This window comes from Gobio gobio, assembly GCF_949357685.1.
Source record: "Gobio gobio genome assembly, chromosome: 5".
NCBI lineage: Eukaryota > Metazoa > Chordata > Actinopteri > Cypriniformes > Gobionidae > Gobio > Gobio gobio.
The window spans coordinates 6,437,448-6,498,395 of NC_137101.1; the positions used below are offsets into that span (position 1 = coordinate 6,437,448).

Below are 60,948 nucleotides of genomic sequence, written 5' to 3' on the forward strand. Positions count from 1 at the left end.
TCTACTTCTAATTTATTACTTTAACAATTAGCCTAACTAATCAAGAGCAAAATAAAATAATATGTGTTTGTGTATTATATGATACAAATGTTGTATTTTTTGACCAGTTTTAAAGTTTTACAATATTTTCTTCCTGGAATCCACTTTGAAATCCTACCCCCTGTTGGGATCAGGATAATCCTGTTATTTTGGATCAAAGTTATCCAAATCCTACTGACAGGTTTTGAACAAAACAAACTGAAGGTTTGATCCAGATTAAAACTAGGATTGGATTCCGTGATCTAATCTGATTTCAGATTCCTTCTTTCCCTTTTGAACAACCAATTTTCAAGATTTGATCCAATCCGATAACCAAAATCCGATCATTTTGCCTTTAAACAACTGGCCCGTGGAGTTCCAATCCAACATTAGGCTTGTTTGAGATGAGCAAAATCTGCGCAGAACCGATCACCGGTGATCAGCGCGAGATGCACGCCGGTTAGAAATGTGTCCGAGGGCCAGAGGTGTCAAGTAATGAAGTACAAATACTTCGTTACCTTACTTAAGTAGAAATTTTGGGTATCTATACTTTACTGGAGTAATTATTTTTCAGCCTACTTTTTACTTCTACTCCTTACATTTTCAAGCAATTATCTGTACTTTCTACTCCTTACATTTTAATAATAGCCTCATTACTCCTATTCCATGTCAGTATGTTTTCATTCCGGCTTGTCAAAAAAAAAAAAACTATCCAAATAAATCGTGCCATCCGGATAGAGTGAATTTGATGCTGCGTTCCATTATGGTCAACGATCCGACTCGGCCCTCGGATATGACGTCACTTCCACACTTCAAGCGTTCTGGTATGTTTTGCGCGTCCGAGTCGGAGAAAAACATGGACGGCGCCTCGTCATGCAGTGCGCGCTCCACACTCCGCACACACACTTGGTTATGCGCCTAATAATAGCTAACAATAATCTAGGTTAACGTTATCAAATCAAATCATGCATTTTCTAACGTTACCTACCGCGAGTCAGCGCTGCGCCAGTTTGAAAAAGGCGGGTACAGGACCCTTTTTAATGAACGTTTGTTGTAGGTCTACTAGGCATAGAGATATCTGAACATCTTTGCCAAATGAACATTTAAACAACTAAATCGGTCCAAAAACAATGAAAACAATTCATACTTACAAGTCACACAGGTCGCAGCCATCTTGTATTCCGATTCGGAATTCTTGCTCGGTGTCCTCACGGTTGTCCAAACTTCCGAGCGGCAAAATCCGAGGAAAGGGGGCGTGTTGGTGCGTGTTGCTAGGTAACGTCTGTCTTCCTAGTCGGAGCTCCGACACGGATAAATAATAGAACGCAGCATGACTGTGGTTGGATGAGAAGGATAAACACAAACCATTCTGACACCCTATTGGGCTGTAGGCGATCAATCACGCCTGCACCTGTACAAATCACACACCATGCTGCCAGATAGGGCGGGTTCTCGCCGACAAGCATGCACTTTCAGCCAATCAGCGATCAGCAGGCAGACATGCTCATTCATGACTTTAGCCGGGTTTTTAGCGCGATAACTAGTAGCTGTATATTCCAGTGATTGCTATGCCAGTGGCATAAATATACAGTAAGATGTATCTACAGTAAAGAGAGGGAGAGTGACTCAACTCTCAAACGTGAATTACACCTGTGACTCGAAGACTCTGTATAAATATAACCGTGACTCCTGTCCATCGTCATATACACACTTCGGACATCTGCAACCCCGACAGCTGCTGAAAAAGGTGTAAATCAACGATTAATCAGTTTTGACTGTGCTAAGTGCATGTGCCATGTACTTCACGAAAGACATACTGTAGTTTTGTCAAAGCAAAGTGCAACACAAAGGTAAGCGCATTGTTGTTATTTTTTGTTGGCGGATTATTGTACAGTATCAATGAATTATGCATTTTGGCAGTGGTGTATCCATTAACGTGTGAAATGCCTGTTAATTACATTGCTTTTTCCAATCTCTATATTGGGCACTTTTTACACGTAAATTGGCTTCTTATTGTTGACATTGTGTTTTTCTGAGGAATTGCCGTTTTGACAGTTTCTACCTGGACATATTTGATCCGTTTTACTGGGAAATTGATTTTTCAATGTTATGTTTTAAGGAGATAAAATGGTAACTTACTTATCAACATTGATTGGTATGGCAATAAAATAATATCACATTATTTTGGCAGTTAAAGTTTTGGGATTTTTCTTGGAGTGGCTAGTTGCCTATAAGTATTGTAAAGGTGCAAAAAGTCAAAATTCAGAGTGTTGTATTTTTATACCGCTGTAACTCCCTAATATTCTACACCCGATAAGCCCGTTATCTTATGTATTAATAAGAGCGCGATCTCACCTGTTTCCCGGGCATATCAGATGCAGTATCAAAGGGTCCTCGGCGGTGTCCTGAGCTCACTCAGTCTCGGATTCCGTTGCACTAGACAGGTTACTAATATTCTTTTCAATGTATATTTATTCTATTGATTTATCATGGATAGATATACAAATACTAAGAAATAGAAAAATGAATACTCTGAGTCAGGTCAAAGATTAATACGGTTCACCACATTGGTTTACCCATTTTACTTAATGAAAGTTTCAAAATAATACAAAGTACAATAAACTCAAAAGATTAACAAAGTTCCAACAAAAAGAAATAACAGTGTAAAAATCTTCACCCGGGGTACGGCCCGATCTTCTCTCAGCACCCTGCTTTATCCTCCGTTTGCATGGGGCGGTTACAATTACAAAGCAATTCCTAATATGGTAAGCATGATCTCTGGACAGTTTGCACACACTTGATATATTTGTCCGAGAATAAGATTATATTTTAATACATGCATACAGTATAGGCGTGAGGTCTTTCAGAGTTTAGGGGTAGCTGTTAGAAACCGCAGCCTCGTGTGGTTTACATCTGCCCGTGTTATGGCCTTATCTCTGATTAACACCTTTTAACTCCTCTCACTCATGTCTGCAAATAGTTTAACTGTAAAACAGACTACCCTGCATTTGACCGAAGCCTCTAAGTAAAAATACACTTCTAAAATTCAAAGAAATATAATAATTTCTTTGTTAAAATATACCCACTTCTAAGATCTAAAGAGAAATAATAATAACATGTTTTATTTACGAGGCAAGTTTGGATGGTCCTGGGTGTCCAGAGATCCAAACTTCTCTCGTAGCTTAACCATTTCACAATGTGAACATTCAAAGTCACTATCAAACACAATCTGTTTAATATCATCCATCATACGTTTGTTCATTTTCTCCATTTGCCTAATTAACCTAGTCAATTGTTTCCGTCTGGAAGCTCGTCCTGCTTTGAGTGACTCGAATGCCTTGAATGTCCTTTTGTCTTTCTTTTCTTCTCTCTGACGATGTCTGTCATGTTCTCTTCTGCATCGTTCTGTTAGCAAATCAGCCATACATAGTTCACTTGTATTCAATGTCAATTTTAATACACCTTTATCATTTCTGAGAAAACGTGTGACCGGAGATTCTTGGGAATTTGTAAATTGTAATTGTCAATTTCTGGCCAATTCAACACCCCCTCTAGAATTCACGGTGAATCTCCACCTAGTGCTGTCTGATAAAATTGGTAATCTATCAACATGACAGTCAATTACAATGTTTTTTCTCATTTTTTGGCTTGAATAATCATTTTCCACATATAGATCAAACAGATTATTTTTACTTCTAATTAAAAATATTTCATGTAACCTATCGATTGGCCATTTACAGTAGGGATTTTGTTATTTAATGGTCTCGTGTTTAAAACCTTCTTTACTTCCGTCAAATTCACCCCATGCCTCAAGTGCCACGTTAACAAGCCAGATCCTCACTACCGTCTCCGGACGAGTTTTCGCTCGGTCCAGAATTTGGTGACAGGACTCGTCGGCTATGCAGCCCGTCGGCGTCAAGGTCAGCACTTCAGGTTCCTGAGGAAGATACGAGATCTATCGATAAAGGCCAATCCATACGTTCCATTATTAGTCGAGACAGCAGTTTGCCTAAACGTAACCCCATCCCAGACATTAGTCACATCATGGGCCATAATCTCCACTATTTGGAAGTGACACTTTGTTTTCCCACTATAACTGACAAATCTTTCCCATTGTCTTCCGGGCACACATAATCTCATCCAAATAGGAAATATAAATTGTCCTAATCTATCCATCTTCAGTATGTGTTCTACAAATCCATGTAGTCTTAATTCCCTTCTCAAACTCTGACCTTCTGCAACACGCATACTAGTAATCATGTTCCAAATGTTCACCTCACATCCAAACATATTTTGAACAACCATGTCTGGGTTGTCCACACACCAATCACACCTTTTTTTTTCCGTCAATTAATTTGAAATAGACCGTTGTTAACGGTTTGTCACACTCCTGACACTTCTCGTCTACCATTTTTTCTCTGTCTCCCCTTCTCACAGTCAGCCATCCTTGGTCCTGAAAATGTAGGCAGACAGTTGGTCAGGTCTAACATCCATCGTAGCGCCTTTCCAGCACTCATTACAGGCGCCTAGCGCCTTCCATTTGTTAGTCATAATAATTAGCCCCAATAATACAACATTGTCATTTGGGGCCAAATTTCCTAGTAAGAAGACACCCAAAATCATTGTACCTATAATTAACCAAGGTCTTGATCCCTCGCCATAACGAAAGATCAAGATCCCAGCCAAATACAAGGCCGTGATAGTAACTGCCGTCATTTCACCCCATAGGGTTATTTCGTTATTTTTTGTTAAGAACGTGGCTACATCGATCACCAATTTACACCCTCCCAGGCTGTAGATTGCAATAATCCCCCGCCACTCAAATAATTTAGTCCAATCCCTGGAACAAATCAAAAGGTTGCAGGCCAAAATCAATTAACTCAATCGTCCTATTGCATAAATCCTCCCAATTTGTAACATGGAAATTAATAGGTGCCAACAGAGATTTTCGTCAAATGGTTGTACTAGCATCCATATTATAAATGCTACAAATTCAACACTTGCCTGTTCAAACGAATGTTCGGAGGTTCCTGGGAAACTCCCACTCTCGTCTGCTGCCCCAAATGAGCTCGTATTTTTGGTCCCATTGGGTGCCATGCTAATCAATTGTTGATTTCGATCTCTCGTTGGACTTAAAAATACCAAATTGGTTTTTAGTTATATTATGTTTAAGGTACAGTTATTCAACTGTACGTCTATTCGAACTCCGTTGGTCTGTAACAGGAAGGCTCCCAAAAGCAGATGGGACTTAAGGTCCTCTATCTACCTGACTATATTGCTTTCTCTTACTCCGCCCCTTCCTATTAAACATAATTCTATCAGTCCGCCTTCTCATCCTGTGCAGATGCTCGTGTTTATTTTTTCCCCAACGAGCTTCTCACCTCTCGCCTGACATATTTACGACTTAGCCAGTAACGGCTTTTTGTCCCCGCTGTTATTTTTACTTAGGCGAGAACTCTGCAAATCAACCAATTTTTCTAGAACTGACAGTTGGTCGACCCTGTGCTTATCTCCAGCACACATCCGTCTACCCAGAGCCTGACACGAACATTTGACCACTATCATTATTAACATCAGGCCAAGAATACCCATTATAGTATATAGCGCATACCACCCAGTAGGGCTGTGCAATTAATCGAATTTCGATTTCGATTTCGATTTTGCCTCCCAACGATCACCAAAATAGTACAATCGAGAAAAAATTATTATTTTGCCATGTTCAGTTTTGCAAGAACACTCTTATTTTGTCTTGCATTCTGAATGAAACGCGCACGCGCACATCCGCCCCTCCTGAAGCCACAAACTCTCTCAGGTCGTGACTCGTGTGCATATCATCCGCTGGAATTTAAAAACTCTGCGCGAGTAAAGATGGCAGAAGGAGGGCAGTTACAGCAGCGTTTGGTGAGCAAAAAAGGCAAAACCAACTCCGTTGTCTGGGAACAGTTTGGCTTCGAGGAATCAGACGACGAGCAGAAACATGCTACGTGCAAGATTTGCTACATGGCAGTGGCTGCAACGCAAGGGAACACCATGAATTTGTTTAACCACTTGAAAATTAAACAGTGACCTATGACAATCTAATAAAGAAACAAAAACTGACGAGAGCAGGGGAGCCGTGTAAACGTCCTTTTTTTCCTTCATATTTTTCAAATAATTCTCTCTTTGTAAACTTTGTTCAATGCATGCGAGATTGCGAGTGCTGCCATATTTTCGAATATGACCAGTCGTTTTCACCGTCATCACCCGGGTTTAGTGCTTTAGGGTTTAGGTTTAGAATGAGAAGCCGCGCGCGCTGTGAGAAAATGTATCTCTGTGCGCTCATCCGAGAGCGCGCACACGTCTCTCAGCGCGCAAATATTGAGTTCTCTTTCAAGTCTTGCTCTTGAACGGACAAACTCACACAAAACGTATGTCAACATGTCCATCTTGATGAGTATTCTAACAGACATAGTCTGTATATGCCTTAAGTGAACTTTATACAGTCGATAAAGACGACGCATATCCATGCTTTAGGTCTTAAAGGGGCAGTAGCCTTTACTGCTGTCTGTTTAATGTCAAACAACAAAAGACAAGGACATCACTCACCGCTCTTGATTGAATAGCTTTTGTAAGTTTAATAGGATTAATCTTTAATTTATGCACTCAAATATGCAATGTTATTTTACATTTGATACATTTCTGTACCTGAAAACCAATGTTAGACGTACCTGAAAAGCATATCTAGCCGAACCATATTGTTGATCTTATTTATTTGTGGTTATCATTTTTACGTGAATACTTTTATACTTTGATTTGAATATATGTTATATTATTTATTTTAATAGTTCAAAAAGTACAACAAATGTTACAATTTCAATTGAATTGTTGAAAGGTGTATTTTTAATAAATACAACACATTCCCAAAGTCATGTGAAATAATCGTGTTACATAATCGTGATTTCAATATTGACTAAAATAATCGTGATTATGATTTTTTCCATAATCGAGCAGCCCTACCACCCAGTTGTTATTAGAAGATCTAACATCCATTGCCAGATGTCTGTAGTGACGAATTTCACTACTGTCACAGTGGTGTTAACTATTCCTTGTACACCGTCTCTACAAATAAGGCCGGGTCATCAAACCATCTCGGGAAACTATCTGCCCCAACTATTTCTATATCATTAAAATCACGCGCCTCGCACCATAATTTTTTCCAGTCTTTCTTAGCCATTAATTTCTCCACGTTATCAAATGCAATAGCCTCCAGGTTTGCCAACCTCAATGGGTTTTCTTTCTCGATATCATATCGAATAAAGTTATTCTCATCTATCCTGACTGGAAAGTGGAGTACTTTCCATGATGATTTTCTGCTCACTCCTCTTATTGCATTTCCGGCCCCGTATGATAGTTCGTAATAATCAGACGAGTTGGTCTTCCGAAATACCCAAGGTAAAGGGACTAAACCATAATACCAGTGACATAAAATGGACATCACTTGATTAAAACAATGTGCGCGCTGATCACACCCCTCTCATGCACAGCGCGTACAGGCGTTCAAATTCAAGATTACCGGTGTGCCGCAACTTTGCTTATGGCGGACAAACAATAGAAACTGCCAATTCCTCGAGTGGCACCTGCTCATGATAAAGACGGGTAAATGGAAAAAGACAGATGATGATGATAAAAAAAAAAAAAGAAAGAATTGGATAGAGCCCGAAATAAAACGAGGGTAAATATCGGAGCAGCTTTTCTGAGGTGAAGGGAGCTACGTGTCCTGAAAGGATTAAAAACCGATGCAGAGTTAGCCACATTTCTGCTTGACAAGTAAGTATCCCTGCTTGATTTGTTTCATTTTTTAAGAACTACTCAACTAAGATACTCCGCTCACACCACGGCTTCCTCTTCTCCCTGCCTGTTGACTTTCGCTGTGGCTGTAAATTCCTCATCGGAGCCCGTTGACTCAGTGTCAAAACTCTAGCCACATAACATACAGATAAAAATACAGATAAAATGTTACGCACTGTGCAAAGCAACTATTGAAACCTACTAATTCACTGGCTTGTCATGTTGCTGAAATAATGTACTAGCAAACCTTATTTACATGTCGATAGAATAATTACTTGCATACTGTAACGTTAGTTACCATTATATTATCTTACTAGCTATTTATTACTTATAGAAATAGTGCAACGTCATATAGTTACATTACATGTATTGCAAAATACGTAATGTTTTGAGGACAAAGTTTGTAGTCAAAATATGGGCAGGCCATAGTCAATGTAAATCATATTGTTGATGTTTCGTCCGTACTAGTGAATGAGCCATAACTGTTTATCCGCCGTCATCGGTGGCCCTGCTTGCTTACTAGCCTGCGCGTTCACAACAGGCTCCGTTGTGATAGGGGAGGAGCTGTGGATGAGGGCTGTAGCGCAGCAGAGAGCAAGGGGGAGTGACCTGTGAGTTGTGCTTGTTCAAATTTTCAGGCTAAGTCAACGTTTTCTAAAAACTCCCTACTGCAGCTTTAAGTGCAAATAGTCCGCATCGTTTACTAAACGTCTGGTTGGGCCAGACAAAATAACAAAAGTCACCAAGTCATTTACATTGACAATAGTGTAGGGGTAAGACGCATGGCAGAAGGTTTTGATGCAAATCGACCTGAGGTTCGAACGGCCTTTTCCCTTTTCCCATCACATATCAGATCGGAAAGGCATTTATTTTCAATAAAAATGTATAAAACATTCGAAAAGTGGAAATAAAGTGTCTAACGTGTGTTTAATAATAAAGGGTTTATTGATTAGGTGAACAGAATTATAGATGGTAAAAGTGAGTGGGTCCAATATCGTTGGTCTTAAAAAGTGGGTGGGTCTTAGCCTGGATGCCAGCCGAACTTAGCCCCGCCCACAAAATTTGAGGTCCTGAAGTTTGATTTGGACTTGATCCGTTGTGGAGCAACTATGCTCGATCAAAGCTGTTCGGACCAATCAAATTGTCAGGGCGGGCTTTATACGATGATGGACAGATGATCCACAGTAACGTAATAATCCACGTCACCAAAGAGCGCTTGGGTTGAATTTGTTCTAATCCTAAACGGAGAACTTGTTCGTATATGCATTCACCTTTACTATTTCTCTCAAAAACGATGATCATGTTGGTAAGTATTCTGTGTATCCTTAAATTCTTTTTTACAAAACCGGTAAAGATCGTTTACACTCATCTTCTTCTACTTCTTCCAGCGTGTGTGCAGTTGAGTTCTGTTGACAACAAAGCGTTGCTCCGTTGTTCTGATTGGTTGTAGGTCTATCCAATTGAGGTCTTTCCTGGTTCGGTTGAAACACGCCTCATAATCACAGCCCAATGGAGCAGGAACAGACTCTTATTCTGACTAGAATCTGAGTATGAGGACGTCAGGCTAGGTGGGTCTTGTCCCACCCACATACAATGGTTGTGACATCGGTGGTGAGATCTCTGACCAAAGACCACAAACTTCAGATCTAATTTGATAATGCTTTACACAAGCGGCAACCTCCTGCGGTCTCTCTTGAAGCCAATACGGAAGTGACTTAAACTACAGGCTCCAGAAGGAGCAGAATCTCATTGAGCCTCATGTTAAAATGCCCAACTTTACAGCAGAAAAACACATGTTTACAGTCTGGTGCAAATTGTGGTTTTGGTCTATACGGCTAATTTTGCTCTTCATGACAACTGTGAGGGCGGTGCATTTTTTTTTATAACTCATTCGTTTACATTATATAAAGCCTTAAAGTTCTGCATATTTAAGGGCGTGGCCACTTTGAGTGACAGGTGGATTGTCGTTTGTCTGCTGTCTGTTAGTCATCACGTCACCTCAGCTCCGCCCACGTCCCGCCTCTTTGCCCATTTTATATTATCCGGGAGTGACGCGCTGCCAAGATGGCAACGGCCAGCTCGACCCTACTTTACGCTTCAAAACTGCTCTTCAGAATCCTATTGGTGACGTCACGGACACTACGTCCATATTTTTTTACAGTCTGTGTATGGCTTTACAGGGTTTTCACTTGTTAACATTAGTAAACATGAACGACCGATTAACAATACTTTGTTAATATTAGTTCATGTTAATTTCAACATTTACTAAGAAATTTAGTAACACTGGGACATTTATCAAAATCTCTTCTTTTATGTTCAACAGAAGGAAGAAAGTCCTACAGGTTTAGAATGACAGAATTGCAATTTGTTTTGAAAGATCCTTTAAATCGCTCTAAAAATCCCTCTGTGGTGTTTGACTTGTGCATAAAGATTTGAAGGATTTGGTTCAGTCTTAAAGTCGCCATGAAATCAAAATGTACTGCTTTTTTTTTTGTCTTTTACTATGAATATGTTAGCCGTACTGTTATCTATAAGCTAGTGTGCGCCAAAACAAAGACAAAATTCATATTTCGAAGATATAAGTATTCAAAACAGTCTCACTTCTGCCAATATGGATCAATGATTTTGATGACATCACTCTGCACTTCAGCTTCTCATCAGATTTTCTTTCCAATTAAATGCTCTCTAGAATCTGAAGCCCCGCCCCCTGCATTATAATAGACGCTGAAGCTGCAGCTAAAATCGGTCGCTTGTTCTACATGGTGAATGGCACATAGTGCACTATATAGGGGATAGGGAATGATTCGGACAGTGTAAATATGCTTCCCATTGGGGCGAATTAAGTCTGACTCTCACACACACACACACAGTCTGCTCAGGTCCGATCATATGCGTGAGCCGGCACATACCAGAAAACGTATCGGACCCATTGGAATTCTGCACAGAATGCTGTATTTTAAAGCTATATGGAGGAGATTAGGAGAAAAATGCGGCTTTACTGAGCGTAACGGCTCTGGTCGAGCTGTGATATAAACTAAAAACTATTGGCTATTGTAAAAAAGGGGAGGAATGTTCGATATGTCCTGCCCTGTCTTCCTGTTTCAGTGGAAATTACATCAACAAATTGAATAATGCTGCACGTTTAAGGCACTTCAGTGGGCCTTTAAGGCCTGTTCACACCAAGAAACGATAACAATAGTATCATCCACACCAACGAGTGATTAGACTGGGTAAACCCAGCCTGATCTGCCGGCGATTTGATTTCGCCCTGCAACTCAGTCTGGAAACCTGTACATTCATTTCTACTGCTTCTGTTACACTTTTGTGGGAACCAATCACAGACTGGCTTATCCACCTGGCACGCTATTGGCGGGTTTAACACGATGACGGATAGAGAAGCGATGGGGTGAAGCCCATTGATCACGCCTCTTGTGGTCTGATTGGTTGAAGGACTATTCAATTGCATACAGAGTCATTTGAATTATGCTCGTTTATCACACCTCTTGTGCAGTAGAGAATACAGCGCAGACTCCCCAGAACAATGTTCAATCTTAAATTGAGCTTGGTCTGGTGATAGCCAGACAAACGAGCGATATGATTCTGTTAATTATATGTGCGCTCTGCAGTTTGTCTACTGCTTTAAATGCTCAAGCTCTTTACAGCAGGATGGATTCTGATTGGCTGCCAATGTTTTTATTGTTCATCAGCTGGAAAAAACAACAACTTTATAGTCCTCCGTGGTGTGAACAGGCCTTTACTGTTCAACAACATCTGCAGTGTCTGAGTAGGTACAATCACTTGACCTGCTGTCGCGATCACGTGACCTACAACATCAGTTGCGTCGATTCACTACCATTCACAACTCCTCTCCTGTTGCGGGATAGTAAAGTGTTCATCGGATGTGTCGCATTTGAATACTATGTATTTCAGACATACTGCTCTGGTGGCGTACTGTATAGTAGGGAAGTATTTGATTTCGGACGCAGCGCAACTTTTCCTTTTCTGTCTTTAACCCCTAGGAGTCTGAGCTGTTTTGGGTCCCTTTAGAAGTTTTGGCATGCTCTGACATGTGTTTTTTTCAGTTGCTTATAAACACATTAATGGCAAAAGTGTAATTACATTGTATTCAGTGTAATAATTTCACTTTTGGGCCCAAACAAGGGACGCCAATTATGTAGTGATTTTACCTTCGTCCATCCAAGGACGTTAAGTAAGGTAGTGATTGGTACTCACATCACTGATGACGTTGTGATTTCTGGATCACACGTCACTTAAGGTGTGGTTATGAGTACATCAGATGACCACCTTCCCCCTCTCTTAGTTTGGGACACTAGTCAAGGTCTTTTACCTTGGCCCTATGAGAACACTCCACACAGGAGGCTGTTCAATCATTTTAGATTGAATGTTAAGTGGGGAGAGTTGGTCAGCTGATTTATCTGAAAGATTGGTGAGATTTCTAAATTGTAGAGCCTTTTCTGTATTATCAGCACAAGTAAGAAACAATTGTAATAAAATAGATTTTATTAACAAAAGATAAACAAGAATAACTAACACAACTACTAAGTGAATACAATGAATGATAAAGGAATAAAGTACATAAGATACATAAAATACATGTGATTAAGTTGAGTGTGGTTATGGAAGAGTTGCGTTATCTTATGGAAAGATAAACCGTTGTTTCTCTGAAACTAAGGTGAAGAACCTTATTATGCTTCAAACAAATAAACGAAAGATTATTTGTTATTAACTAGCATCAGTTAAATTAACTCTAATGTAAATTAGAACATCATATACTGATAATATACAACAATGCCAAGGTTTCTGGAAAGAGGTTTGGTTAAGTGGTATTTACGTTCCACTTGGTTGAGTGAGCAGTCCGATGGCAGTGACTTCATCCACTGGTTGTGCTGGGTGACAATGCAGTGGGAAAGGAGCTGGAATCCGTTTCAACAGTCTTGAACACGAAGATCTGTGGGACGCTGATCTCCTGGAGCACCAAAGGGTCCTGAAATCTGGAAAACGCAGATGAGGCCCTGAAGTAGGTGCAGAAGGTCCTTAATCTGGAACACGCAGATGAAGGAACCTTGAAGTGAAGGTTTGCTCTCCTGAGCTTAACCTCGTTGCAAATGTCTCTGTGTGTCTTCTGACTCTGTGGGTCAGACACTCAGGACTTGGTCAAACCGCTTTGGTCTCTCTGGGACGTGCTGTAGTCTCGCTGGACTAAAACTCTGAACGTAGTGGTTGTTAATGTCTCTTTCCTCACAGGCTGGAGGCTCAGAACGTGGTCGTATCTGTTGCTGCCTCACAAGCTGTAGATTCAGATCCTTGGATCTTTTGTTGTCTCTCTGGATTAACCAGAGGCTCAGAACTTGGTTGCTCTGTCACAATCTCTCTCAAGGAGAAATTCAGAACCTGTTGCTCTGTCACAATCTCTCTCAAGGAGAAATTCAGAACCTGTTGCTCTGTCACAATCTCTCTCAAGGAGAAATTCAGAACCTGTTGCTCTGTCACAATCTCTCTCAAGGAGAAATTCAGAACCTGTTGCTCTGTCACAATCTCTCTCAAGGAGAAATTCAGAACTTGTTGCTCTGTCACAATCTCTCTCAAGGAGAAATTCAGAACAAGGTGTGTCTGTTGAAAGGGTACCTTTGTCCTTTTCCGAATAGGAGGAGATTGCAATTTGGCGCTTCTCCATTCCAGTGTTGCGATTGGCTGCTGGCATCAGAGGGGGTCCACAGTGAGACTCACCCTCCTTTCTCCTGTGGAACTCATTTGCATACTGTACACAGTTAGAAGTCTTTAAAGTGTCTTTAAAGTTTACCAATGCATTTCTCACTTTCCAAACCACCATCAGAATACCCTTGGCAATATTCTAAACAAATAGAAACCAAATATGATGGGAAAAGATAGAACTGTTCATTCATTAACAGCTGATTCTGTGTAAGATGTTGCATTACAAATAGCTGTCACTGAGAATACTTATTTCTCTGAATAAGTATGAAATGGATGTGTGTAGTTTACATCGTCTTAAGGTTTCCAAACATAGTTATGAATGGATTTAGATTAATCATTGTGGTCTTTGTTTCACCCACTACTGCTGAGGTCCTGTGGAATTTTTATGGCAGTCATAGACCAGGACATTAGGGATGTGGGTGAAGGGCAGGTACTGCATTTGGGCCAATGAGATGTCTTGTCCTTCCTGGGCTTGGTACAAGAGCTGGTCTTTTTGGCCTCTAAGAGGTGTCTGGATGTTGTCATAGCATCTTATCTGATGGTGTTGGACAGTTTGTTTGTCTCAGTCTACCAAGATCCAATCAAAATGTAGCAAACCTTTGTCCACTGTTATGGACAGAGAGTGGCCCGGCCATAAACTGGGCCCTGGAATGTGCTGTCCACTACATCGGCTACCATAATATGTGAGCAACATGTATGTACATGCTTGTATTTTTGAGAGAAAAATGTTTATGCATGGTTTTTGAGAAAACAAACAACATTTTAAAAAAAATTTAATTAAGGCCTCAAAACACACAATATATATGTGTCCACAAGACTTTTGACTAATGGGTGTATTTGCCTAGAGCAGGCATTCTCAATCCTGGTCCTCGAGGTCCACTGTCCTGCAAAGTTTAGCTCCAACCCTAATCAAATACACCTGAACCAGCTAATTAAGCTCTTCAGGATTACAGGCAGGTGAGTTTGATCAAGGTTGGAGCTAAACTCTGCAGGACAGTGGACCTCGAGGACCAGGATTGAGAACCCCTGGCCTAGAGTGTTTGCTTTAAACTGATGTGAGAATCATTGAGCCTGCTCATTCACATAAAACAATACACTGATTTAAAATTTGTAGCCAGTATGCGAGGAGGCGTGATAGCTAATGAATAATGATGGATATCACCTGAGAGGACAAAAGAACACAATAGCCCGCATAATGACCCATCATAATGATGCATAAGGAATGAGCTTCAGGTACCTATGTGACTGAGAGCAGCAGGACAAAGGACATTTATATTATATATATTATATATTGTACTTATCTAGTAAATGCACCTTGATTTAAGAATGTTTAAATATTTAGACTAGAAACAAGACAAAAATTTCTAAGAGCATTTTTTCTAAAAAAATTTTGTACATTTTTTTTGTTTTTGAAAGTAGTCTCATGCTAAAAAATTAAATAATAAATTATTAAAATTAAGATACAATTTATACAAAACGAAATTCACTTTAAAGAAAGCAATTCACTTTCTACAAAAAAACACTATCAACAAAACAACTCCAGAATCATTTATTTAGATAATAAATAATTAAAATGAAGATACAATTTATACAAAACGAAATTCACCTTAAAGAAAGCAATTCACTTTCTACAAAACAAAAATATTCACTTTCTACAAAACAAAACTTGATATTAACTCGATAAAACAAACTTTGATATTAAATAAAAAAAATAACATTAGGCTATAATATTTAAACATCAATATGAAGAAAAATACGTTTGACTGGTACTATATTTATCGCATCTGAGCAGACATTTGCGAATAAAAGCTTTATTGATGTGACACTAGGCTTTTTTACAATAAACACATTATAATCTGTCCAAAACAGGCCAAATAAATCTTGTCTAGACTGTCTTGCATGTATGACATTTTATGTTGCAGCAGGATTCATATTTAAACAGTCTTTGTTCGTTTAATATTCACAGATGCTAACAGAATAAACTTAATAGAATAAAGCCTACCTTACAATCAGCCCTGAATCCGTTGCTTTAAGAAATGAACAGCTTTTCATGAGGTGAATTATAGCTCAACGCGTTTCAAAATGATGTAGTAACGTTATAGCTCTTCATTAGATGTGTTTGTATGAGTTGATGTGTGGGCGTTGACGCGTGGATCGTCAGTAAAAAAAATGTTGTTTTTATTGTGACTGTACACAAAAAAATAGAAACTTAACAGATTATAATGATGTATAACATTTGCCTGAATGATAAAAAACGACATAGTTATTTGAGTCTCTTTGGCACTGATAAGAAAAAAGAGAGCCGATCGAGCCGGCGCGACCGCTGACTCGAGGGGGTTAAACAACCGAGTGACGGGTCATGTTTTCATAAATCGTGTCTTCTGACGACACATCGGTGATCTTTTCTTTATCTCGTGGGCTTTGGTCTTGATTGGGGTCCGTTGTAGATGCAGAACGATGACGGACATCATCGTATTCATCGGTGCAGTCATCTTCTGGGCTTTGGTCTTGATTGGGGTCCTTCACAGATGCAGAACGATGATGGACCACAGCGTATTCATCGGTGCAGTCATCTTCTGGGCTTTGGTCTTTTTTGGGGTCCGTCGCAGATGCAGAACGATGACAGACCTTAGCGTATTCATCGGCCAGTGAGGAGGCGCCCCTGATCTCTCCTGATGCCGGCTCTGCGTTCGTGAAGTCGATGGAGGAATAATTAAGAGATTCTGGTGATCTCGGTGTAACGGCTGACAGCATGTCTTCATTGCCGTGAACAAACTCGCCGTCACAATCGGAGGCAATGGCCTGATGGAGCAGAAACACAACAGAATCAGTGCTAAATGCCATTTTGAATGAATAGTGTGAGCGTGTTTAACTCACTGTTTGAGCCAGAAGGAGTCCAGATGTGTCATCTTGTCTGGTTCCTGAAGGTTTGGGATTCCTTCTGAAAAATATTTTAGGCCATCAAAAAATGGATTCTTATATAATATGTCAAACCTCATCACAAATCCTCATCACAAATCCTCATCACAAAGTCTCATCAAATCAATGCGTGATCTGTTTATTTGGCTTCACACTGTGATGCTCTTTGTATTTTTGTCTTGTTTTCCAGTAAAAATATCTGAACATTCTTAAAGGGGTGGTTGATTATGATTTCAGTTTTTAAACTTTAGTTAGTGTGTAATGTTCCTGTTTGAGCATAAACAATATCTGCAAAGTTACAATGCTCAAAGTTCAAAGCAAAGGGAGATTTTCTTTTAAAGAAATTAGTTTTTAAGGACTAGAACAAATGGCTGGTAAGGACTACACAAACTTCCTCCCGGGTTAGTGACATCACTAACCCTGAAATTTACATTCCTACCCGGGAACACACAACAAAGGGGGTGAGATTGTCATGAAAGAATATGCTAACCAATGACTTGAAGATATTTAACTCCACATCAGCGACATTCAATTCATCAACTAACCCTTCAGAAACGTCCTGTCTCATTCTACATGTTGTCACTTCTTTTGGAGTCTCTCCATCATTGTCCGACTCCGGTTTGAACATAAAAGGCTGAACAGTTTCATTGCATGTCTGCATGAGGTAATCAGAGCTGCTAACTGGAATTCTTGAAGCTCCGCCCTGTGAGCAGCAGCTCATTTGCAGTTAAAGGGACATTGGCAGATGTTTGTTCTTGTTTTTAATTTTGGTAAATTTTTGGAAAACAAGACTTTAATATCTGAAGTCATTTTGCTTCTCTAGTAAATGTATCTTGATTTTAAGAATGTTTAGATATTTGTACTGAAAAGCAGTGCAACTTTTGAAAACATTTACCGGAATAGCTGATCTTTGTAATGAACATCTGCAGTTTAGCCTCAACTCATTATATATATTAGACCAGTTTTGTGATGATGTTGTTTTCTTGTCTTTCCTCAAATCGCATTGGTCAGATGTACCCACCGTTCGTAGCAGATCAACATAATGCACAAGATCATCATCGCTGACGCGCCGACAGCAGCTCCGAGCAGCACAGATGCATGGTGGAAACCTGGAAAGCAGTGTTTTATTGCTCAGAGGTTGGTCTTTTATAGCTCAGGACTCTTAATGGAGATCTCACTGACATTTAAGTGTCTCAAATGTTTCTCAGGAAGAATTAAAAAAGACCCAAATGAGTCAACAGTTGCCTACAGTACAGAGTTATAATCGTGCCTTTGATTTGAGTTCATACTGAGATCTCGGATATTTGATTACAGACTTGTGTCTTGGCAAATATGAGCATTTCTCTGGAAAAAAAGTTTCCATTTGATCTCATTGCAGTCTAGGAGAAGGGATTCCCTTGTGAAAAAGAAGTACACTTCAGCATACTTTAAAAAACAAATAAAATACTTGTAATGTTAATTGCATGTTTCTTATAATTATAGGTTCAATTTATATTAATAATCAATTAGCCCAAACTAATTGTAATGAAATATGAAATATGGTTAAAGTGTACTCCCGAATATGATAAGCATGCGTGTAAACTAAATTAAACTTAAATGCCATATCTATTGAAAATTGGGAAACGTCTCGGTTACGTATGTAACCCTCGTTCCCTGAAGGAGGGAACGGAGACGCCACGTCGGAGTACCGACGAATAGGAATCTCGCTCGCGAAAGCCAATCTACTTCGAGTGTAACTAAACGAGCCAATGCACATTGGCATGCAATGATTGCACCAGGTGCTCATGCCACGCCGTGCGGGTATAAATGAGACACAGGTGATTGCATCAAATCAGCCTTTTGCTGAGGAGCCGGGTAGGTAGACAGGCACCCCAGCAGGGTACAGAGGACATGGCGACGGGACGTGGCGTCTCCGTTCCCTCCTTCAGGGAACGAGGGTTACATACGTAACCGAGACGTTCCCATTCAGTCGGTCACTCTCGACGCCACGTCGGAGTACCGACGAATAGGAATCCCTACCAAAGCGCCATGGCTTCTGCCCCCATCCAGTGCCCTGTGTGAGCCGCCTGAGCTCTCTTACCTGATGAGACGGAGCTCACACCGGGAAGTCCATCACTGCTGTTCCGCATGACCCGCTCAGTGATTATTGGATAACACTGGGAAAGCGTGCCCTAGAGAAGGGAACGCTGCGGAGCCCACATCGTACCCCGAAGGAGTTATGTGGAGTACAATGCTGAGCCGTAGCCCGGGGGGGGGCTCAGTCTGCTTGTGAAGAATATAAGCGCCGTAGCGCAGCAAGCCGACAAGAGCCGGGGCCTCTCAGTGCTTCTTCCCGTTTGAGGTGAGAACACAGGAGGAGACCGGCTCTACACGTAGGCTATAGAATCTAGCGAACGTGTTGGGTGTCGCCCAGCCCGCAGCTCTACAGATGTCTGACAGCGAGGCGCCATGTGCCAGCGCCCAGGAGGATGCAACACTTCGAGTAGAGTGTGCTCGCACCCTGAGCGGACAGGGCACACCTTGTGCTTGGTAAGCCAAGGTGATGGCATCCACTATCCAGTGGGCCATCCTCTGCTTGGAGACAGCCTTTCCCTTCTGCTGGCCTCCGTGACAGACAAAGAGCTGATCTGAGGTTCTGAAGCTTTGAGTTCTATCCACGTAAACCCGCAGAGCGCGGACGGGACAGAGCAAAGCTAGGGCTGGGTCTGCCTCCTCCGGGGGCAGCGCTTGCAGGTTCACCACCTGGTCCCTGAAGGGAGTGGTAGGAACCTTGGGCACATAGCCAGGCCGGGGTCTCAACACCACGTGAGTATCACCCGGCCCGAACTCTAGGCACGATTCGTCGACCGAAAATGCCTGCAGGTCCCCTACCCTCTTGATGGAGGCCAATGCAGCCAACAGAAAAGTCTTCATAGACAGAATCTTTAGCTCTGCTGACTGCAAAGGCTCAAATGGGGCATTCTGAAGTGCTCGGAGCACCAGAGCAAGATCCCAAGAGGGTATGGAGGGAGGGCGAGGAGGATTTAACCGTCTCGCCCCCCCTAAGGAACCTGACGACCAGGTCGTGCTTCCCAACCGTCTTACCTTCTACATGGTCGTGATAGGCGGATATTGCAGCAACATAAACCTTGAGGGTGGAGGGCGACAGCCTACGCTCCAACCCCTGTTGCAGGAAGGAAAGCACAGACGCGATCGAACATCTTCGGGGGTCTTCTCGGCGAGAAGAACACCACTCGACGAACAGGTTCCACTTCAAGGCGTAAGCCTGTCTTGTAGACGGCGCTCGTGCCGAAGTGATGGTGTTAACTACCTCTTGGGGTAAGTCACCTAGAACCTCCGCGTCCCGTCCAGGGGCCAGACATGAAGCTTCCACAGGTCTGGACGCGGGTGCCAAAGGGTGCCCCGTCTCTGAGTCAGAAGGTCCTTCCTCAGAGGAATCGGCCAAGGAGGGGCTGTCGCGAGGAGCATAAGTTCTGGAAACCAGGTCCGGTTGGGCCAGTACGGCTCCACCAGCAGGACCTGCTCCTCGTCCTCCCTGACCTTGCACAGAGTCTGTGCAAGTAGGCTCACTGGGGGAAACGCATATTTGCGCAGCCCCTGGGGCCAGCTGTGCGCCAGGGCATCCATGCCGAGTGTACCCTCGGTCAGTGAATAGAACCACTGGCAGTGGGACGTTTCTGGGGAGGCAAACAGGTCGACCTGTCCCACCCCGAACTGTCTCCAAATCAGCTGAACCACCTGGGGGTGGAGTCGCCACTCGCCTGGGAGCGCAGCTCGTGAAAGCTCATCGGCCACACGGTTGTGCACACCAGGGACATGAATGGCCCGACGCGACCTCAGACACTTCTGACTCCAGAGGAGTCCTTGACGGTTGATATACGCGACGGTCGCAGTGTTGTCCGTGCGGACCAGTACATCTTTGCCCCGTAACCACGCTTTGAGGCGGCTCAGAGCAAGATGCACTGCTAGCAACTCGAGGCAGTTGATATGCCAATGCCTGTCCAAACCCCTGACACTGCATGCCCGTTGTACGTGGCTCCCCAGCCCCTGGCAGAGGCATCCGTGAAAACCACAGCGTGCCTGGACACCTGTTCCAGGGGCACTCCGGCCCGAAGGAACGAGGGGTCTGACCATGGACTGAAGGACTGGCGGCAGGCCGGTGTGATGCTCACCCGGTGAGTGCCGCGTTGCCACGCCCATCTCGGGACTCGGCCATGTAGCCAATGCTGAAGCGGTCTCATGTGAAGCAGGCCGAGCGGTGTTACTGCCGCAGCAGCCGCCATATGCCCAGGAGCCTCTGAAACGGTTTCAGTGGAACCGCCATCCTGCCTTGAAACGTGTTCAGGCAGCTCAGCATCGACTGGACACGCTCCTCCGTGAGGCGCGCTGTCTGTTCGACCGAATCCAACTCCATACCGAGAAAAGAGATCCTCTGCATGGGGGCGAGTTTGCTCTTTTCCCAGTTGACCCGAAGACCCAACTGGCTGAGGTGTCTGAGCACCAGGTCCCTGTGTTCACACAACTGATCCTTGGACTGTGCTAGAATGAGCCAGTCGTCGAGATAGTTGAGGATGCGAACGCCCTGTTCTCTCATGGGCACAAGGGCCCCCTCCGTGACTTTCGTGAAGACACGTGGGGACAGGGACAGCCCGAAGGGCAGGACTCTGTACTGATATGCTCGACCCTCGAAAGAAAAAGCGCAGAAACGGCCTGTGTCGAGGAGGAATCGAGACATGAAAGTACGCGTCCTTCAGGTCGATCGCTACAAACCAATCTTGGGGACGGATGCATTCGAAAATGCGTTTCTGCGTGAGCATCTTGAACGGTAGCTTGTGGAGGCTCCGATTCAGGACTCGCAGATCCAAGATTGGCCGTAACCCACCGGTTTTCTTGGGTACAATGAAGTACGGGCTGTAGAAGCCGGTCTTCATATCGGCTAGAGGGAACGGCTCTATCGCGTCCTTCGCCAGTAGGACAGCGATCTCCGCACGCAGGACATGGGCATCTGCAGCATTCACTGAGGTGAAGCGGAAGGCCCTTGAACCTGGGGGGGCGCCGGGCGAACTGAATTGCATAGCCGAGCCTGATGGTCCGAATGAGCAAGCGAGATGGACTGGGGAGCTCTAGCCAGGCTCGCAGAGACCGTGCAAGCGGGACCATAGGGACCACCGGCGTACCCACCGTGGGGCAGCGAGGTGGAATGCAGGTACCAGGCTGGGGCGGCTGTCTCGTGGAGGCGGCCCGCAGCGAGGTGAGAGTGTGCTGTGCAACACTTACCTGATTCCACAGGTGGGCAGGAGGAAGGTGAGGAGGTCGTCCACTGCTGCCCGCTGGTGAAGGGGGAGGATGAGTGTGGTCCGGCGTTTGACCGGCCACAACTCTCCGAGCCCCCTGAGGACCCAGAGATGGAGGAAACTGCTCTTTTATTGAAAATTTGGGACCGGAACAGAAACAAAACGGAACACAAGATTCTCCTCCCGGCCCTCCTCCGGGGGATGGAGCGGTGCGGTCACCGTCTCCAGAAGAGCAGTCCTCCCCATCTCCGGGTCGCCCGTCTCAGGGCCGCTTGCCCCTGCCTTTGCCACCTCTCTTGGCAGGAGCCTGGACGGGCGGGGCGGCCTGCTTGCGCCCGGCTCCACGACGTCGCTTGGGTGGAGGCTGCTGCTGCGACACGGGAGAGGAGGCAGACGCAGGCGGCCGCCCTCGGCGACGAGCAGACTGAGGTGCTGCCGGCGGCGGGGTGGAAACAGCAGCTGACCGCCGTGGCAGGATGTGACTGATGGCCTCAGTCTGCTTCTGTGCGGCCGAGAACTGCTGGGCGAAGTTCTGGACCGCGTCGCCGGTCTGGGAGACGGGGGAGTTAAGGAACCTGATCTTGTCGGTCTCCCTCATGTCTGCCAGACACAGCCAGAGATGGCGTTCCTGGACCACCATAGTGGACATCGCACGACCCACGGCCCCCGCCGTAACCTTCGTCGCACGAAGCGCGAGGTCCGTTGCGGTTCTCAGTTCTTGGAGAACTGCGGGATCGTGACCACCCTCGTGCAGGTTCTTCAGTGCCTGGGCCTGATGAACCTGCAACAACGCCATAGCGTGTAAGGCGGAGCCTGCCTCTCCACAAGCCTGGTAGGCCTTTCCGATCAGATCGGACGAGTACCTACAGGCTAGGGCTGAACGATATGGACAAAATTTCATATCTCGATTTTCATGCCAGATATCTCGATATCGATAAAATACGATATGACTACGTGTTCGGTGAAAACCAGAATCTGAATTAAAATGTGTTTGATTTAAGCCTACATTTCAAAAATTTGTGTCAGAAAATTTATTGTTTTTAAGCCTTTGGCACGTACGATCACACAGGTGTAATCAGTCTAGGCTGGTCCCTGGAGCGGATGATCAAGTGCATCACATGATCAACAGAGACAGGCGCGCTCAGAGCTGTCATATATCACAACTTTTCAGTGTTTTCAACCACATACTGTTTATTTTAGGTTTCAAACATATAAATTCACATAAGTACTAAAAAAACAATACATTTAGAGTTTGTAAAATACACACTGATGTCTATGGAAGAGGTAATAATAATCCTTTCCATTATAATTCGACACGTTTTATTCATATCAGATACACATTGTAAGTAACTTCAATGTTTACTCTATTCTATTCCTAGTTCACCAGCCACTTACTTTTAAGTATTTCGGGAGAAGTGGATGAATTCACGTGTTGTAAACATAGAGGTTGTAAATCCAACAGATCCGATTCTCTGAACTGCGTCTGCGGCACAAACTAATGCTGCCTTCACGTGCTATCGGAAATTTGATGATTCCGACTTCTGAAATCGTGATTACGAGTGCATTGCATTCAAGTTTCAAAATGTGAGGGCGTTCATGTGCAATGTTTACCTAGGAAACTCGTATTTACGATAATTCCGAGAGCACGTGAAGGCAGCATTACACGGCGGCGCCCATCGCGCATACAGCTCAACTAACGCGATCGTTATAAAGGTGTTTAAACAACAATATACTTCTGAATATCAGATATTTCATGCCATAGCTAACACATTTGTGAATATTCTGAATAAAAAAGGAAAAAATGACAAAAGCAGATCATCATTCATTCAGCGCTGTTGCTGCTGCGGTGTGTCACGTGACAAGCAATGACGTGTCACCATGGAAACGCCGCCCCCCTCTCATGTCCCTGTAATGCGCGCGCGCTGGCTTTAGCGGTGCATTCAAGGGCACTCGTAAAACTGATGTTTGTTGTGACTGCCAGAGTTGTATGCAGGGCGAGCGCGGAGAGGGGAAATCTATATCGTCTATATCGTTGCTTTTTTCGATAGTAATATCTTGAAAGTTCATATCTAGATATAGATACGATAACGATATATCGTTCAGCCCTACTACAGGCTCGGGAGGGGAGACACGGGTTCCCCCTGGATGTGGAGTTAGGGCACAGTTGCATAGCAACGGCCCGTTCCACGGGAGGAACCTGCGTGTAACCCTTTGCAGGTCCGCCATCGAGGGTGGTGAGGGAGGAGGATCCACTGGGCCAGTTTCGGGCAGTAAAAGGTGCCGTCCATGACCGAGTGAGCTCCTCGTGCACCTCCGGGAAGAAAGGAACCGGGGTGGGGCGCTGAGAACCAGCACGGGCCACCCCGAGAAACCAATCATCCAACCTTGAAGGTTCGGGACACAGTGGAGGGTTCCACACGAGCCCGATCTTCTCGGCGGCCCGGGAAAGCATGGCCATCATCTCTGGATCTGTATCGGGCACAGCGGATCTTCCCGAAGGAGCCCCCTGCGCCGACACGTCATCTCCAGAGAAGTCTGACCCTCCCTCCGATGCAGCGATGGACATCTGATCATCAGGGGGAGCCCCGAAGGATATGGATGGTGCACATCTCGAGGACGGCCCACCACGTTCCAACGGCAGCTCTGCTGGCTGCGGAGTGTGAGAGGGATGAGGATTCCCCGGGGGTTGGTTCCCTGGGGGAAGCGCGCTCACCGTAACCCTCAAATCACCCGTGCTACTGCCTGAAGTAACCCTCTGTGGAGGGTTAGATCGAGGCAGAGGCACGGGGACTCCACCCCTTGCGAGATGGAGTCTAGACCGCAACTCCGATATGGTCATGTTCCCGCAGTGAGAACATGAGTCATCCACCAGTGCTGCCTCAGTGTGCTGAACGCCCAAACACGAGATACAGCGCTGGTGACCATCCCTTGGTGACAAGCAACCACCGCATCCAGAAACACAGAGAATGTCATCTTGAAAAAGACGCAAGCTCTATCTGTGTTTGCTCTTTCAGAAGGACGCTCTCCTTGGTGCTGAAGCACGCAGGGGGCGGGGTCGCGGCGACACAGTCAGGGGGTGGGTGCAGCCTGACGTGCGCGCTCTCTCACACGAAGGCGCTCTCTTACCAGCCGTAAGAACGGCTTTTCAGCGCTCTCCACCTAGCGCACCGAACCAGCTGTGAGAACAGCCTTTGTGGTTGCTCTAACAAACAACACAGAGAGATGATCCGAAAACCACGCGACCGCTGCTGTGCCGTCACACCAACACCGACTGAAGAGATCGCTTCCGAAAGGCGGCTTCCGTCTTCAGTCAGGACTGCGAAGTAGTGAGTGATATCTGGCGTTACCATCTACCACCCGGCTCCGAAGCAAAAGGTTGATTTGATGCAATCACCTGTGTCTCATTTATACCCACACGGCGTGGCATGAGCACCTGGTGCAATCATTGCATGCCAATGTGCATTGGCTCGTTTAGTTACACTCGAAGTAGATTGGCTCTCGCAAGCGAGATTCCTATTCGTCGGTACTCCGACGTGGCGTCGAGAGTGACCGACTGAATGGGAACTTTATTTTACACTGTCCTTATCATTATAGTAACAACTATAAAGTATGCATAATTACATGCAGCTAACCCTAAACCACACCCTAATCCTAAGTACATGTAGTTAATTATTATTACTCCATACTTAACTGTAACACGGACACCTTAAAATAGTGTAATCGGAAATTGTAGGTCATGCATATTTAAATATGTTTATACTTACATATTTATAATGAAGTTGCAATGTAGTACATTTAAAATATATTAACTTTAAATGTAATATTGAATATTACACTACAATTAAAATCAGATGCTTTTAGTATGTTAGTCAACAAAATGTATTAAAACATAATGATTTAAATTGTGCTTTATAGTAACTTAATTTGGTATCATTACAAAGCGCACTTAAAATGTGTAAGAAACATTCATAAAAGTGAACTCTTGTGAACTTAAACTGCAAGTACAGTTTTTTAATAATACACTCTTAGGAAAAAGATTCAATGGGATTCTATGTAGTTAAGCGCACTAGCTGTTGTTGTGTGTGTCAGAGAGGTGAATCTCACTTGTGTTTGTCTCTTGCGTCGATGCATCAGGATAGGGAGGAAACTGTTGGCTGGTGTTGCCGTAAGTGTTTGCACTGAAACACTGCAGGAGGGTCATGTCTGTGAGGGGCTGATGGATGATCAGGACGCTCTTCAAGCTTGTGCTTCCTAAAATTTCATTCAACATGGACGTTTTGATAGAGTTAGCCAGAACATTTCCAGATAGACGCCACTCTAGTTTAGGCGCGGGATTCCCATGAGCCTCACAGACACAGATGCGTTGGTTACAAGAGCTGGAGATTTTGGGCGCAACTGAAAGAGAGAATATGATCATAAACTGTAGTTTCTGTGTAGGATCTGAGCAAAATAAAACAGCTTGAGGACCTGTAGGTTTCTTCTAGCATTTAAGAAAAACATCTCACTAGGGCTTTTCACACTTGAAATATAGTTAACCCTGGGTCTTAATAAAAACCGGATTAACAAAATCCTGGGTTATCTTGCTTCACCTTTCACATTTAATCATGGGTAAATGTTCTTATTTGTATATTTGCAGAATCAGTGTCATTGATTGGATGAACGTGCCACATTGCGCATCCTCGTATTATATATTGTTAACAGAACTATCAGGTTTATCCTAAATGGGCTTTTAATCTATAAAGGTAAGAATTAAATGCAGGGCCGGATTAACCATTAGGGCAACTGGTCACTTGCCCAGGGGCACAGGACATCTAAGGGGCCCTGGGCACTGACAAATATTATGTTAGATCACGTTATAAACGCAATCCTTACTTTCCTAATTATATTTTTGCAACCCATTCGATCAACATATGTTAAATCACGTAAAAAACAGTGTCTGTAGCTTCTTGCGCTGCTCTGCAGCGAGCGAGGACGAGCTGTCAAGTCGAATCACGTGACTTGACGCTCTGAAATCAGTGTTGCCAGATTGGGCGGTTTTGAATTTTATTGTGCGGTTAAAAACGGGTTTGGGCAGGTGGACAAAATTTGGGTTGGTTTGGGGTCAGTTTGGTGGTTTTCAAACATCTAAATTGTATAGTCTAATTGGTTAATAACAAACTCAAGTGTGCATCATGACACACACCAGCCCAGCGTTCAGCGTAGAGTCAGCTGGCGTTGGTGTTGACGTCGCTGACGAGCACGCACTTTCAGCCAATCAGCGATCAGCAGGGAGTCGCGACTCGCGCTCATTCATGACAGGTTTTCAGCGCGAAATTGTAGCTGGATATCAAATGATCGCTATGCCAAAGTGGCATAAATATACAGTAAATTATCTACAGTAATGAGTGGGAGAGGGATCCAACTCTCAAAACGTGGATTACACCTGTGACTCAAAGACTCTTTATACATATAACTAACTCCAAGAGGTTGAATGACTTGAATTGAAATCGAATAGGCTAGTAACTTATATGACTCCTGAGCATCATGGTGTGCACACTGGCCTGATCAGGACATCTGCACCTTTTAAAGCGTCTAGACTGCGCTCTACTCGTCCCAACAGCTGCTGAAAGAGGTTTGAATCAACGATTAATCCATTTTGACTGTGTTAAGTTCTGCGTTATGTTCTATAAATATGTACTTCACGAAAGACATAACGTTACTAGTTATATCTGAAGTTAAAGCACAGCACAAAAGTAAACGCATTCTTGTTGTTAATTTTTTGTTGTAGGAATATTGTACAGCATCAGTGAATGACACATTTTGGCTGTGGTGTGTGCAGTAATGTGTGCGTAATGCCTGCTAATTACATTGTTTATTCTGATTATATTGGGCACTTTTTGCACTTAAATTAGTTTATTCTTACTGTTGACATTTGAAAATGATGCATGTGTTTTTCCATGTCATGCATGACTGTTTTTGAATGCCCTGTTTTGATCCATTTTCCTGGGAATTTTTTTTTTATTTTTACATCATTATTTTGTTTTAAGGAGATAAAATGGTGCTAATCAGCCTTGATTGACATGGCAATAAAATTATATCAAATTATTTTGGCAGTTCAAATTTTGGGCGTCTTCTTGAATTGGGTGGGTTTTAGTGAGCTTTTGGGCTTGGAATCGTCGACCCAATCAGTCAACACTGTCTGAAATTTAAGCAGGAGCGCTAAAAAAAAATGTAAAAGAGAAAAGGAATTGAAATTAGTCGACATTATGAAACATATTCCAAAAATAGCCACAATTTCACATTGTAGCATTTTAGGAATAAAAAATCTCTGGTTTTAGGTTAAGGCTTCCCTAGCTGTCTGCTTTATTTCACTGTTGCAGTCAAAATATAGGTTGATTGGCTATATTGAAACATTTAATAATTACTCTGTAGCAGCCACTAAGTTCTGTGAAAGATTAATTGTAAAAAGTTATGTTAAACATTAGTGCATCATTAGTGTTCTGTCTCTTGAATGCACTTTATGCTGAGGCTATTACATACATCTCCACTGAGCATTGCAGAAGCCTGATTTGTTAGTATAGAAGTATAGGCTCTATGCTCTTGGTGATAGCGACTTTGCGACTGTTGCTTTGGGGCAGGGGCAGGGGGGGCCCTTGAGTCTTGTTGCCCAGGGCACAGGAAATTGTTAATCCGGCCCTGATTAAATGGTCTCTTCTTCACACCATTTGATAATTTCCCTTCAAACTCTGAACTACTGTTTATACAACGCCCATGACTGTTTAAAGCATGTAAATTAGGGCTGTCAATAGATTAACATTTTTAATCGCGATTAATCACACACTTATCGTGAAATTAAGCATACGCCATTTATCTCATTAAACACATTCATTGTGTCATAACTTGCTATATCAAAAGTAAACAATCAGATTGAAGGGTGAAGGGTGACAAAGCTGTTTTTTCTGCAAGCTTCAAGGCTCATTGGAGACGCCAAAATGACACCAAATAACCAAATACAAGGAGTCCATATAATTCTATTGTATAATAAATGTATACACACCATTAAAAAAAAACATTACATGAAAAAACATTACAGAATTCACAGTGCATAGTGTGTGTGTACAGAGCAACAACAACGAGATTTGTTTTCATTTTAGACGAGTCAAGCTGCGATACTGAACAGGACCACACGAAGACGCCCAAAAACTCCTAAATCAACCACTTAGACAAATCAAACATTATCCTTCCTGAGTGTGTGTGGAAACAACACGAATGTACTGAAATGTGTCTGTACACAAGAATGCAGCGTAGTGTTGTCGAAAGTACTGACCGTGATACCAATTCGGTACTGAAATTTAAAAAATGTGACACTTTGAGCGCTGTTTGGCGGAATCGTAAACACCTCTGACTGGCCATTGTGCTCATGCTCTCATAAAATATGTCTGTGATTGGCTACAATGACCAATGCTTCAAAAACATGTTGTAAATATACATCAATGATGCTTTTCACAGAGCACTTACACAGATACACACGGGAACGTTAAATACAGGTGTCGATCAGCCTACCGGTCCGCTGGTCGACGCCTGCTTGTGCTTTCAGACGCTCCTGCTCCCAAAACACTTTCAAACACTTCCGTTTGCTTTCAAACGCTCCCGTGCGTTGATCATTGTAGCCAATCACAGACACATCCGATGAGCACAATGGCCAGTCAGAGGCGTTTAAGATCAACTCAACAGCGCTCAAAGCGTCACATAAAAAAAATTTCAGTACCGAATTGGTATCGCAGTCGGTACTTTTGACAGCACTAATGCAGCGTACGATCAGTGATCGAGAGGCACACACACGGTTTGTTGTTTGTGCATCAGACACTCACGCACTTACTGTACGACTCCGGTACGTCACCAAAATTGCGCTCTTCAGAAACAATCACAGAATACGTCAGAGCTTGTGTTTTAAAGCAAAGCACACACTGGTATGAATAATTCACTAAAACGCGACGTGAGTCTCTATTCTCTCTGATATGTCTGATGTGATCAACCTGGCCTTCTTTACATTAGTGCTGTTTTGGACTGTTTGAATGATATCGATTCCTGGATCACTGAACATTTTCTCAGAGTTTAACGGCTTTAAATGGCCTGATCACAGACAGAGAAGCAGAATCGAGTTAAAGAGTAATGCTGCGTTCACACCAAACGCGAATAGAGAGTCAGGAGCGAGTGATTTCAATGTTTGGTCAATGGAAAGGCGTGTTGACGCGCGTCTGGAGGTCCTGCGGCGCGATAGACGCGATTCCGCCTCATTCGCGCGTCCAGTTTGCGCAAATGACGCGAATTGAGCGTCTTGCGCGATACGCGCGTTACACGCGAGTGGTGCTTTTTGTGCATTCACACGTTTGAAGCAAATTGCGTCTGAGGCCCGAGTTGAAAATTTTTAATTTTGCCGTCAATTCGCGCCGCATTAACCAATCAGGATTCTGCTCGCTGTGGTCACGTGGTAAAGTGACGTGATGTGAAACCCTGCATAATTTAAATATACTACTATTGTGTCACAAAATGAGGTTTTAAGACTTTTTCAGGTGAGAATGTAGTTTTTTAAAGCTCAAATCTGTGGTTTATTTATATAGAGAGCAGCTATTTAAAAAAAATAATAATCTTGCGTTTTTGGAGTTGTGAGATCCAGGCGATCACCGGACACTCAGCGCTCACTAACCCCGGCGAGAGCAGCCTTTCCTCGGCTAGTCCTTCTGATGTTTGCCGCTGGCTCTGATGTCCTGTAGTGGTTCGTCTTGTGTGGATCTAACGGGCGATCTTTGGTGTCATGAATCTATCATTTGTTGTCTGCCTAATCGTTTTGACTGAGGGCAAAGAGAAGTTTCATAACTTTATTTTTTAAGTATATTTAAATATACATGCAGTGAAGATAATGTAGGAGTTGCCTGGAGTGCCTGTGTGGCTATTAATGCTTAATATATATTTTTAATGAAAATGAAAAGAGGCAGAGTGGTGTTTTATGACATATTTCTCCTGGAGCGCATTGAACGCGCGTCTATTTCACTTCAAACGCTCAATTTATACGCTCGTCCAATTCGCTATGTACGCATGAATGGATTAAAAATGTTCAAGCGTCCAACTAGACACGGTAGACGTGATTTTGACGCTCTTTTCGCGTTTGGTGTGAATGCAGCATAAGAATGGAGATTTCCTCCTACCAGGGTTACGGGCAATGTTCCCTCTATTTTCTTTTCTCGCTGAGCAAAACTTTTCTCTATTGGGCGGACATTTTGGTCACCTGAGCAAAAACATTCTTTACCTGTACAGCGTATGTAAACGCACACACAAAAAGTGGTTTCATCATGCAGTTATAACTTTTAACTTTAATATGCCATTTCTATTTTATTTAACCATTGATGTAACTTAGTGATGTATTAAATAAAAAAATAAAATAAAAAAGTTAATTCAGAAGTCACTAAATTAAGCACATTTTACAGTGCTGTTAAACTGTAGTCTTCTTTACCAAAAAATACTATTAAAATCTCCCCCAGGACAGTTCAATTCTTTATAATATAATTAATATAATATAATATAATATAATATAATATAATATAATATAATATAATATAATATAATATAATATAATATAATATAATATAATATAATATAATTAATATAATATAAAAATAATTAAGCGGTTACACTGAGATGGTTCTTAATGTGTTTTTGAACAGTCATTTATTAGCGAAAGGCAGCATAAACCATCTATAATAAATGTTTGTTTATTGCTTATGAATTTCCAAGATTTTCTACAACGGGTTTTCAAAAGTTTTAATGGCAAGGATCCCTAAACAATCCCATTGTGAGATCAATTCTTTGCTTACACTATACTACAATTATAATAGCCTATAATATAATATAAAAACGAATGGAAGTATTTAAACTGATAGTATATTATATTAGTTGAAATGCTTCAGTTTGTTTAAAAAAAAACTTACTGAAGTAATTAAATAGATATAATAGCTAAATATGTTCAAGGGAACATGTGAACTCTTTTATAGTTATCTAAACATCACTGAAACCTGTGCTTTCTGTGCTCACTGTGCTTTCCTGTAGCTCAAACAGCAGAGCGTGGTGCTAGCATGGGTTCGATTCCCAGGGAAAGCAAGAACTGACAAAATGTAAAAGGTGTACCTTGAATGCAATGTAAGTCGCTTTGGATAAAAGCGTCTGCAAAATGGATGAATGTAAATGTAAATGTGAAACCCAATCCACATGCACATCTTTTACCGTGCTGTGTCCATCATCTGTTATTTCCACCACTTAATCAAGCCACTCTTCTTTAAAACATGATGGGGTTTTATTCCACGTCTTTGCGTTTCTCGTTGCCTCTCATTTTGAGCTATTTGGACCGCAAACACGACTCACTTCTGCTCACACGTGACATTGTCTTTTTATGGAACCTGTAAACCGCATTCACCGCTGAGCATCTACAGCACCCGTAACCAATGTTCCCTCTAAGCTGCGCGTGTGCGCGGCATCAGAAAGAATAAAATGCCAGTCAGACGACAGACACAGACACGAAATGTGGGGAGAAATCCATTTGATTGTAGTTTAAATGAGAAATAATTGCAGTGCTCTGTTCTACCGCTGTCACATTCATTATTGCCAATTATTCAGTTATTTGTATTTACTGAAGACTGAATTGGGTTCAGTGTCACAATATTACTGTTTTTTTTTAGCATGAGACTTCTTTCAAAAACATTTCTGATTGAAATCTTGTTTCTTGTTTTGGCAGATAATTTAGCTTGTTTTAATTAACTTCATTTAGATTTTTTTCCCCTCAGAACATTTTACTTATCTAGTAAATTAATCTTGATTTATGAATTTTTAGATATTTGGACTGGAAACAAGAAAACATACTAAATAAGAAGAGCATTTTTTGCAGTGTAGTCAAATCTTTTGATCATTTAAAATATAATAGGCCTTTTGTTGACTACATTCTAAATAAACTACAACAAAATATATTTCCTTTGTCCTGTTGCTCACTCATTATGCAGGTCATTATGCGTTCTTTTGTTCTCTCAGGTGTGATATTGATATATTGTGGTTATATGAGCTTATATTGGCTGAAAAAGACGAGTAACAAGCCCTGGTTTTGAAGTTGTGGTTGCTGTTAGTTCCTGTTACAACACACAATCCTGGTGGAAAAAGCCATTATTGTGCTGAAAGTCTCTTTAAAGCTGCATTCACTCTACTAGAGGCTTTGTCGCTGGCGGTGAGGTCACCTAGGAACCATTTGTGAATGACATTCATGGCTGTTATTCCATGTTGTAAGCCACAATATTTCCCCCTCAAAAACGGCCCTGCTCGCGAGGTAGTACTTTTTCAAAGTCCGGGAACTTTCGGGGGTGGGACTTGGCCGCTGAACATGCCGATTGGTTGAGCTCACGCAGCATTTTATTTCAACCGGCATTTTTAAAAGTCTTTTGCGAGGTTCGTTCTGCGTTCAGCAAATATCAGTCTTGCTCTTTCTGTCCGATGGCGCGCATTGTCTCAGAAATCGCACAGTCAATGTCCGTAATAGCTGATAATAACATACGTTGTCTTATTTTAAATCTAGCTTTACGAGCTTTCAGAATACTCTTTAGTATCAGTGCTCGTCTCTTTTCTGCCGTTTTGTTAATTACATGTTTAGTAAACCAATACATAACTAGCAAAAGCAGCGCTGCTTGCATCTCCTCCATACTTGTTATTGTTGCAGACAGTATCGCACAGAAATTATCACTGTCCGTCTGTGACTGGGTGGTGCAGTCACGCGCAGTCCCACGTCTCTGGACTAATTTGCCTAATCTTCACGGTACTTTAGACCGCAGTGGAAACGCAGACAGTAGCAGGTCTGGGGGAAAAAATTTCCTGTAAAAAAAGTTCCTGGTACAAATTGTTCCGGCTAATTTTGGTGGAAACAAGGCTGTAGACACCAAATCTGTTTTCAGACATTTTGGACATCTTGGACATAAATGGAATCAGTACATAAAAAGCTTACTAGTAAAGATAAACATGAAATAGCGAGTGCTCTTTGCCATTGTGGCCATTTATCTGTGGACATTCGTTCTGTTCATGAAACCATTCAGGCTCAGAATCAGTGCGGCCACCGTATGTACACACATATCCTAAATTTTAAGGAAGTTGCTGACCGCTAAAATGAACTTCTCCATCTCATCAGACAATCCACTACAAAATGTAGTCATGTATCACTTGAGCTCCACTGATTTCACTCCTATAGACCTTATTCACAGCAGCGCCATCTTTGATTTTTAACAGGAATGAAAGAATGGCATGGGTTGTACTATTACTTAATGTATTATTTAAGTAGATTTTTCTGCTGACTAAGCACTGCAAAAATATCTTTCAAAGAAATTTCAGTAGACAAATTCATGAGCTGTGGAAAATGTATCTAATCATAATACAGCTTTTTAGATCAGATGCCATTGAAAACACGTTAAGTCTATCCCTCACAGCCTCGCTTTCATACCTGTCATGGCGCTGCTCTGAATAACGTTGTTTGGTTGTCACTCCCAAAAGTCGCTTTTCATTTTCATAAAGTTAAAAGGTAGATTCGCTACCCTAGACATCGGTCACTGTCACTCATCTCGCCAGCTCTCCATTGAAAGTGAATGATATCACGTCACTTTAACACATATGTGTCGCGGTCAGTGTGAACAGGGATGTGTACTCGATTGTAAAGTGTCAAAAATTAACATTCTGTCACTTACGCACCAAACCTGTATGACTTTCATGTGCATAACACAAAAGTAGATCTTTTGAAGAACGTTGGAAACCAAATAACATTGGACCCCATTGACTTCCAGTTTATGGATGAAAAAATAGAAAACTCAAAGAAAGAAAATAAGTCATATAGGGATGACTTACTTTTTTGTGAACTAACGATCCCTTTAATTCAAGTTATAATACAACACTTATAATGCATGTAAGCAATATGCATGCTCTGCTTTCAGTTTTTTCATGTACTTCGTAAAGGGTGGTTCTGACACTTTTTGTACACCTCTTTTAACAGAAGTACAATTTTAGAGAGGTGCAAAATGTTTGTGGTATAATGACCCCCCCCCCACCCCCCACCCCCCATTTACATTTTCTGTAAATGAAGAAAACACCCATGCAAAAGCACCACAGTGTCACACACATTTCACAGCGTTTCTAGTAAGCAACCGAAATGCAGCCTACTGTACGTCAGCCTGTCACACACTATTGTTTATGATTGCCAGTATGCGCACGTTATATAAGATATTAAAACATATTTTATAGTATAGTATATGTATGTATAAAGTGTAAAATCTCCAGTCTGATGTACTAATGATTGTGAGTAAATGAGAACAGACTCCTGATACTCACACTGGACGTCCAGCAGCACTGATGCGTTCTGAGCGCCGTGTTTGTTCTGAGCTGTACAGACGTATCGTCCGCTGTGTGTCGGGTCGGTGTTGTTGATGGTCAGGTTCTGTCCGGTCTGCTCTGGTTTCAGCGGATCTTCAGTGTCTCTGTACCAGGTGTAGTTGAGCACCGGTGGGTTTGCATCACTGCTGCAGCTCAGAGTCACTGAACCGCCCTCCAGAACAAAACCAGATGGACTGAAATGTGCAGATGTGTTTTTAGGAGCATCTAAAGGAGGAGAAAAACATTTGGGCCAATCAAAGTCATGAATTAACTGATAGTATATTATTTCAGTTTAAATGCTTCAATTTGTTAAAAAAAAAAAAAAAACTAACTGAAGTAATTAAATAGATCTAATAGCTAAATATGTTCAAGGGAGCATGTGAACTCTTTTATATAAACATCACTGAAACCCAAACCACACACATCTATTTAAACTGATGTGTGTTACTTTGGTGTTTAGAGTTTGCACCTTACACTTGTGGTGGGTGTAATTGTAAATGTCTGTTTTTTTACCGTGCTGTGTCCATCATCTGTTATTTCCACCACTTAATCAAGCCACTCTTCTTTAAAACATGATGGGGTTTTATTCCACGTCTTTGCGTTTCTCGTTGCCTCTCATTTTGAGCTATTTGGACCGCAAACACGACTCACTTCTGCTCACACGTGACAGTGTCTTTTTATGGAACCTGTAAACCGCATTCACCGCTGAGCATCTACAGCACCCGTAACCAATGTTCCCTCTAAGCTGCGCGTGTGCGCGGCATCAGAAAGAATAAAATGCCAGTCAGACGACAGACACAGACACGAAATGTGGTGAGAAATCCATTTGATTGTAGTTTAAATGAGAAATAATTGCAGTGCTCTGTTCTACCGCTGTCACATTCATTATTGCCAATTATTCAGTTATTTGTATTTACTGAAGACTGAATTGGGTTCAGTGTCACAATATTACTGTTTTTTTTTAGCATGAGACTTCTTTCAAAAACATTTCTGATTGAAATCTTGTTTCTTGTTTTGGCAGATAATTTAGCTTGTTTTAATGAACTTCATTTAGATTTTTTTCCCCTCAGAACATTTTACTTATCTAGTAAATTAATCTTGATTTATGAATTTTTAGATATTTGGACTGGAAACAAGAAAACATACTAAATAAGAAGAGCATTTTTTGCAGTGTAGTCAAATCTTTTGATCATTTAAAATATAATAGGCCTTTTGTTGACTACATTCTAAATAAACTACAACAAAATATATTTCCTTTGTCCTAAAGCTCACTCATTATGCAGGTCATTATGCGTTCTTTTATTCTCTCAGGTGTGATATTGATATATTGTGGTTATATGAGCTTATATTGGCTGAAAAAGACGAGTAACAAGCCCTGGTTTTGAAGTTGTGGTTGCTGTTACTGTGCGTTCACACCGCCGCCGGCGAGAGCGTCAAAGTGGCCGGAAGTCATTCATTCTCAATGGGAGCCCGGCGGCGAGCTCCGGCGAGACAAAAATTAACATTCTGTCACTTACGCACCAAACCTGTATGACTTTCATGTGCATAACACAAAAGTAGATATTTTGAAGAACGTTGGAAACCAAATAACATTGGACCCCATTGACTTCCATTTTATGGATGAAAAAATAGAAAACTCAAAGAAAGAAAGTAAGTCATATAGGGATGAGTTACTTTTGTGTGAACTAACGATCCCTTTTATTCAAGTTATAATACAACACTTATAATGCATGTAAGCAATATGCATGCTCTGCTTTCAGTTTTTTCATGTACTTTGTAAAGGGTGGTTCTGACACTTTTTTGTACACCTCTTTTAAGTACAATTTTAGATATGTGCAAAATGTTTGTGGTATAATGACCCCCCCCCCCCCACCCCCCACCCCCCATTTACATTTTCTGTAAATGAAGAAAACACCCATGCAAAAGCACCATAGTGTCACACACATTTCACAGCGTTTCTAGTAAGCAACCGAACTGCAGCCTACTGTACGTCAGCCTGTCACACACTATTGTTTATGATTGCCAATATGCACACTTTATATAAGATACAGGGCTCCAGACTAACTTTTTTCACTAGGAGCACAGTGGCCCCCAACTGAAAATTTTAGGGGCACAACCAGAAATTTTAGGGGCGCACACCGTAAATCAACATGCTAACCAAATCTACTAATTTCCACTGTATTACTAATAGGGATCTGTATCGTTAAGGTTTTAATGGCATTACTACTCTTACCGATACTGCTTATCGATCCGGTACTTTAACAGTATTCTTACCGGTTCTTTTTATTATACTTTTTTTTTTTTTTTTTTTTATAAAAAAAAAACATAATTAAGAACATAATTAACATGGCTTTATAATCTGAAAAGTAAAATATCTATAGCAAAAGAAACCGCAAAGTTTGAACAAAATATAAAACATCTATTTGTAAATGGACCAGTGTGCAGGCATTCGGAAGGTCTGCTAACATTAATATTACAGTAAAGAACAAACCTGCAAAGAAATCTAATACAGTAATGAAATGTAAAATAACACTGCATAGTTTTCACTGTATAAATTGATAGATTAATGCTTATAAAAGCTAAAGTTATTAATTCAAGAGATGTGAATATTTTCTATTTGCCTTTTGTTCGATTCGAATTAATGGCTCAATCGTCAGCAGGTTTATTAGACGCTGCCCCTTTAAGACCGATCGAATGTAGAACTAATAATATCATATTCTCCTTTTTCTCCAAACTATTTATGCCCATTTAAGATATAAACTGTTAAAATAACTACTCTCCAATCCGGTCATTTTGACACCGGCTATTTGTTGTTTATTTGATGGTTTAGACGCGCACACGAAGCCTAAAATATTAAGTGCAAGTCGGTCCATTTCGCAGCACACACACATAAGCCGCCTTGAAGTTGGAAACAGCGTCTCTTGCGCGGATTATTGTGCATTTAATAGCTCTTTATTATCAAACACATCCCGCAGTTTAGCAACAGTAGAGACTGCAGTTTACAACAATCACTGAATCTGACGTTTAGTTTAGGTTTAACAAGAAATGACAGCGCAAGGCTGTGAAGGGAAGGATGTCGCGCTCGACTGAACACGGCTATAGGAATAGTTTTACCTCATTCCATCTTTTTATAATTCTTGGAAGCCAAAATCGAAAATAAAAGTAGATTAATATCACACCACATCCCTAAAGTTTAAGCAGACTAAACTTTTGTTTAGTTCTTGGCCATCATCACTCATTAAAGCTGACTGTGGTGTTGTGTTCGCTGTAGCTCCACGTGACATAGCTCGTTCGCTTTCTCTCTCTTCTGGATTGCGAATGGCAAATGCATCACGGACAAATGGTTTAATATTCTCTCATATAGAAACGGCTGGCAAAGATAGAATTTGCCAGACATAACGTCTATCAATAATAATTAGTAGGCCTAAGTGTATTTTCTTAATTTCTCCAGTACCGACAGCAGGCAAATTTACTGGTCGCACATGTGCGACTGGATGTAAAATTCAGTCGCACACTCACAAATTTTAGTCGCAAAATGCGACTATTTGGTCGCACTCTGGAGCCCTGAGATATTAAAACATATTTTATAGTATAGTACATGTATGTATAAAGTGTAAAATCTCCAGTCTGATGTACTAATGATTGTGAGTAAATGAGAACAGACTCCTGATACTCACACTGGACGTCCAGCAGCACTGATGCGTTCTGAGCGCCGTGTTTGTTCTGAGCTGTACAGACGTATCGTCCACTGTGTGTCGGGTCGGTGTTGTTGATGGTCAGGTTCTGTCCGGTCTGCTCTGGTTTCAGGGGATCTTCAGTGTCTCTGTACCAGGTGTAGTTGAGCACCGGTGGGTTTGCATCACTGCTGCAGCTCAGAGTCACTGAACCGCCCTCCAGAACAAAACCAGATGGACTGAAATGTGCAGATGTGTTTTTAGGAGCATCTAAAGGAGGAGAAAAGAATTTAGGCCAATCACAGTCATGAATTAACTGCTATGAAATAACACTAATGTAAGTATGTGAAGTAATAAGTAATAAAAATGCTTTTTAAATAGTAGACATTTTCTCATCCATGTAAAAAGGCTCTGTTGTCAGCAGTTTAAACGACTTCAAATTATAAATGAACAAAGTCATGTTTATTATATTTGCATGTAGTTCCTGTTGTCCTCTGTGCATTTACAAGCCTAGTAAAGGATGAAAAATCAAAGCTGTTTAAAGGGATAGTAAAAAAAAAAAAAAAGCAAATTAGCCTATGATTTACTCACCCTCAAGTCATCCAAAGTGTTTATGAATAAAATCTGAGTTATATTAAAAAAGTCCTGGCTAATCCAAGCATTATAATAGCAATAATAGTTGCTCTGTTTTTGAAGTCCATAAAAAATGCATCCGTCCGTCGAATAACGTGCTCCACGCAGCTCTGGGGGGTTAATAAAGGCCTTCTGAAGCGAATCGATGCGTTTGTGTAAGAAAAATAACCATATTTAAAACTTTATAAAGTAAAGTCTCGGCCGACCGTCTTCCCTGTTCAATTTATGGAAAGAGTGTTGAAAGTGCCTCTGCTGATCAAAGGCTTACGTTACCAGGTACGCTCGTCAGACGTCACGTACGCATCTTGAATTGCAAGAAGGCACTTTCAACACTTTTCCATGGAAGGCGGTCGGCTGGAACTTTACTTTGTAAAGTTTTAAATATGGATATTTTTCTTACCCATACGCTTCGCTTCAGAAGGCCTTATTTAATACCCCTTGAGCCGCGTGGAGCACGTTATTTGACGGACAGATGCATTTTTTATGGACTTCAAATACAGAGCAATTATTACTGCTATTATAATGCTTGGATTAACCAGAACATTTTTAATATAACTCAGATTGTGCTCGTCTGAAAGAAGAATGTCATACACACCTAGGATGACTTCAGGGTGAGTAAAACATGGGCTAATTTAAATTTTTGGGTGAACTAACCCTTGAAATGAAGATCATTTATAGTAACAGTTGATAATGCTTCTAAGTGTAATATAAAACCTTCACTATAACTTTACTTTTAAATATTTAAGTGAAGATTTTATAATATTACATATTTAGAAAATAAATTATATGCAATATTTGATATACTTATAGTGTATATGTGCATGCCCATTCAATGCATGTGCAAAGGGCACGTGCCCCCTCAGATCTTTTGGCACATTTTTAGGCAAAATAGTTTTTTTGCATGAAATGAGTTCCTCTTTGAAGCTCACAGTCACACCAGTGTGATTATAAATAATGCTTAGTGCATCACATGATCAACTGCTAAATTCAAATGTGCATTCGTGCTTTGGCGCTGAGTCAGAGACGCACACACTCAATATATATCACACCTGTTGAGTGTTTTCAAACATATCATCTTTTCATTTTATGTTTCTGACACTTAAATACAGATAAGTACTAGCAAGAAACATCTATATTTTACAAAATATACACTGATGTCTATCAGCAATATGATGACATTGCTGTTAGTATTACAGTGAAAGCTTAAGTAAAGTTTTATCATAAATAATAATAGTTATTTTTATTTGGAGGTTGTTTTTTCCACATGAAACCGCTCTACTGGCTTCCCCGCTTGCCCCCTCAAAAATACTATACTAATACGCCCCTGTATGTGTGTATAAAATCTCCAGTCTGATGTACTAATGATTGTGAGTAAATGAGAACAGACTCCTGATACTCACACTGGACGTCCAGCAGCACTGATGCGTTCTGAGCGCCGTGTTTGTTCTGAGCTGTACAGACGTATCGTCCGCTGTGTGTCGGGTCGGTGTTGTTGATGGTCAGGTTCTGTCCGGTCTGCTCTGGTTTCAGGGGATCTTCAGTGTCTCTGTACCAGGTGTAGTTGAGCACCGGTGGGTTTGCATCACTGCTGCAGCTCAGAGTCACTGAACCGCCCTCCAGAACAAAACCAGATGGACTGACATGTGCAGATGTGTTTTTAGGAGCATCTAATGGAGGAGAAAAACATTCATTTATGTTATGATTCACAGCACTAATTCTAGATGATCAGACAGCATTGATTGAAATAATCCCTGTCTTACACTGAACACGTAGCTTATGGGACTCTTGTTTTGTGATCTGCTGCTGAAACTGCTGGTGTGTTGCAGTGCAGGTGAAAGTGGCTAAATGATGACGGTGAGTTACAGTGAAGATCAGATCAGAGATGAGCTCAGTTTGCTCCTGACGCTGCTGTCGTGTGACGTTCTCGCTGAGGAGGTGTTCAGGAGACGATCTCCATGTGAGAACAGCTGGACTAAAGGGACAGAAGATCTTAGTCGAGCAGCGCAGATTCACAGAGCTTCCCTCCATCACCTCCTTCACTTCCTGCTGATCCTTCAACAGACTCACTGTGGGTTTGGGTGGAGAATCTACAACACATACAGTTAAACATTACAGGATCATATGGATCCTCATATATTGAACAGTAGTAGATTTATTTTTCATTTATGTCCAGTCACACTATCCAACTCATTTTGCATCGCAGGTGTAAGCTCATTTCTGTGAATGTGCGAGACTTCTGAGTCATTAGCCGCTATAGACCTAATGCACCAGTTCATGGGATTGAACGACTTCAGATTTTTTAAAGTCGACATTTGTGTGATGAAAGTCGAGTCGACTAGTTGCTGATGATGTAATTAATTAACAAATAAGCCTGAACCTTGAAGTGAGACACGAACGCAGGTTTTCTTGTGCACAGCTATGGTATGGAAGGAAAATAATGGCAAATGTTTTTGAAACAAAAAAAGCTTGTTGAAAAAATATGCATTGCATTAAACGTGTTTGCATTTTAATTCATTGTATTTCTAGGGCTTGCATTTTTATGGGCTGAAATTCAACATGGTTGTATATTTAAGATGTGAACATTTCACGCAAATTTTCATTATTAAAAATTCAATAATCCATATTCATCTCTCAGATTTCACTTCCAAAATATTAATTTTGTTTAAAAATACAACCTATAATATTTGACAGGCAATTGTCGGTCCATTTTATTTCGCTTTACAAATTTGCTTCCTCAAATTCAGTGGTTCAAATTCGACAGAAATTTCAACAGTTCACATCCGAGAACGGCAGGAATAGCAGTAGATTACCGAGCATAATATCCATCTGCTGTTAGTCGACCTCACCAGCAGGTGGTGCAAGCGGCTGTTGACGAAGACCAAAGCAACGTGTAGAGAGAGTCATTCATTCATTAAATGGATTTACAGAAATGGAGCAAGCGATACATATTTGTGATGATTATTACATGATTATGATTATCATATAATTATGATCATTGTGCATTACTGTCACAATTTGTCCTGTGTGAGTGCCCATGAGAACCACCTGAGGGCACTCCACTCCAGACTGTCACTCCATCAAGGACTACATCACCCATAATCCTTTGCCCGGACTCTTCAACACCCATTGATTACATCCACCTGCACCCCATTTCCTAGTTAGCTCACCCTATATAAGCCTGTTCATTCTGTCAGTCATGGCCAAGTCTTGTTTGTTTGTTGTATTACTGCATTTCTGAGCGTTTTCCCTGGTTTCATGTCTCTGGTTTTGGATTATTTGCCTGTTCTGTGGATTACCCGTTTGCCTGTCTCTCCTGCCTTGTTTGCCTGTTTGAACTGCTTACCTGTTATGACCTCTTGCCTGTTTTTGACTACGAGTGTGGATTACCCTCTGAATAAAGCTGCATTTGGATTCTCAACCTCTGTCTCGAAGCAGTACGTTACAGAAGACTTGGCCACCATGAATCCAGCAGCAAAAATCTTGTGTCTCCGTCAAGGAGATCGTCCTATCGAGGACTATGTAGAGGACTTCGTTGAGCTGGCACATTTGACTTCAATGGACGAGGTATGTCTCATGATATTTTTCAGAGGAGGACTATCTGAGCCGCTCAGTTCAATCATGCCTTTGCATGATCCTAATTGGTCTCTAAAGACGTATATTGACATTGCATTGCAACTGAGCGGTTCTGCTTTTAAAGTGGGTATCACGGAGGAGGATAGTGACATACCCACTGCATCTGCTATGCATTTGTCTTCGTGCAAAATGGCCGCCATTCCAGAGTCTCGTCGTGTCATGGCTGCCGTCCAGGGTCCAGCGACATCTCCTGTCCATATCCAGGGTTCAGCGACATCTCCTGTCCATGTCCAGGGTTTCTTGCATCAGGGTTTCTTCTTCATCTCCAGTCAACGTCCAGAGATGGCTCCAGCCACTGACCAGCGTCCAGAGATGGCTCCCGCCACTGACCAGCGTCCAGTGAGGGCTCCGGCCCGTGTCCCGAGTCCAGTGAGGGCTCCGGCCGGTGTCCCGAGTCCAGTGAGGGCTCCGGCCCGTGTCCCGAGTCCAGTGAGGGCTCCGGCCCGTGTCCCAGGTCCAGTGAGGGCTCCGGCCCGTGTCCCAGGTCCAGTGAGGGCTCCGGCCCGTGTCCCGAGTCCAGTGAGGGCTCCGGCCGGTGTCCCGAGTCCAGTGAGGGCTCCGGCCCGTGTCCCGAGTCCAGTGAGGGCTCCGGCCAGTGTCCCAGGTCCAGTGAGGGCTCCGGCCCGTGTCCCAGGTCCAGTGAGGGCTCCGGCCCGTGTCCCAGGTCCAGTGAGGGCTCCGGCCCGTGTCCCAGGTCCAGTGAGGGCTCCGCCTCCAGTCACGAGTCCAGAGATGGCTCGCCTCCAGTCACGAGTCCAGAGAGGGCTCCGCCTCCAGTCACGAGTCCAGAGAGGACTCCGACCGTGCCACCTACTGCTCCGCCGTGGAGGTTGTCAAACCCGTCTCCGCTGCTGTGGTGGTCGTCTGCTCCGCCGTGGGGGTCTTCAACCTCACCTGCACTGCTGTGGTGGTTGTCTGCTCCACCATGGGGGTCTTCAACCTCATCTGCGCTGCTGTGGTGGTCGTCTGCTCCACCGTGGGGGTCTTCAACCTCGTCTGCGCTGATGTGGTGGTCGTCTGCTCCGCCGTGGGGGTCTTCAACCTCGTCTGCGCTGATGTGGTGGTCGTCTGCTCCGCCGTGGGGGTCTTCAACCTCGTCTGCGCTGATGTGGTGGTCGTCTGCTCCGCCGTGGGGGTCTTCAACCTCGTCTGCGCTGATGTGGTGGTCGTCTGCTCCGCCGTGGGGGTCTTCAACCTCGTCTGCGCTGATGTGGTGGTCGTCTGCTCCGCCGTGGGGGTCTTCAACCTCGTCTGCGCTGATGTGGTGGTCGTCTGCTCCACCGTGGGGGTCTTCAACCTCGTCTGCGCTGATGTGGTGGTCGTCTGCTCCGCCGTGGGGGTCTTCAACCTCGTCTGCGCTGATGTGGTGGTCGTCTGCTCCACCGTGGGGGTCTTCAACCTCGTCTGCGCTGATGTGGTGGTCGTCTGCTCCGCCGTGGGGGTCTTCAACCTCGTCTGCGCTGTGTGGTGGTCGTCTGCTCCACCGTGGGGGTCTTCAACCTCGTCTGCGCTGATGTGGTGGTCGTCTGCTCCGCCGTGGGGGTCTTCAACCTTGTCTGCGCTGATGTGGTGGTCGTCTGCTCCACCGTGGGGGGCTTCAAGACCGTCTGTGCTGCTGTGGTGGTCGTCTGCTCCACCCTGGCTGACTGCTCTGCCTACACCAGCCTGGTCATCTGTCCCGCCTACGCCACCCTGGTCATCTGTCTGGCCTGCACCACCCTGGTCATCTGTCTGGCCTGCACCACCCTGGTCATCTTTTCAGCCTGCTCCTTCCTGGTCTTCTGCTCGGTCTCCAGGCCCTCTTCCGCTCCATGGGCCTGGCCCTCCATCCCACCCCCGTGTCCGCCTCCGCTCCACCTCCCTCCGGGATTATTATTATAGGAGTGTCTGGAAGCCACTCCTTAGGAGGGGGGCTATGTCACAATTCATCCTGTGTGAGTGCCCATGAGAACCACCTGAGGGCACTCCACTCCAGACTGTCACTCCATCAAGGACTACATCACCCATAATCCTTTGCCCGGACTCTTCAACACCCATTGATTACATCCACCTGCACCCCATTTCCTAGTTAGCTCACCCTATATAAGCCTGTTCATTCTGTCAGTCATGGCCAAGTCTTGTTTGTTTGTTGTATTACTGCATTTCTGAGCGTTTTCCCTGGTTTCATGTCTCTGGTTTTGGATTATTTGCCTGTTCTGTGGATTACCCGTTTGCCTGTCTCTCCTGCCTTGTTTGCCTGTTTGGACTGCTTACCTGTTATGACCTCTTGCCTGTTTTTGACTACGAGTGTGGATTACCCTCTGAATAAAGCTGCATTTGGATTCTCAACCTCTGTCTCGAAGCAGTACGTTACAATTACAATGCAGCAATGCATTAGTTCAGAACGTTGATTAACTTGCCTGTACAATAAGCTGTTTAAAACGTACATTCTCCCGATCAATTTTGAGCATCCAGATGGCATAATCAAACATCGACGTCAAGCTTAAAGCGTCATTGTAGAGCATTAAAGGGTTAGTTTACCCAAAAATGAAAATTATCCCATGATTTACTCACCCTAAAGTCATCCTAGTTATATTAAAAATGGCCTGGCTCTTCCAAGCTTTATAATGGCAGTAACTGTTGGGTAATTTTTGAAGTCCATAAAAGTGCATATATCCATCATAAAGGTGCATCTGTCCGTCATAAAACTGCTCCACATGGCTCCGGGGGATTAATAAAGTCCTTCTGAAGCGAAAAAGTGTAGCGCCCTCGCCTCTCGCAGTTCAAAATGCTTACACTATGTCAGATGACATTGCACACCAGTTACGCTCGTCTGACGTAGCGTTAGCATTCTGAACTGTGAGAGGCGCGAGCGCTACACTTTTTCTTTAAGTTGGATACGGAAGGCGATTCCCCGGAAGCTAGATAATTTACTTTATAAAGTTTATAAAGCCGTGTGGTAGTGATGCGCGGGTCGTCTCATAACCCGCGGGCCCCGCGGGTAACCTGCGGGTCGGGTTGGGGCGGGTTAAGAAATCTTCACTTATTTGCGGGGCGGGTTGGGGCGGGTCATTAAAAACAAAATAAAAAAATCTATGTATGTTGCCTGCAATTCCCTATAGCCTATATAAAATATTTGGGAGTATCTATTTTCATATTTTATTAGGTTTTTTTGATAAGGTTACAATATGAAAGCCGTAGCAACGTAACTTGCATGATGTCCCCAAGCCTTTGGCATCACGCGGCACGTCATGACAGCTGCGCGCCGAGCAGCTCCCACCGGCAGCCACGACAACAAAAACGGAGAGATAAAAGTGAAGATGGAAGACGAGGTGCTGGAGTCTAGCCGAAATAGATTAAACCCTGGTACAGTGGACGCCATTCTTTGTTTGCACAGCGAATGTAAACACGCTATGAACATTTCTGTGTGCTAAATAAAACAAAAGTTTAGTGGTTATGTAGCGTAGGCTATAAACTGCCTATACAAATCTGAAATAAAAAATGGTTAAGCCTTCAAGATCCAAACGCTACTTTGGTGAAAATTAAAGGTTGAAAATCTTTATCATTATCTTGTTATTAATATGACCTGATTTATGATTAATGGTCGCGGATGCGGGGCGGGGCGGGTTTTAAAATTGATACACTGGTGCGGTGCGGGCTGGGGCGGGCCAAATAATTTCATAAAAGCAGGACCCGCGGGTTGGAAAAAAAGCTGACCCGCGCATCACTACCGTGTGGAACAGTTTTATAGTGGACAGATGCACTTTTATGGACTTCAAAAATGACCCATCAGTCACTGCCATTATAAAGCTTGGAAGAGCCAGGACTTTTTTAATATAACTTTGATTGTATTCGTCTGAAAGATGTCATATACACCTAGGATGACTTGAGGGTGAGTAAGTCATGGGGTAATTTTCATTTTTGGGTGAACTAACCCTTTAAAGTCTAGTCTGTGCAAACCTTAGACTGTAAAAAAATATGGACGTAGTGTCCGTGACGTCACCCATAGGATTCTGAAGAGCAGTTTTGTAGTGTAAAGTAGGATTGAGCTGGCCGTTGCCATCTTGGCAGCTCGTCATCGCGCGTCACTCCTGGATTATAGAAAATGGGCAAAGAGGCGGGACGTGGGTGGAGCTGAGGTGACGTGATGACTAACAGACAGCAGACAAACGCCAATCCACCTGTCACTCAAAGTGGCCACGCCCTTAATTATGCAGAACTTTAAGGCTTTATATAATGTAAATGAATGATTTATTAAAAAAATCACCCCCTCACAGTTGTCATGAAGGGCAAAATTAGCCATATAGACCAAAACCACAATTTGTCCCAGACTGTAAGCATGTTTTTTTCTGCTGTAAAGTTGGGCATTTTAACATGAGGCTCAATGAGATTCTGCTCCTTCTGGAGTCTGTCTCTAGTGGCCAGTCGATGAATTGCAGTTCAAGTCACTTCCGTATTGGCTTCAAGAGAAACTGCGGGAGATTGCCGCTTGGTGCAAACCCTAGTTTGAACTTCTGTTTTTGTGGCAGCTCCTATGGCAGCGCTGTCGATGAATAATTAGCTGGTGAAGTGGATTTACTTATTGTAGAGTTAATGAAAGTTATCATGAGCTTTGTAGTGTTTGAAGCGGATGTTGTCCCAGTAAATCCCAGTATACTAGGAAGATTTTAATATAAGCGGGTTATTCGTAAATCCATAAGACAGGGGTGTCCAAAGTCCAAATGCGGCCCGGGGATGAATTTAAAACGGCCCGCAGCGCGTCTATTAAAATGTATTATATGTGGCCTGCCACGGATCATTTACAAATCATGCAGTTTCATGATGTCACCGCAAGGTGGCAGTACTAGACTTTAGGCCAGGGAAACAGCGCCCAAAGCGGAACGAAACAGCGCTGCTTGTGCTCTGCGCAACCATAGACCGTAAAAAAATATGGACGACGCGACTTCATTGACTTCCGCTGACCATAGTTGAAGCTTTTGTATGCTCGCTCACGGCGCTGACATCTTGGGACCGAGTCTGCGCAGTAGCGATCTCGGGACTGGAGTTGCGCAGTAGAGAACAGGAAGTAGAGGCGCGATTATCAAGAGCCCGCCCACTCTCTCACAGATGCAGAACAATTCATTATGTTGGTGTGAAATAAACAGTTATAGAAATGTAGAGATTAAAGCTAAAGCTCCAATCTCCTCCCAAAAATCCTGAAAAAAGTCCATTAGTGCCTCAGTGACAACTTCACTCGGAGAAGCCGTCAATCTCAGCTGTCAATCATGACGTCACACCCCCCGTTTTTATAGCATCACATAACTCACTAAAACTAAACTTATTTAAAAAGCGAACACTTGAAATGAAATCATCGTAATAAAAACTGCCTAAAATGACAGAAACCATCTTTAGGAAACAATTATTTGAAGTATAATTTAATTGTTTAGTGTGTCTCACGTCCATTCAAATACATGGAGGGGTGGGGTTTAGGAGCTATACTGGGAACGGCCACCGGGGGGCGATCGAGGCTCGGAAGCTTCAGTTTCTGACAGGAGCACTACAGGCTTGTGCGCAACTCGCGAGCTCTGACTCTGATCAAATGTGTTTACTTGCTGAGTGTTTCGATCACGCGCCCACTAAACAGCCTTCCGAAGCCCGTGAGAAGTGTTCGAGTTCAGCGCTGAGGTCTCCGGTACTGAATCTCTCTGTGATTTGATTTAATTTAAACTGCACTGACTTAATAAACAACACTAACGTGCAAATCAGCTGAGCCGATTCAAAATCATTTTCAAACAACAATTCGCATTTCGAATTTATCATGCGTTTACTGTCGTAACACCTGTAACCATGGTAATTTGTCAGAAATGTAGGTTAATATCTAATTTTATTTAATTTGTAATGTAGACATGTATTAAATGAGTAATAAAGGCCAAATTGCAGACTATTTTTTGTCATAAACTTGCAGTTTTGTGCATTTGTATTTATATGTCTATAGACTAAATACCATTCTAGATATAGAAATAAATATATATATACACACACACACACACACATATATAATGTATGTATTACTTTTTGCCTTGTGTGCACTGAAAAAAATCATTTAGTATTTTTGTCCTGTTTCTAGTCTAAATATATCTAAAAATTCTTAAATCAAGATAAGTTAAATGACATTAGATATTTGTTCTTGTTTTCTGGAAAATAAAATTTAATTTAAGTGACTTTTTGTTTAAAACAAGCAAATATATCTGCCAATGGGGTAAGAAAAATAATGTTTCTGTTTGGAATCTTTAAGGAAGATTTTGGAAGATTATTTTTCTAATCCATTAGCAGATAATTTAGTTTGTTTCAAGCAAAAACTCAATTCATTTAAATTTTTTTCCCCCAGGAATCAAGAAAAAATATGTAATTTTCCTTAGTAAAAGCATCTTGATTTAAGAATTTTTTGATATTTGGACTGGAAAAATGACAGAAATACCAAGTCAGAAAAGCATGTTTTGTAGTGTGGTTTTACCTGTAGTGATCTAAATAGAGCACTTATTAAATTTAAATAAGAACAGAGTTCTAACTCCGTAATAATATTAAAATTTCACCCATTAAAACTTTTTGGTTGATGAAAGTTTTACAGATATTGTTAAATATCTATACATTTACTGTGTCCTATCTCAAGCTACTCTACTGTCAGCTCAAGCTTTTGTCAAATATATATTATATAAAAAAAGTTTGGACACCCCTGCCATAAGATCTTTCATGCTGTGGAAATACAAACCAGAGGACAGAGCACGAGTGCAGTGCTGAAAGGGGCGGAGCTACATAAGGTCTATTGGTGAACTACTAGAAGAATAAAAGTGCAGTAAACAGTAAAACTACTTACACATCAGTGTGTTAATGATTACGATAATAGACAAAAATAATATGAAAATGATCCGTTTGCATTATAAAGCAGCTTAACAGACTGTTTTGTAGGCAGTTAAATAACTGGAAGTGAATGACACCAGAAGCTTCACACAATCACGTTACATAATATTAATTCAGCAGAGGAATAATAACAAATGGTCACGCCACACTTACATTAAGATAGAAGAACATGAACAATATGACACTCACCTCTGACAGCAATTTCAACTTGGGAGAAGGTAGGTTTTCTGTAGTTATGTTTCAATGGACCGCTGGTTTCAATTCTGAAGTAATATGACCCATTATGACTCTGACGGACATTATCAAAGCGTGTGGAGCAGTTTTTCTCTGTAGCAGTGCCGAATATTTCTCCTCTTAACGGTCCAGCCTTGGGTTTACTGGAGTCAAACACTGTGGCAGAGACTCCGTCTTTATACCATATTCTCTTTGCATCAGTGAGCTGAACTTTTTGATCAATATCAAATGTGCAGGGTATGAAAACACAGGATCCTTGTAGAGCTTCTACTCTCTCTGGCAGATTGATATTATTAAGACAAAAAACTCCTAAAACACACAGACAAGAGGAACGGATCACACAGAGTTTACATGCAGAATAAATGCAGGGCTTATTCTGCCCTACAAAACAAAAAGGCAGTAACTGCATTTTTGGTCAAAAATGAGTTATCATTTTCATGATATTCAAGGCATCCTTTGTTATGTGACAAAGCATCTTATCTCAAATGTGTGTCGTTTTGGAGAAAAATGGTAGTCGTTTGTAAAGTAACTGCAAAAAGCCCTAGTGAAACAAAGCATGAGTACAGTAACATCCATTAGGCTACTGTATTCTTGTTATGTTTTACCTAACAAAAAATTACCGTGTTGCTGCGCAGTGAAGTTACTGTTTCCATGGTGAACACACACAGCTGATTTTGCGGCGTCCTCACGGGACGGTTTTAACATTTGCGATTTCACCCTTCTAACTTCACACAAATTTAGTTTGAGATGGCACAAAGCCGGGAAAAGATGATGGTTGAACTGACGATGAAAAGAAAATACCCGGAGAATGATAAGTAACTGCGACAGATTAAACATTTAGAGGCTAGGCTATCACAAAATAAACACCTGTCAGCCGCCAGGGCTGACTTCCTCTCAGAGGTCCATTCAGATAGCATTATGCTAATTGACAGGCGATGTTTTAAATAGTTTTGCTTACCTGCCCCTGATTCTCCCTGCACCTAGCTGTAACTTTATCCTCTGTAACTTCACATCATCACCGATGCCATGTAATCATTTTTTTGTTCATGTCACAAAGTTATAATCCAACCAGCAGTGGAAAAATATTAAATAACTAGAAAAGCACTCGGAGAGCACTAACCTCTGTCAAGGTAGCCTAATAGGTCACTGAGGCAATACAAATTGCAAATATCCCGTGTTCCGGATCACTATCAAATTAATTTGGGTTTGGTAAATCCATGTTCAGGAAAACAAATGGCTCCAATTATTTCAAATACAGTGTATCTAACACACCCAGAGCCCAAGTTGTGGCAAAATAGTTTTTGGAGAATCTGTAGTTACTGCCTTTTTCCTTGGTTTTGTGCCACGTTTATGGTAAGTAATACAAAGCAAGAATACAGTAACTGCAAAATAGGGGTAAAATATTAAATTAAATATGAGAATTGATATGTACAAAGAATAAGCTAATATAAAGTAACAAAACAGCCACATGTCCAATAATCTACCTACAACTACTTAGGCTGGATGACAGGATAACTTTAAAGTCATGTTTCTCAGTTCTGCACTCTGCGTAGTTACTGCCTTTTTGCTTTGTAGGGCTTATTGCTCTTTAATCTTACAGAGGTCACATGAAAATGCTTTCAGAATATAATCTATAAGAATGAGACCTTGTATCAGACATCCAGTGAGGAGGAACGTCAACGATAATTCCATCATGTTCATTCACTCCACCTTACAACAGAAAACACAAACACAATCATACACACTCTTAAAATAAAGCCTCTTTATTGGCATTGATGCTCCATGAAGAATCTTTAACATCCATGGACTCTTTCCTTTCCACAAAATATTCTTTACAGTGAAAAGTTCTTTAAATCAAAATCATAGATCATAAATCAAATCACTAAATATCTTACATTATTTTTAGAAAGATAAAACAGTTTCATCTTGAAGAAGTTTACAACCTCAAAACACTGAAAATCTCAAAACGACAGAAGTTTTAGTGTTGTGTGTAAAAGACTCACCAGAGACGAGAGAGAGAGCCTCGACTGTGACACTTTTACTCTGGATAGAGGTCTTTTACCGCTATTAGAGATTTTACCACTTCCCCTTTCAGTCAGAACAAAAAAAACGTCTTGTGAGATCCAGTGTAGAAACTCTCAATAATTCTCAGTTTATTCAGTGTTTAAAACGCAGTCCTATAACACTATATAACAGGAAACATTAACATTTTATTTCTCTGCATTTCTTACTTTTTAAGGGTTGGTTATTACAGTATTGCAGAACGAAACATGGGAAATTCAGGACTAAATATCTGGCAGATTCTTTCTTCCCTGAGATACTGAGAGAAACTGGAAGCAGAACAGATTTCAGCTAAATATGCTGTTTGTGTCCTGTCTGTTTCTCTAATGAAGACGCCGATGATAAAATGTACTGAAGCTTGTTTCCACCAATTAAAAAGTTAATTAGGTACTTTTCATCAAAAATAACAGTAATTAAGAACCTAAAAAATACAATAAGTTTTAATAAATATTTTATTTTGCCTATATAAACAATAGTCTTTATGGTGGGAGTTAGTCTATTAGTGGATAGCCATCATATTAAGCACCTTATCAACAGCGATTATAATGCTATTATGAACATATAGGCTATTAAATATGAATCAAAAGACCGCAGGCTTCAGGCCTTCTCAGAATAGCTCAGATCATCACAACTTGTAGCAGGGCGGCCAACTGTCACGCATTCACCGCGAGATTCACACAAACTGTTCTCATGCATCACACGTCCATTTTCTCACACAGTGAAAAGAGAAGAGGACACTGACAGACAAGACAGAGCAGGTTACTATGATGTGAAAAAACATCTCAGCCTACGAAATTGTCAATTTTATTATGGAATTCAAACTATAAATACAGTTTTGGCACTCTTAAATGTGAAGTGACAGATCGCGGCACGTGAACCGATAATCTCTTCCTCTTTACTACTAGTGAATAGCAAATAAACACGAATGAACGTTACAAGGTATGTTTAACCAACATTAGAAAACTTTTAAAATACTCATGACCAGCCATACAAGAATTTATCACACTTTATTGTGGTAACAACTGTAAGGATCGGTTTTGGTGCTAAGACAAAAGCTGCAATACACACCCCAGCAATTGAACAATAAAAGTCACTAATCTTGAGAGAAGATCTCACAGAAACTGTGTGACAACACCCTGACAAACATTTCTCCCCCCTCCTCCCCATTTTGCCCTCTCCTTGCCCTGTTTTCAAGTCACCAAATCCAGATATAACAGTGATGATGTATCTTGTAAATCTATTGTTTTATCCCTTTCATGTTTGATGTCTTTTTAAAGGTCTCAGTGCGAATGGTAAAATGGTCTCAGTTTCACTGCAGTCACTAGTAGTATTAGAAAGATTGAAAACTAATGAGAATTCAGTTCTCCTTTGAGTAGTCTCTTCAAAGATATCTGATCCACTCCCCCAAAACCAAGTGGGGGTGTTCCAAATATTTACAGCCCTTTTGTTCTAGTTTAAGTATTTAAGGCTGGATAATCTAACTCTCAGGGGGAATATTCTGTAGTCAGAACCCCCCGTGCAAACTGCATGTAGATGTGCCAGACATGATGACTCTTTTAAATTATTTTCATATTGCTTTGCAATTGTGTTTTATGTTTTTACGCTGATCAGTTGTGTACCATGGATTCTTGTTTATTTATTTACTGTTCCTGTCTGGCCAAAATAAATGTTAATCTTGATTTATTCTGTATCTTTCTGAAATCATTATTTTATTCGTGTCCATGCGGGGTTAGTAGGAGTTACCGCAGATCTCTCTGCCAGGGCAGATCATACTGGGATCCCCATAGCGGGAGCATTGAGCCATGCATGAGGGAAAACCTAATTTCTGACTGCCACTGTTATTATAAGTTGCAGTTTCCGTGACTATCACTAAAATTACACGTTTTGTTATGAGTAAACATGTGTGACTCACTTAGAGGTAAAATAGTTCACCCTGCAATCCTCTGTAATATCAGAACTGACTAATCTGTGTCCGTTAGAGCAAGCGAAACCGGACGCTTAGCCTATTTGAGACTCCGGGTCCCATGGAGGAACAAATATTTGAAAATAAGTGATACTAAGAAAAATCAACGATCTAAATTAAATCGCAACTAATCTTAAAATCAGCTGATAAACTCTAAAGTTAACACACTTCACATAGAATTGGAGTCAGATAAAATTATTAATGGAGTCAGATTTAAAATGAGATATCAATAAATTAAGAGAACTTCACCGAAAGGCTGAAAAGGCTTACACGCAGAATTCCTTTTGACCAAGCCATTAGTATCCGGTTTTTGGGCTAAATGGATGGAAATTTACAGTGGTGACCTGTCCTCCGTGATCTCCCGGTGGCGAGTGTCTTTTCAGCTAAATATTGGGATTGCCACAAGCGAGAGGTTTGATCTTCTTCTCTTTCTTCAGCTGTTATCACTGCATGAAAAGTGGGATTTTCGACCCCGTAAACGCCTGTAGACTCCCGGAAATCTCCCTAACGTCGTCATGATTCGGATCGCGTGTCAAACCGCCAAACTGCTGAAATTTGGCGATTCAAACCGCTGATTCGACTCGCTGATTCATAACATCATAAGCTTCATGATGCTGTGTTTTGAAATCGTCATCACTATATAAGCCGTTATTTAGGGTTTTTTTGCGCACAAAAACTATTCTCGCTGATTCATAAAGTTATTTTAGAACCACTGTAGTGAGATGGACTTTGTAACGACGTCTTTAGTAACTTTTAAGGGTCTTGAGAGTGTAAAGTGCATTGTGCCAATGGAGGCCTTTCAGAGCCATCAGATTTCAACTAAAATATCTTAATTTCTGTACTGAAGATGAACGGAGGTCTTACGGGTGTCGAACGACATGAGGGTAAGTAATTAATGACAGAATTTTCATTTTTGGGTGAACTAACCCCTTAAGATGACAGAACAGGACGACAATGAAGACGACAGAACAGGACGACAGTGAAGACGACAGAACAGGACGACAGTGAAGACGACAGAACAGGACGACAGTTGAGATGACAGAACAGGACGACAGTTGAGATGACAGAACAGGACGACAATGAAGACGACAGAACAGGACGACAGTTGAGATGACAGAACAGGACGACAGTGAAGACGACAGAACAGGACGACAGTGAAGACGACAGAACAGGACGACAGTTGAGATGACAGAACAGGACGACAGTTGAAATGACAGAACAGGACGACAATGAAGACGACAGAACAGGACGACAGTTGAGATGACAGAACAGGACGACAGTTGAGATGACAGAACAGGACGACAATGAAGACGACAGAACAGGACGACAGTTAAGACGACAGAACAGGACGACAGTGAAGACGACAGAACAGGACGACAGTTGAGATGACAGAACAGGACGACAATGAAGACGACAGAACAGGACGACAGTTAAGACGACAGAACAGGACGACAGTGAAGACGACAGAACAGGACGACAGATGAGATGACAGAACAGGACGACAATGAAGACGACAGAACAGGACGACAGTTAAGACGACAGAACAGGACGACAGTGAAGACGACAGAACAGGACGACAGATGAGATGACAGAACAGGACGACAATGAAGACGACAGAACAGGACGACAGTTAAGACGACAGAACAGGATGACAGGACGACAGAACAAATCAACATATACCAATTTATCTGAACAATTTATCTGAACAACTAGACAAAGAGTGTTGACAAGGACAAATGTATAGTACAAAGCACTAAGCAATCGACTTATTTTTGGCACATATGGAACCCATAAGTAAGCAATGACTGTTGACAAGGACAAATGTATAGTACAAAGCACTAAGCAATCAACTTATTTTTGGCACATACACTCTAAAAAAAAGTCTCGTAATCATAAGGGAACCTTTTTTAGTGCTATATAGCACCAATTTTGGTGCTTCAGTGGTTCTTCAGAGGTGCTATATAGCACCTTAGTCAAAGAACCGGTGAAGAACCTCTGAAGAACCGGTGAAGAACCTCTGAAAAACCGCTGAAGAACCACTGAAGCACCAAAAATGGTGCTATATAGCACTAAAAAAGGTTCCCCTATGATTACGAGCCAAGAACTATTTTTGGTGCCATATAGAACCTTTTTTTTTTAGAGTGTATGGAACCCATAAGTATGCAATGACTGTTGACAAGGACAAATGTATAGTACAAAGCACTAAGCAATCAACTTATTTTTGGCACATATGGAACCCCATAAAGGAGAACATCAGAGCTTCACAAACTCCTGCCGACTCTCACATCAACATCAGCTGAGTCCTTCTTATTACACTTTACACTGAACATCAGAGGCGATTCATTCAGAGACTGAACAGGTGAAGCTACGACTACTGATTGATTTGATAGAGTGTCATTACACAAGAGAAATCGACTTTATGCTGAAAGTTACTTACAGGTTGAGCTGGAATATGTGTGTTGAAGTGCCATTAAGAGCTGTCATCATCTCATCTGCAGGATCTGCACGTGTTGTTGTGTCATCAAGTGGTATGTGGTCAATCAGCCGAAGAGTCAGACTGAAGGTCAAACCCGCTTCTGCCGCCTAGAGGACCGGAGGGGAAAATTACCTTTACTTTCCTATTAGAGCAATAGTATCCCGCTGCACCAAAGTTATTTTCACGCTGTTTTCACATGGATTTTAATCGGATCGATGTCTACAATATTTAACAACAATACTTTTAAATAAAGTCACTTTTCTGGTCACATTTAAGCAAATGAGACATTTGACAACAGAAGCATGAAGGAGAATATGTGGAGTTGCGTGTGATATTTCTGCCATGCCATTTCTGTTCACGTCTTTCACGTTTTATCAATAAAGCTTTTTTTTGCATTTGTCAAAAGATACTATTTGTCTTAATATTAAATAATTATTCATTAATAAAACGTATTCATTTCGTTTTCAGGGATGAAAAGACTTTAATCCTTTCAAGTCTTTCTGCAGAAACGCCATGATATGGGCTTAAGAGTCACAATTTTTTGTGTTTTAAGATGATTATTTGTTGTTTGCATGTTTTTTGTTGTTGTTTGCAAATACATTTTAGACCTATTATTTTAGAAATACTTTATAAATGTCCTCTTTGTTTTCATCCAGAGAAACACATTTCACTTGTTCCTTCTATAAAATTGTTATTTTTATTTGAAAATGTGAAATATGTCACATTCTCTGTGTTTAAGTATTATTTGTAACAACATGAACATGAAGGAAATAATACGATTGAAAATGCAGTGAAATGGGAAAAACTTTACAACATGTTACACATTTAATATATTTTTAAAATAATAAAAAAGTTGTAGTTGAAGTAACAGTAAACTATAGTGTCCATTAACATTAAATATCCTCATACTTTGTGTCAGTATTATTTGTAACATGAATGTGAAGGATAATACTACACTATCCAGGTCAAAAGTCCAATAGATTTTGTAATGTTTTTAAAGAAATAGAGACATATTGTGAAATATTTACTGTTTTCTGTTTTCTATTTGAATATATGCAATTTATTCCTGGTCAGATAAAAACTGTTCTTTTGAACTCTTGAATTTTTTTACATTGTTTTCATCAATAATCATAAATGTTTCTTGAGCAGCAAATTATCATATTAGAATGATTTCTGAAGGATCATGTGACACTGAAGACTGGAGTAATGATGCTGAAAATGCAGCTTTGATCACAGGAATAAATTACATTTTATTTTTTTGGGTATTTTAATAACACAAATGCAGCCTTGGTGAGCAGAAGAGACTTCTTTAAAAACATTTAAAAACCTTACCATTCTAAAACTTTTGACCGGTAGTGCATATTGTACACTGTAGGCCTACAACATGTTACACATTTATTAATTTTTTTTTTTAAATAAAAACGGTGTATAGTTGTAGCCTGTGTTTGTATCCATTCATTGACATTAAGCATGATCAAAGGCTATGTTTTAACATTTTGATCATTGTGCATCATGATATGCATATTATATGATTATATGACAAAATCCATGTGAAAACAGCTTATATTTAACAAAAGATGCAAAACACGCTCGATGCAATCACTGCCCTTGCAGTCCAGAATAAAAGAGAACATCCCCATCCCATTTAATTAACTTTTTTAATCTCCTGGTAATCAATTCTAATTTAAATCGTTTTATTTCTAGTTCTTAATTTTTTAATACCTTGTATTTTCTTTCTCATTTTTATGTAAAGCCAGGGCTCAACATTAAAAAAAATTCCCACTGGCCCCTGGGGCCAGTAGATCAGAGTTTTGCTGGCCCCTTCTATATTTGTATTGGCCCTGAAAGAAATATAAGGAAAACTTTTCCATTAAGCTGTATGTATTGTATACATTAGGATTGATCAATACAGCAAATGGAGTACATTAATTAAGAGCTAGAGAGCCCCTGGAGACATGCAAAAATAACCAAATTGTCATTGTAACTATTAATTTTTTATTGCCTGACCAGTAATGTTAGCACTGTGTTTGCCTATATAATGTGTATATAAAAAATATATATATATTAACAAAAGATAAACAATTAACAAAGATACACATTATATAAGATATTTTTGGCTTCATTTAGCCGTAGTCACGTGACATAGGTGTTTTGAATCACGCTTCGGGTGCACATGAAACCGAAAGTATAATTTACTCGTCTCGTCTCGGTCTGTTTCGGAGCGCACTCGCTGCCTTTGGAATGACGCCCAAATTCACTCATGACACAAGTCTAGCACTCGCACTTTGGATCTATCATTTATGAGCAAAGTTATGGTGATATATTAGCTAGCTAGTTGAGTAACTTACCTTCGACATGCTTCATCGGTGAGGTACTGAGAGCCAACGTCTTCGCAATTCTGTATGACAGTATGGCGTTTGTTTTGCCTTTGCGGATGGCCAATCACTGGCCCGCGCGGGCCAGTGATTGGCCATTCAACTAGCCCGACATACTCTTTTACTGGCCCCGGGCCATTGCTTATGTCGAGCCCTGTGTAAAGCACTTAAAGCTACACTATGTAACTTTTCCGTCCACTAGAGGTCGCCTGTAGAATCTTGGGACATGTGGTCTTCACCGCACAGCCGGTGGAAAAGAGTCAGTATAGGACTCGGGCAGAAATCATGTTCATGGATGCGATTATTAACATTACTGTAGTATGAAGCAGAGCAGGACCGAGTGTTGTAGAGCTGAGCAAGGCCGCAGGAGCGATTGAAGAGCGGGACTGTTATTATGGCATGGTCGCCGGCGCGGCGGCGCCACTTCCTCTTTTCCAGTCATAAGTATGAGGTACCGCAACTCTGTTTATCGTATTAGATATATCTGAGTGTGTTGAAAAGGAAGTTATGGCGTTCGCTCGGCGGCTGCTATGATTCATACTGCAGTGAGAGTACAGCGTTTCTTCTAAATAAAACCGGAAACCGAGGGTAACGCAGATATGACGCAATCGACAGGCGACTCCCTCAAACGCATAGCTCACACGTCCTGTCTCCTTGGTTAAAATAGCAATTTCTCACGATTTACAAATAGTTGGAAACATTTGGGATAGGGGAGCGCGAGGCACAACCTAACGCGGGGTTAGTTGTAACACGCATATTTTAACCCTTTCCACACATGCCAGAATGACGAAACTTAGTGTATTTACTAGTTGCCATATCAACATTATTTAGAGAAAAAATAGCGCCAAAATTAAAAAATCTCTGGAAGATATTACTGAACATTTATTTAACCATAGCAAAAGTAAATTTCTTACTTAAGTTTAGTTTTCATCTCTGTTTTTTGTGTTTATTTAAAATAAGACAAATCCGATATTATTGTAATCTTATATCTGTTATTTAACAGTTGAGATAGTTCTTTAATGCTGATTTAACCAGCAGAAGACACGAGCCACAGTTTAAATCCTATTTGTGCAGATGAGGTGTGTGTTAACACTGCGTTACAATGAGCCCCTATTAGAAATATGCCGTTATATTCTATACTTTTATAAATTCTTTTAAGAAACCATGAGAAAAGGGGGAATAATGACTGAGAGCTAATGTTCAGATATGATCAATTATTATTATGTTTTGAACTATGCTGTATAGCTGTATTTAGCGATGTGTTTGTAGTCAAACTCAAAAATGCTTATATTTTTAATGATTACATGAAATGCCATTATTTTATTTTAAAAATGTAATAATTGTATTTTGTTAACAAAATATTTTAGTTTGTCTTGAATATTTTTTTGATTATATCAGGTAACATTTTAAGCTGTTATTTGGTCATGTTACATTGTGCCCCACCACATGTTACAATGTACCCCACCTATGGGGCATGTTGTCACATTTCACTTCCATTCTTTCGGGGTAAATCAAGAAAAAAGTTTACACTGTATTAATGAAACAAAACCACATAATTGTACTAGACATGTGTGCAATTAATGTGGGAAAAAATAAATATTCTGAACCCCAAGTAGATTTACACTAACTGAGAAAGTCAAAAAGCGTTAGGTTGTGCCCCGCTCTCCTCTATTCTAAGTACTCAACTGAACAAAATATATAACACTGGCCTAGCGGTTTTTGGATATTTTACTGCAAAAATCTTACATATATACTATAGTTCACCTTTAATTACCATTGTGTATGAAATTTGGTATATAAATAAACTTGC

General features: G+C 41.6%; 1 protein-coding gene and 1 long non-coding RNA gene across 5 annotated transcripts; one reads left to right on the forward strand and one right to left on the reverse strand.

Moving 5' to 3' along the window:
• Positions 1-7,532: 7,532 nt before the first annotated feature.
• Positions 7,533-58,410, forward strand: LOC307126761. The gene is made up of 3 exons (XR_013816535.1): positions 7,533-7,824; positions 17,509-17,634; positions 56,786-58,410. It is a non-coding gene; the product is annotated as an uncharacterized lncRNA (long non-coding RNA).
• Positions 15,112-52,312, reverse strand: LOC307126756 (B-cell receptor CD22-like). 4 transcript variants are annotated; one of them, XM_079817440.1, is made up of 11 exons: positions 52,267-52,312; positions 51,910-51,973; positions 50,219-50,572; positions 41,281-41,607; positions 40,921-41,187; positions 38,891-39,157; positions 35,172-35,438; positions 25,896-26,186; positions 17,519-17,606; positions 16,456-16,519; positions 15,112-16,380 (listed from the first exon to the last, which is right to left on the reverse strand). In XM_079817440.1, the coding sequence occupies exons 2-11, from the start codon at positions 51,962-51,964 to the stop codon at positions 15,916-15,918; spliced, it is 2,445 nt and encodes an 814-aa protein (XP_079673566.1). In that variant the 5' UTR covers positions 51,965-51,973; positions 52,267-52,312; the 3' UTR covers positions 15,112-15,915. The 4 variants fall into 4 exon arrangements, with proteins under 4 accessions (XP_079673566.1, XP_079673568.1, XP_079673565.1 ...); XM_079817442.1 differs by having other exon boundaries at positions 15,112-16,411; XM_079817439.1 differs by lacking the exons at positions 51,910-51,973; positions 52,267-52,312 and adding an exon at positions 50,884-51,119.
• Positions 58,411-60,948: the final 2,538 nt, after the last annotated feature.

Coding starts and splice junctions, on each gene's coding strand:
- LOC307126756 (XM_079817439.1), bottom strand. CDS start 51,100: ATGTTTAATCTGTCGCAGTTACTTATCATTCTCCGGGTATTTTCTTTT. Junction 41,608..50,218: donor AGTTGAAATTGCTGTCAGAG/GTGAGTGTCATA, acceptor TATGTGTTGTAG/ATTCTCCACCCAAACCCACA. Junction 16,520..17,518: donor ATGTTGATCTGCTACGAACG/GTGGGTACATCT, acceptor AATATTTTTCAG/AAGGAATCCCAAACCTTCAG.